This window comes from Carassius auratus, chromosome 27 (genome assembly GCF_003368295.1).
Source record: "Carassius auratus strain Wakin chromosome 27, ASM336829v1, whole genome shotgun sequence".
NCBI lineage: Eukaryota > Metazoa > Chordata > Actinopteri > Cypriniformes > Cyprinidae > Carassius > Carassius auratus.
In genome coordinates this window covers 29,686,901-29,758,989 of record NC_039269.1, presented here as the reverse complement: position 1 = coordinate 29,758,989, position 72,089 = coordinate 29,686,901, and the positions used below count along the sequence as shown (strand labels likewise).

Here is a 72,089-nt window from a genome sequence, read left to right as displayed (position 1 = left end):
TTACTGAATCTCTATAACAAATTTCTGCAATGGCTATACTTGTTACGGTGCTTCCAAGTCGGTGTCTGGGGTTTGTTTTAAGAGCAAACCCTTGTTTGTGGACATTGTACGCATTTTTTAAGTTAAAGAGGGTAATGAACTCTTTCCCCAACTATTATTGTTAGAACGCATAATCAGTGTTAGGGGGTCAACTAGTTACATATAGCTAAATTATATAATTTGATTAAAAATAAATGTAATCAGTTACAGTCAGTGAGAAAAATAATTAAATTGCGGTTAATTATGAAAATGTTAAATCTGAATATTTTTACAGATTACAGATTTCATTGATATATTAAATAAACCACCTTAACTACTCTAAAATATGAGTCAGATGTTTCATGAGTTAAAGACGTATGCTTATTTCCTATTTGGCCGATGTATATTTATTTGTTAAATTGAACCGATTTACCAACCGTTGTTAGATGCCATGGCATTTCCCTTCATAGGTGTGCAAAAACCTGATTTAAAAACAGTATCATAGCTGTTAAACTTTCTTGTTGTGTTTTTAAATATGTATTTAATCTCCAAGCAAATCTGATTTCGTGGTGGTTGTGTTTTAAAATGAAATGATCACAATCCTAATTTAAGTGATGAAGGATTTTGAAAAGTCTGACGGTCATTAGTTGTTGAGTACTCTAATGTTAACCCCGTCCTGTTTACACGTTTCAAAAGATTAACGGTTGAAAACATTACAAGTCTTAAAACATGTAATCAAATGTTATCAGTTACATTACTTTTTAAACTTTTAGATTTTAAATGGGGTAATTTGTGATCTATAACCTCCCCAAAACTGTACGTAAAATAATTCCACCAAAGTCTCAGCTACAGCTAAACGTTATAACAAAAACTTAAGGTCCTTGTTGACAGTTTTGTGAGGTGTGTGTGTGTGTGTGTGTGTGTGTGTGTGTGTGAAAACCGCGTGGTTTGAAAGAAAAATGTTTTAGCTTATATATGTGATTTTACTACAAACTATAAGCATTCTAACTAAGTAACACAATATGTTTTTATTTATTTTTTATTTTCCAACCGAACCGGTTGTTCGCAGTTTAAAAAGTCATAAGAATGTTTATTGTTATGAAAAGAAAGTAAGTTATGATGTATAAAGAAGTCATTTTTTTATTGTTTAACATCAATCACAATGCGTTTATGAGTTTATGTATTTATTCTGCTTCATGTATGCAACGGTTACCGTACACACATTCAAGAGAAATGCATAAACTCAATTGTTTTAAACAATCTAAAACATTTAGTCTGTCATTAAAAACCTCTTACATTTTTTTTTCTTCACGCATCTATTTTCATCTGACTCTGACCTCTTGCTAAAAACATTTGAGTGCTGACATGAATCCCACATGAAAGCTAAAAATAATACTTTTTTAAAACTATTTTAAACATCATGGTTAACAACACCATAAAAACTTATGACAACTCCTTTTCAATCTAATATAGGCATTTTCGTGTTTGTGACCTATTTTGTTTGCTTGTGTATTTATGTACTTGTTTGAGTGTATATTTATATTTGTTTGGTTACATGTTCATGTTTTCTGTATGTTTACATTTGTGTGTGTGTGTGTGTGTGTGTTTATGATTGTATGGTTGTGTTTGTGTACTTGTTTGCATTCTCAGTACGTCTATGTTGAGGTTAACAATATTTTGTTAAACAACATTTTTCTATGGTCTGACTTGTTAAAAGAGTTCACATCCTTTTGACCAGTAAATGAACTTTCAGCTAACCTCACGATCACAGGCCTAAGCCATAAAGTTGAAATTGTCACCCTTTGATCAGTGAATACACACAATTTTTTTTTTTACTTTAGCTGACCTGCAGCACACCATTTACAACACCAGAACCCCGGAAAACTAATTAGATTACAGTTGAGTTGCGGACCCCAAAAACCTTTAGATGTTTTACAATCTTCGCTGACATGGTCGTAACAGTAATCACACAGACATCAGATGCCAGACACCAGACGCGTTTCTACGCACTACTTGAGATGAAATATTTAGCCTTTCCTGTAATGTTGTTAAAGTTTCTTTGGCAAGAAAAGCCTGTCTTGAATTCATTCCTGTTTAATATTTGTATGCCTAAACGCATGTTTTAATTAATATAACAACGATATAGCAATGATAGAAGTTAATATTGACAATATAAAAGACGTATTCAAGGATTTAGACTACTAAAGTATGTGTGAGTGACTTATTAAAATGAAATAAAACAGCACTTTTTTCCAACAAGGAATTTTTGTTGAGATGAAAAAATTAAATCGTGTAGGTTAACCTAATTTTAAAGTAAAAGCATCGGTCTAATATTGAAACCATGTAGAATGTTTTCATCAAATAAGAAATGATGTGTTTTTATTAAAAACGTTACTTTGTTTTAATTCTTTTAACATACATTTAAACCTTTGCGACCAACGTTATTAGGGAAGTGTTAGGGGGAAGTGTTTGTGGGTGTTTTTTTATTTCTTTTTTATTCAAAGTTTTAAACATTAAAAACATAAAGGAGTACTTTACTGGTATTTTTTACAAATACGGTCTGAGATTACATTCAATTTTCGTTCACACTCTGTACATCATAAAACAAAATAAATGTAAAATAAATAAATAGAACAACACTGAAGAAAAAGATAAAGAACGAAAAAGTAGCGGAGTAACAGATTTTCACATTAAGAAAAACCAATGTCCTTTAATGAAGAATACAAAAATCCTGCTTTGGGACATTTCATTCCTTTTAACGTCTCCAAATACATCACAAATTCCTCTTTAAATACCACCAAACGTGGGGAGTTTTGAGAAACATACATTTATGAATGTAGAATTCCGTGCCAGAAGTTGATATTGACAAAATAAAAGACATATTCAATGATTTAGGCCACTAAAGTAAGTGTGATTGACTTATTAAAATAAAATAAAACATCAAGGACTTTTGTTTAGATGAAAAATAAAGAGCATATAGTTTTAAAGTAACTCATATACATAGATGTATCTAAAGATCCTGAAACAGGACACATATGTTCCAAGTGGGTGGGTATAGAATACCTGAAAGAACATCTAATCATCCGTCTGTTTATACTACAGAAATGATTGTCATATTTTTGGCTCTTCAATGGGTTGAACGCATTAATATACCTAAATTAGTCATATGACTCATTTTCTATGGAGGGATTTTTGGGTCAAATTATAAACTAAAAGTCTAAAACTAAAAGTCTTAAACCAAAACTAAAAATTTAAATTTGAAACTTAAAGTCCAAGTCGAAAATTTATTTGGTATTTAGGATTGGGCATTTGGTATTTAGGATAGGGCATTTTGTATTTAGGATTGGGTATTTTCTATTTAGGGTTGGGCATTTGGTCATTTAGCCATTTAGGATTTAGGATTGGGCATTTGGGGATTTAGGATTGGGAATTTGGTATTTAGGATTGGGCATTTAATCATTTAGCCATTTAGGATTGAGGATTGGGGATTTGGGGATTTAGGATTGGGCATTTGAGGATTGAGGATTGGGGAGTGTATGCAAATTAGGAGGCGTGGCCCAAATACTGGAGGCTGGGTTTGAAATGGCCGGTGCGCAGAGGCACCTTATGGACAGCAGAGGGAGCTTCCAGTCCTAAGGAGCACACTGTAATGAAAGTAATGTAATTGTAATGTAATTCTGTTTCTGTAATGAAACAGAGCGAGTGAGCGGCTTGAGCGAGGACTGTGTGATAACTTCAACTTAATGACAGCTTTGTAACATTTGTGGCCTCAAACACAAAGTCACCAGTGAAATGAGTGCTATTGGTCTGACGACGAGAAAGCAGCAGACAGTGCAGCAGGTAAGATGCTAACATTAGCTACTAGTTATATAAGCTGATATTGCTTACATGCTTTAGTAGGGTATTATTATATTGGGACACGCTGCCTTGTTTTTTAAACTGCGGTTAACCCCTCTGACATTAGTAGATACACTCCTTTCACATTGCCACTAGATGGTCTTGTTTATGTTTTTTTTTTCTTTTTTTGCTATATAGCCTATTTACATTTTATTAAGATTGTGAGAGAAAATAAATTAGGCTTGTTCGACTTGAACCGGCGCTGCACACTGCAAGTCCGATCGGATTATGACATTAAAGTACTGCGAGAGCGATTCAAAAGCATAAGGAGCGTCTACTCTCTTTGATGTCATATGTCATGTATGTATATATATATAACGCAATGCATACAAAAAAAAAAAAAAAATCAAGGTTAGGAAACAGTAAAGGCAGCATGAAGGCAGTGACGATGTAACAGCAGGGCTTTTGTGCAGTGTAAAAAGGACCGCAATATATTGCTATATTATGCTCTGACATCGTCTTAACGTGTTTATGTGGTGACTTTGCTGCTTCCAGCTGATATTATGCTAGTCACTTGCAGTCTGCGCCATTGGGTCACTAACATATTGTCTTGTGTGGAAAGATTTAACCATCACAGCTAACACTGTAGTTCAGTGTTGTGTTACTCACCTGAAGTCAAACAGGACCAAAGGGGACTGTTGAACCGTTAAGGCCATGTTTCAGTAACTTTTCTTATAACAATATATAACCCACCCACTGACTTGTCATGATTCTTGCAGACGTTTCACCTTGACATGAAGGACCACTTGGTGTCACAGCTTTGGGTCAGAGATTTGCTGCAGTGTTTCCAGAAGTGCTCACTAGGTCACAGCCATGCTATGGCTCATTCTGTAAAAACTGGATCAATAGACACCACTAGACTTTTTCACTCACTCAGACACATTGGCACTTTATTCTCAAGTATTGTAGTTTATTTTCTTCTCTTAGTTCTTATATATATATATATATATATATATATATATATATATATATATATGTTCCTGTATTAGTTCAATGATTCTTAAGTTGCTTGTATTTACGCTCTGATTCTTGGCTTTTATTTGGATTTTGTACTGTTTACTTTTTAAAATAGCCATTTTGCTCTTCAACAGGTCAGTGAAGAATATGGGACTGACTGGAGTGAAAGGAGTATATCTACTAATGTCAGAGGGGTTAACCGCAGTAAACAAGGCAGCATGAGGAAGTCGTGGCCTAATGGTTAGAGAGTCGGACTCCCAATCGAAAGGTTGCCGGCAGGAATTGACTCCCAATTGAGTCCCGGGCCGGCAGGAATTGTGGGTGGGGGGAGTGCATGTACAGTTCTCTCTCCACCTTCAATACCATGACTTATGTGCCCTTGAGCAAGGCATCGAACCCCCAACTGCTCCCCAGGCGCAACAGCTTAAATGGCTGCCCACTTGTCCGGGTGTGTGTTCACAGTGTGTGTGTGTGTGTGTGTGTGTTCACTGCTCTGTGTGTGTGCACTTCGGATGGGTTAAATGCAGAGCACAAATTCTGAGTATGGGTCACCATACTTGGCTGAATGTCACGTCACTTTCACTTTCAGCATGTCCCAATATAATAATACCCTACTAAAGCATGTAAGCAATATCAGCTTATATAACTAGTAGCTAATGTTAGCATCTTACCTGCTGCACTGTCTGCTGCTTTCTCGTCGTCAGACCAATAGCACTCATTTCACTGGTGACTTTGTGTTTGAGGCCACAAATGTTACAAAGCTGTCATTAAGTTGAAGTTATCACACAGTCCTCGCTCAAGCCGCTCACTCGCTCTGTTTCATTACAGAAACAGAATTACATTACAATTACATTACTTTCATTACAGTGTGCTCCTTAGGACTGGAAGCTCCCTCTGCTGTCCATAAGGTGCCTCTGCGCACCGGCCATTTCAAACCCAGCCTCCAGTATTTGGGCCACACCTCCTAATTTGCATACACTCCCCAATCCTCAATCCTCAAATGCCCAATCCTAAATCCCCAAATCCCCAATCCTCAATCCTAAATGGCTAAATGATTAAATGCCCAATCCTAAATACCAAATTCCCAATCCTAAATCCCCAAATGCCCAATCCTAAATCCTAAATGGCTAAATGACCAAATGCCCAACCCTAAATAGAAAATGCCCAATCCTAAATACAAATGCCCTATCCTAAATACCAAATGCCCAATCCTAAATACCAAATTAATTTTCGACTTGGACTTTAAGTTTCAAATTTAAATTTTTAGTTTTGGTTTAAGACTTTTAGTTTTAGACTTTTAGTTTATAATTTGACCCAAAAATCCCTCCATAATTTTCAGTACTATCAAGTTTAAAGTGTGGCGAATCTTCAACAAGACAATTTGTCAGTCATTTTACAGAGTTTGTTCAGAATACAAGCAAAAACAAATATTTATTTTGTATAGATACCTGCACATATAGGAATAGAAGGTAATGAATAGTGGATCAGATAAAAGCATTAAAATGTCAGACATCGTATTTAATACTCCAATGAGTAAATTAGAAATAAAAGGACTAATTAAAAAATAAATAAAAAATAAAAAGATACGTGACAAATTAAATGGGGTGGTGAGAATAAAGGACTACATTTATATAATATTCAAGGAACAGTTGGAAATGAAAGGAGCATTTTGGGGGTAGAAAGGAAGATCTCGTCATAGAATTGAATCCATTGCACTTACTTACTTACTTACTGCCCATTATGCCTTCTGGCATGTAGGGCAGCAACGAAGGTTCTCCACTCTGGTCGATTCTGGGCTTTTTTCTGGATATCTCCCCATGTCAGGTTCATAGATTTAATTTCTTCCTCTACTGTGCGACGCCAGGTGATCTTGGGTCGTCCTCTCTTTCTTCTGCCTTCGGGTGTCCAATGAAGGGCTACTCTTGGGATACTGTCGTGTTCTCTTCTCAAAACATGTCCAATCCAGTTCCAGCGCCGCTTTGTTATGATGTTTGCCATGCTGTCTTGTTGATATCTTGTTAACAGATCCTTGTTTGATATCTTGCTTGGCCAAAAAATCCGACAGATTCTTCTCAGACGCCTTGTGTGGAAGACTGACAGTTGACGTATGTCATTTTCTGTCATTCTCCAGCATTCTGCGCCATACAGAAGAGTGGATAGAACGCAGCTCTGATATAATTTGAGTTTTGTCTTGTTTCTGTATTGCTGAGACTTCCAGATGTTGTTTAGCATTCTGAATGCATTTCTGGCTTTGTTTATTCTATTTTTAATGTCATTATGTGCACCCCCATCATATCTTACAATACTCCCAAGATAGGTAAACTCATTTGTTGTTAATAGAGCTTCTCCATTTACATGTATTGGTAATGGATCTGAGATGTTTAGCGCCATCACTTCAGATTTTTTCTGGTTTATTTTCAAGCCAACTTGCTGTGCAAAGTAGCTGAGACGTGATGTTTTCTCTTGCATGTGTTGGTGAGTGTGTGAGACAAGAGCCAGATCATCAGCAAAATCAAGGTCTTCCAATGCTGAGAAGAGGGTCCATCGTATACCTCTTGTTTGGTCTTCTGTTGTGCGGCGCATCACCCAGTCGATAACGATGTTAAAGAGCAATGCTGACATCACACATCCTTGTCTGACTCCTGTCTTTACCTGGAACACCAGGCTACTGCTTCCCACTCGGCATTTAAAGTTGGCATAGAAGGTCTTGATGAGGTCCACTATGTGTTGTGGAATTCCATACAACCTTAAGATGTTCCAGAGGCCTTCTCGGTGTATACTATCGAATGCCTTTTCAAAGTCGATAAAATTGATGTATATTTGCCTCTGCCATTCTGTGCATTGTTCTATGATGTTACGAAGTGCAAATATTTGATCAATACAGCCCCTCCCCTTACGGAATCCTGCCTGTTCATTCCTGAGTTTCTTATCCACTGCCTCTGTAAGACGCTGCTCAATGATTTTTGCCATGATTTTGCTTGGTATCGATAGGAGTGTAATTCCGCGCCATTTATTACAATCTCTCAAGTTGCCCTTCTTTGGTATCTTTATGATAATTCCTTCTGACCAGTCATCAGGTATTTCTTTTCCCTCCCAGATGGTTTTGAATAGTGGTTGAAGTATTTTGGAGGCGAGATCTGGGTCTGCTTTAAAAAGCTCTGCATTCAGGTTATCTTGGCCAGGGGCTTTTCCATTTTTTGGGATTTAATGGCTGAGACAATTTCTTCCTTTGTTGGTGGTTCAATGCTAATGTCCAGGTCATTCTCTGCATGCTGGATATTTGGTTCTGTTGTGGGTGGTGGTCTGTTTAGAACTTCCTGAAAGTGCTCTGCCCATCGGGCTTCTTGTTGTGACTCAGTTGTCAATAGCTGACCCTTTTTGTCTACTATTGGTGCTTCAGTTGTTCGTCTGTGTTTGCCACTCACTATTTTAGTGATCTTGTAGACTTTTCCTTGCTCCCCTTTCCTAGCTGCCTCTTCTGCTTGACTTGCAAGATTTTCTAGATATGCCCGCTTGTCTGCTCTAGCTTTCCTTCGCACTACTTTGTTTGTTTCTTGGTATTGTTTCCTGTATTTTTCTTTAAGCCGTTCAGACTTTGCCTCATTTACTTTCTTCTTTAAGGCCCTTCTATTTTCTACAGTTTGCCATGTGTCATCACTTAACCATTTCTTCTTTTCCTTGTGCTTGTATCCAAGACAGGCTTCACTGGTCTTCACATAGGTTGTTTTGATCTGTTCCCACATGGTGTTGATATCATCTGATTTTGGCTCTGTATGATCCAACATATCTGCTAATGCTTGAAATCTGTTCTTTAGTTGTAGCACAAAATAACCTCTGACCTTTGTGTCATTTAGCTTTCCGACATCAAATTGCTTTCTGGCTGTTTTTCTGCTTCCTGTTTTCTTAAGCTTTATTCTCAGCACAGCTGTGACTAGGTGGTGATCACTACCAACGTCTGCTCCTCGTTTGACCTTAACATCAAGTAAAGAGCGTCTCCATGTGCCATTTATCATGAGATGATCTATTTGATTTTGATCCTTTCCGTTTGGAGAGTGCCATGTTAGTTTGTGAATGACCTTGTGTTGGAACAAGGTTCCCCCAATGACGAGGTCATGCATGGTGCAAAACTCTGCTAACCTCTCCCCATTTTCATTCATGACACCACAGCCTTCCCTTCCCATCGCCCTGTCGTGTTCTGTGTTGTTGTTTCCCATTTTGGCGTTTAGGTCCCCCATCACTATCCTCATGTCATGTCTGGGTGTAGTTTCCAGTACAGCCTGCAGTTGTTCGTAGAATTCATCCTTCCTAGTGTCATCGCTGTCATTTGTTGGAGCATAGCACTGGATGATAGTTGTGTTAATTTGCTTCCCCCTTAGCCTTATCTTCATGAGCCTACTGTTGACAGGTTTCCACTCTATCAAGCTCTTTTCTACTCCTTAATCAGTCATTATTTATAAGAGGAAAAACATGTGTCTGGACTTTGTGTTAAATGTGATCTTCCTGAATCAGTTGAACCTATTTTAATAAAATGTAAAAGATATGACAAGGAAAGATTACAACTTACGCAAGCACTTATTATAGAAATAAATCAGATCTCATTTTAGAAAATGTTAAATAAAGATGTGACTATAGAAATGTTTCAATGATTAAGTATGTCAAAGAGTTGATAAACAGGATTTAAAGAATCACTACTAAGTTTATTATTATTATCATTCATTTTATTTTTGTATTTCTTTTATCTCTTAATGTTTTAGTTAGTTTTCATTAAGGTCAATGCTCCACACTCCTGCCCTGAAGGTGGCGGTAAATGCACCTAAAGCTTTGCGTGAAAGATGAAGAAGGAGTGGTTTGAGTGGGACCGGACGTAAGCATTCTGAGTGTGTCAGCGGTGCTGTGAGGTCGTTTTACCGGAGGCTTCGCAAACTCTGCTGGAGGATCTTTTTCTTTCGTTTAACTCTCTGTCAGTAATAGTCTAGATTTTTAAAGTTGTAGTTAGTGGTAAAGAATAGCATAGTTTTGACACGTATCTTGTGCTGGTGTTTTAAAGAAGGGGTCCGATGTATTTTCTTTGAGATCAGCGTAGATGGCTTCCATCTTTTTTCTTTTGTTTTAACTTTTTCTCACATTATGACAAACGCATAGTTTTCTGGTTTGTATCGTTTCTTTACATTCGTTTCTTTTTTCAGTTTGAGTCGATCTAACGTTACCGGAGACGTCGTAACACTTTGCTGTGAGATCTTTTTTCTTTTTTTTTTTTTTACTCTCTGTCAGTAACACTCTCGATTTTTAAAATGATAATTAGTGGTAAAGTATTGCATAGTTTTGACAAGTATCTTGTGCTGGTGTTTTAAAGACGGGGTCCGATGTATTTTCTTTGAGATCAGCGTAGATGCCTTCCATCTTTTTTCTTTTGTTTGAACTTTTTCTCACATTGTGACAAAACACCAAGTTTCTGGTTTGTATCGCCGCTTTACATTCGTTTCTTTTTTAGTTTTGAGGTAAGGTATAAGTGATAAATGCTTTCTTTTCTAGCTGGTAACAAAACACCTTTTTAAATTGTAATACTACAAGCTCTCACATCTTTTTCGCGTGTTGCTTAACGAAAACATATCTGTTCGTTTTTGAATTGTTTAGTTGTTTTAGATAAATAACCAGTAACCTAGTTTTTTTTAATTTGTTACAACTTTAACAACGTTTTACACTTTTCCAACTACGAAAACGATCATTACATCGTTTCCATTTCGTATGTGTTTATAACCTTTTTCTTGAAATGCACTGTGTACTTAAAACCTTAATAAAAACTTCCCTTATACCATTTTCATGATTTCGCCCTTTTCAGAGTTTAACAAAAAAGCACATAGATCCCAACACATTTTCCCCTCCCTCACCGAAATTCCTTCTTAGGTTCGTAAGTTCATATCTAGGTCACCGGGGTGTACAGGGAGGTGAGGGGGTGTACTAACAGGTGTCCAGAACAGATGGCTTTTATGACCCTCATCAATCAAATTTTGATGGCACTACCAGCCCTGGATCCTCTCTGACAATTTAGTCATTAATCACTGTTAACGTGATAAACAGTGATTAATGTCGTTTCAAACCCGTAAAAGCTTTGTTCGTCTTCAGAACACAATTTAAGATATTTTGAATAAGAACCAGGAGGCCCGGTCTGTCCCACTGACAGCCAAACAATTAACAATGTCTAAGCCCAGAAAAGTATGAAAAGCATAGTCAGAATAGTCCATCTGCCATCAGTGGTTCAACTGTAATTTTACGAAGCTACTAGAATACTTTTTGTTTGCAAAGAAAACAAAAAATACAACTTTATTCAACAAAGACGTTCTTTTTGTTTTCGTTCAAATCAAAGCATAAATAAACATAGAAAAGCGTGTCCATGTGACCCAGATGACACAGAACAGCGGCTGCAGTTCAACAGATACTCTCCAAAATGGCACTACACTGATGCATAGAGGAGGTGAATTGTTGAATTAATCGTTATTTTAGTTTTCTTTGCACACAAAAAGTATTGTCGTCGCTTCATAATGTTACTGTTGAACCACTGATGGACTATTCTGATGATGTCTTTCATACTTTTCTGGGCCTTGACAGTTGTATTTACTTGGCAGTCAGTGGGATGGTCAGAATCTTCCTGGTTGCATCCATAATATCTTAAATTGTGTTCCGAAGACGAACTAAGCTTTTACGGGTTAGGAACGACATGAAGGTAAGTGATTAATGACAATATTTTCATTTTGGGGTGGAGTACTGGTAAATGCTGATTGTATTGTATAAGTGGCATTTTGACATTTATTTTATTGAGCTAGTTTCATTCAATACTTAACTTTATCCTGATGCTTTTGCTTGTTTTTATGTGCAGATGTTTTCTTGGAATCACAACACTCACTGGATACTAGACGGACACATAGAGGCAAAACAAGTGGAAAAGTCTCAGAGAAGAGGGACAACCCTCGTGTGTGTGCTCGTCTCAGAAAGTTGATGGACTTTCAGTATGTATTTATTAAATTGTCTTTTGCAGGAATATTCTTAATTTAATAGAACATAAGCTCAAACAACAGAATTTGTGATTTAATGTTGATTCCAGCATTTTATTTTAATCATTTTCTTTAAAACTTTTTGATTTTTATACAAAAATTATACAAATTCTGTTGATTGACCTTTATATTTAAAGAAAGTTAATGTTCTACTCTGAGTATGGCTTATTTTTTTAACATGTATTTGTAGTTATTTGTAATGCTATGCTATTTTTATGATAATATTTAATCTGTTGAAAGACTGAAATTTTTATTTTAACAGTAAAAGCCTTGCAATGTCTTTCTGCCAGTTTTAATAAATACTTATTTGCAACATCATTGACTTTATTCATTTTTATTTATTTTTTAAATGTATTAAGATAGAGCTAATGATTATGCATGTATATCAGTATTTTATAGTTTACTGTTAAAATTATTATTTAAAGCAGTTTTATTGTTAAATTATTACAACATCATATTGTATTTAGGGGTATTTACAGGATTTTATTGGCAACTTTTTTGCGAGTAGAATCCTGTAAATTCTACAGTACATTTTTTACAGTGTTGGTAATCCCTTCTGAAGGATTAGATAATACACTTAAGTCATTACTGGTGGGTTACCATGAACTTCACATATTATTACAATTAATGATAAATACTCTACACATTAATTTAAAATTAATTATACATACTGATACACAGATTGGTTCATATTATTAACCTTTATAAAATAGTTCCTAGTAGTTCTGTGGGAGGTATGAAAAAATACTAGCTAACAGTGAACTACCACATTGAACTAAGCTCTATAAATTACTAATTCATTAATCAGAGATTCTTGTTACTTAATATTAGTTACTTAAGTCTTAATATTGCATAACTTATTTGTTCCTGGTGATTATTCACCATGATGGAACAGTTTTCTAAAGTGTTTCAGGTTTATGAGTGTTAAATTAATTACATGCTTATTATTATATATATATATTTTTTTGTAATTCGCTTTGGATAAAAGCGTCTGCTAAATAACTAAATGTAAATGTACAGTAGATCTCTGTAGATCATGTGACACTGAAGGCTGGAGTAATGACACAGAAAATTCAGCTGCATCACAGAAATAATTTGATCAGGAGTAAATTACCCTCCTCCATCCCCAAATCCTCCTTTCACCAGTCAGAACTTGGCTTTCTTATATTCTTTTTGAATCAGACTCCTTTTATCTGGAATAATATTGCTACACTTAAACATATGAATTTCCATGCTCATTCATGACGGGGAGTTTTTGCCCAGAACAGAACCATAACACCAATCTAAACTGTATGCTAAGTGTCAATCATTTTGATGATACTGGCCCTGACAGAACTTTCTTTTCTTTACATTACAGTGCAAGTTTATGACAGCCTAATAAAAACTAAAACAAAACATTCTAACTGATATATGGGTAAAATACATATGAAAGTAAACAGGATTGAAATGGACAGTCCATCGAAAAATGAAAATCCACTGTTAATTTACTTACCCTCAGGTAATCAAATATGTACCGTTCTTAGCTCTTTGGTGATTCATAAAATGCAAGTCAATGGCTAAAGGCACCCTGAGAATCAAAAAAGCATATCAGGCAATAGAAAATCAATACCTGTGACATCTGAATATACTGAGGTCTTATAAAGCGAAATGATTGGCCTGTGCAAGAAACTGAATATTCTGGAGGCATTGCCACAGTTCTGAGTCTAACCCAGAGAAACCAAACCTCTGTCCTAGCTTTACCATCCAGCAAATCAAAAATAGCCTAAGCCTGCTCAGTACATGACACTGGATGCATAGACAGATGGTGTCGGGCCTCTTCGACCCAATCCTTTGATTTCCCAGAAAACCTAGGGCACTTGCACTCTATATGATAAAGAAACACTTTTGGACATTGGACACTGCTTCACTGACCTGTTTCAGGACAATTTATCCTCCAACCCATCGTGGCCATCTGAGATTCTCCAGAACGCTGAGATGAACTATGGCCACCTGAATAACCACCCGAGGCGACGGATCAAGAAACACCGCGGGAAACGTGCTGGGATTCTCAACAGACTGAGGAAAAGAGCACACAGCCCTCCTTTACCGAGCATTCTGCTCGCCAATGTTCAGTCTCTGGAGAATAAGATGGACGATCTTAGAGCCAGGAAGTTTCAAACGGGACATTAGGGACTGTAACATCCAGAATTCCTAAAAGAATTTGCAGATTTCCTCTCAGACCTTCTAGTTACAGTTGATAAGGCGCTAATCATGGGAGATTTTAATATTCACGTTGATAATACAAATTATACATTAGGACTTGCGTTTACTGACCTAATAAACTCCTTTGGAGTCAAGCAAAATGTCACCGGGCCCACTCATCGTTTTAATCATACACTAGATTTAATTATATCTCATGGAATCGATCTTACTGCTATAGATATTGTATCTCAGTGATGATATTACAGACCATTTCCTTGTATCGTGCATGCTGCGTATAACTGATATTAACTATATGTCTCAGCGATACCATCTGAGCAGAACTATTGTTCCAGCCACCAAAGAAATATTCGCAAATAACCTGCCTGATCTATCTCAACTGGTATTTGTATCCAAAAATACACATGAATTAGACGAAATTACTGACAACATGGGCACTATTTTCTCTAATACATTAGAAGCTGTTGCCCCGATCAAATTGAAAAAGGTTAGAGAAAAACGTACTGTACCCTGGTATAACAGTAATACTCACTCTCTCAAGAAAGTAACTCGTAGTCTTGAACGCAAATGGAGAAAAACTAACTTAGAAGTTTTTAGAATTGCATGGAAAAACAGTATGTCCAGCTATAGACAGGCTCTAAAAACTGCTAGGGCAGAGCATATACACAAACTCATTGAAAATAACCAAAACAATCCAAGGTTTTTATTTAGCACAGTGGCTAAATTAACAAATTACCAGACGCCACCTGATTCAAATATTCCACCAACGTTAAATAGTAATGACTTTATGAATTTCTTCACTGATAAAATAGATAACATTAGAAATACAATAGCGAATGTAGATTCTACAGCGTCTAACACTTCAGTTTCATCCATCGCACCCAAAGATAAACTGCAGTGCTTTACAAATATAGGACAGGAAGAACTAAATAAACTTATCACTGTATCTAAACCAACAACATGTTTATTAGATCCTGTACCCACTAAATTACTGAAAGAGCTGTTACCTGTAGCCGAAAAACCGCTTCTCAATATCATTAACTCATCGTTATCGTTAGGTCACATCCCAAAACCATTCAAGCTGGTGGTTATCAAGCCTCTTATTAAGAAACCAAAACTAGATCCTAGTGTACTGGCAAATTATAGGCCTATTTCAAATCTTCCATTTATGTCTAAAATTTTAGAAAAAGTTGTGTCTGCTCAATTGAGCACCTTCCTGCATAAAAATGATATGTATGAAGAATTTCAGTCAGGTTTTAGGCCCCACCATAGCATAGAAACTGCAATTGTTAAAATTACAAATGACCTGCTCCTTGCGTCAGATCAAGGCTGCATCTCATTTCTAGTCTTACTTGATCTTAGTGCTGCGTTCGACACCATAGATCATGACATACTCATAGATCGATTACATAACTATACAGGTATTCAAGGGCAGGCTCTAAGATGGTTTAGATCCTACCTGTCCGATCGCTACCATTTTGTTTACTTAAATGGGGAGTCATCTCATTTATCATCAGTAAAATATGGAGTGCCACAAGGATCCGTCCTAGGTCCCCTTCTATTTTCAATATACATGTTGCCCCTTGGTAATATTATTAGAAAATACGGAATTAGCTTCCACTGTTATGCTGATGATACTCAGCTATATATCTCAACGAGACCAGATGAAACTTCCCAATTATCTAAGCTAACAGAGTGTGTTAAAAATGTAAAAGATTGGATGACAAATAATTTTCTCCAATTAAATTCGGATAAGACAGAGATACTAATTATTGGACCAAAAAACACTACACAGAATCTTGTAGATTACAATCTGCAACTAGACGGATGTACTGTTACTTCCACTACAGTCAGAAATCTGGGTGTTATATTAGACAGCAATTTGTCTTTTGAAAATCATATTTCCAATGTTACAAAAACTGCATTCTTCCATCTTAGTAACATTGCCAAGCTACGGAACATGTTATCTGTTTCTGATGCAGAAAAGCTAGTTCATGCATTCATGACCTCTAGACTGGACTATTGTAATGCACTTCTAGGTGGTTGTCCTGCTTCGTCAATAAACAAGCTACAGGTAGTCCAAAATGCAGCAGCTAGAGTCCTTACGAGGTCAAGAAAATATGATCATATTACCCCAATTTTACAGTCTCTGCACTGGCTACCTATTAAGTTCCGTATCAGTTACAAATTATCATTACTTACCTATAAGGCCCTAAATGTTTTAGCTCCTGCATACCTAACTAGCCTTCTACCACGCTACAACCCATCACGCACCCTAAGGTCACAAAACGCTGGACTTTTGGTAGTTCCTAGGATAGCAAAGTCCACTAAAGGAGGTAGAGCTTTCTCACATTTGGCTCCCAAACTCTGGAATAGCCTTCCTGATAATGTTCGGGGTTCAGACACACTCTCTCTGTTTAAATCTAGATTAAAAACACATCTCTTTCGCCAAGCATACGAATAATGTATCTTTTAAATTGTGAGTGTAGTTGCATCTGATCAAAGGTGCATTTTTATTCATTAGCTTGGGTTAAACTAATTTTACTTTGTTGGATCAGCAGCTATGCTAATGATGTATCTATTTTGTTTCTATGTTTCGCCACGGGATTTACACAAGCTCCAGTCTGGATCCAGAACACCTGAGAAGAGATGATGCTGACCCTCAGAGGACCTCAGATGATGCTAACCCTGAATCAACAAACAGAACTAACAATTATTGCTACATGTGTGACTGCATCATATAATAACTTAATTAATAATATTGATAGTTCATCGTCTAGCTGACTACGTCTTGTATTATTATTATTATTATTTTTTTTATTTTTTCTAAAATCCTGTCAAATGTGCACAAACTACTAGCTACTACTAAATATTGTAGAAACATAATTTTCTGTAAAGTTGCTTTGTAACGATTTGTATTGTAAAAAGCGCTATACAAATAAACTTGAATTGAATTGAATTGAACATCCTTTGTTTGTCTGAAACGTGGCTCACGCCCTTGGTCCTGGACGCTGCTGTAACGCCGTCTGAAAACTTCTCTGTTTTTTACGGATGGACAGGACAGCCGAGGCCGGCAAATCCAAAAGCGGAGGAGTGTGTTTCATGATTAACAAGAAATGGTGTGACCCCAGGAATCTCTCCACTCTATCGCGCTCCTGCTCGCCTCATCTGGAACATTTATCCATTATGTGCCACCCATTCTATCTGCCTAGGGAGTTTTCATCGATCATCATAACTGCTGACACTGGTTTGGCTTTGTCTGGGCTTCACGATGCGCTCAGCGGCAACGTCAACAAACATCCTGACGCTGCAATTATCATCGCTGGGGACCAATTTTTATCAACATGTATCCTGTCCAACCAGAGGACCGAATATACTGGATCATTGCTACACTCAGTTTAAGAATGCCTACAAAGCTCGCCCACTACCGGCTTTCGGCAAATCGGACCATGCCGCCATTTTCCTCACACCGGAATATAAACAATGGCTCATTCAAGATCCCCCGGTGCAGAGGGTGGTGACGCGATGGTCCGCCTAATCAGAAGCAATGCTACAAGCTGCTCTTGATGGATGTAGCATTAACATCATGGATGTAGCATTAAGCTTTGTAAACACGCTAGCCAAACAAGCTACGTAGACCAGGACATGTTTCGCGCAAGTTCATCTGACGTCAGCGAGTTCACGGATGTAGCATTAAGCTTTGTAAACACAGCCAAACAAGCTACGGATACAGTAACTATAAGGAAATTCTCTCATCAGAAACCGTGGGTGGACAGATCAATCCGTGCAGCAGTAAACAAACGCACTGCTGCTTACAACGCCGGTCTTCTGTCAGGAAACATGAGCGAGTACAAAGCATCGTGCTATGCTCTCCGACGCGCAGTAAGAGCCGCCAAATACAGATGCAGGGTACACATAGAGTCACATTTCCAGCTAAATGACTCCCGACGCATGTGGCAAGGACTAAGGACCATCTGTGCCTTTGGAAATAAATCCTCTGCAGAGGTGAGAGCAGAACCGTCGCTGGCTGACGAGCTAAACACTTTTTATGGCCGCTTTGAAAGCAATCTAAGCAGTGTGAGTCTGCCGATGTGACGGCACGTAAGAGAGGAGGAAGCAAATGCAGGCAATCAGAGAATGTTTATTGAGGATGGTAGAAAATACAGCAAAATGAAAGATGAAGACTCAGTCCAGGATGTGGGCAATGGTGACGGAAGGTCTACAGTGGCGTGAGAAGTGCTGGATGGTGAAGTCGGTGGATGAATGTGATGACGGTCAATGGAAGAACCCAGAAACAGACCGGAACACTCACACGAAGACGACCTCACGAACACAATCCAGTACATGAACACGAGAGACTGTAATCCAACAGAGACGCTGAAACATGAATGAGGATCTGACAACAGACAGAGAGATGAGTGAGTATAAGTAGCTGAGTGGGGATGAGGATCAGCTGGAGCGAGACAATCAACACCCAGGTGACAACAATCAACCAAACGAGCACATGGAGACTACGTGAGTACAAATACAAACACAAAACATGACACGGATGAAACCATGGATTTCCTACCGTGACAGTACCCCCTCCCCTAGGACGTCACCTGACGTTCCCAGCCTGCCTTACCTGTAGATTGTAATCATCTATAAGGTGGTGATCCAGTATATCCCGAGCAGGAACCCACCTTCTCTCCTCCGGACCGTAACCTTCCCAATCCACCAAGTACTGAAATCCGCGTCCCCTCCGTCTAGAGTCCAGAATACGATTTACCGAATAGGTGGTTTCCCCATTAACGATACGAGGCGGGGGGGGGGGGGGACCGGGGCAGGCGGATTAAGACGGGAAAAAATCACCGATTTAATTTTGGACACATGGGCGAAGACGCACGGTTACCGGATTAATAATTTTGGTAATAGAAAACGGGCCAATAAATTTGGGAGCAAGTTTGTTTGAAACGGAACGCATAGGAATATTCTGGGTAGAAAGCCACACTCTTTGACCGACGACGTAACGGGGAGGCTTCGACCGGTGGCGATCGGCCTTAGCCTTGGTGCGCGACCTAGCCTGGAGCAGAGCTCTGCGAGCTCTGGTCCAGGTGCGGTGACACCTTTGGACTAGTGCGTGTGCGGAGGGGACCGAAACCTCGGATTCCGTACTGACAAAATTAGGTGGTTGGTACCCTAAACTACACTTAAATGGAGACATGCCCGTAGATGACACTGGCAAAGAATTGTGTGCGTACTCCACAATTGAGAGTTGCTGACACCAGGACGAAGGATTCTTGGAAGCCAAACATCGCAAAACCCTTTCGACATCCTGATTGGCTCGCTCGGTTTGACCATTGCTCTGGGGATGGAACCCGGAAGAAAGACTAACAGTCGCTCCTAACAATTTACAGAACTCTCGCCAAAATCTGGACACAAATTGGGGACCCCTGTCAGAAACCACGTCTGTCGGAAGGCCATGTATACGGAAGACGTGGTCAATGACAGCTACCGCTGTTTCCTTGGCTGATGGTAATTTGGGCAAGGGAATGAAATGAGTCGTCTTCGAGAACCGGTCCACTACGGTTAAAATCACCATATTGCCCTTAGAGGGCGGGAGGGCGGTAATGAAATCTAGCGAAATGTGGGACCAGGGTCTCGAAGGGACAGACAGCGGTAAGAGTAACCCATCTGGAGGTCGATTGGAAGTCTTACCAATAGCGCAAACCGAACAAGCCAAGACGAAGTCGTGGACGTCACGAGCCATACCAGGCCACCAAAATCGTTGCATGACTAGAAAACCTAGTTCTACTAACCCCTGGGTGACAAGCAACACTGGAACAATGACCCCACTGGAGAACGTCTGACCGTAACCCCTCCGGCACAAACAATCGGTTCGGTGGGCAACGAGCCGGGGGCGTTACCCCTTCTAAGGCAGTCAAAACCTTCGATTCGACCTCCCATCTGAGCGCGGAGATAATGATGGTCCCCGGTAAAATGGGCTCGGGAGTAGCAGTACGATCGGAACGCTCAAAAAGACGGGATAAAGCATCAGGTTTGATGTTTTTGGAACCCGGCCGGTAAGAAAGTGTAAAATCGAAACGACCGAAAAACAATGCCCACCGAGCCTGCCTGGAGTTAAGTCTTTTGGCGGTTCTAATGTATTCGAGATTCTTATGGTCCGTCCATACAATGAAGGGTACACCCGACCCTTCAAGCCAGTGACGCCATTCTTCCAGTGCAAGTTTGACTGCCAACAACTCTCGATTACCAATGTCATAATTAACCTCCGCAGGGGATAAACGGTGAGAATAATACGCGCAAGGATGCACCTTTCCGTCTGAGGATGCGCGCTGGGACAACACTGCTCCTACCCCCACCTCTGACGCGTCGACCTCCACTATGAATTGACGTGAGCGATCAGGGGTGACGAGAATGGGAGCAGAAACAAAGCAGCTCTTCAGTTTGGCAAACGCAGCCTCGGCTGCGTCTGACCACCTGAACGTCAATCTAGGGGAGGTCAAAGCGGTCAGAGGCGCGGCTAGTTGACTGAAATTGCGAATGAAACGCCGGTAAAAATTGGCGAACCCCAGAAATCTCTGCAGGGCCTTGCGAGACTCTGGGGATGGCCAATCTGCCACAGCCTTAACCTTCTCAGGGTCCATGCGAACACCCTCAGTCGAAATGATGTGTCCTAGAAAAGAAACAGACTGTGCATGAAAAACGCATTTCTCCGCCTTGACAAACAATCCATTCTCTAGCAACCGCAGAAGCACTCGTCGTACGTGTTGCACGTGTTCCTGGAGAGACGAAGAAAAAATCAATATGTCATCCAGGTAAACATATATGAACAGATCGACCATGTCTCGCAACACGTCATTAACAAGTGCTTGGAAGACTGCCGGCGAGTTGGTTAGCCCGAAAGGCATGACGCAATACTCAAAATGGCCTCTAGGGGTGTTAAAGGCAGTCTTCCACTCATCCCCCTCCCTGATGCGGACCAAATGATAAGCATTACGTAAGTCCAATTTAGTGAAAACGGACGCTCCCTGCAACCTCTCAAAAGCTGAAGACATAAGCGGCAAAGGATAGGTATTCTTTACCGTTATGCTGTTCAACCCTCGGTAGTCTATGCATGGTTGCAAGGATCCGTCCTTCTTTCCCACAAAAAAGAACCCCGCCCCCGCTGGAGAAGAAGAAGAGCGGATGAACCCCGTTGCTAGAGAACTGGATATATATTTCTCCATGGCCGCCGTCTCTGGAATAGACAAAGAATATAACTTGCCCTTAGGCGGAGAAGTACCTGGCAATAACTCTATCGCACAGTCATAGGGACGATGAGGAGGAAGAGAATCAGCCCGAGACTTACTGAACACCTCCTTCAGGTCGTGGTACTCCGCGGGCACGTTAGCCAAATCCACTGCTTCCCCCTGAAACACAGACTCAGAAACATTAACACCAGCAGACAAAAGACAAGACAAATGACATTCCTTGCTCCAGCTAACCACAGATCCGAGACGCCAATCGATCCTGGGGTTGTGTTTATGGAGCCAGGTGTGACCGAGAACAATGGGGGATAGAGGTGAGTCCGTGATGAAGAATGAAATCTCCTCCGTATGGTTACCAGCTGTGATGAGAGAAACCGGTAGAGTGGTCTGTGTGATGACAGGCAGTCTGTGTCCGTTGAGTGCAAAAGGTGCAATGGGGTGTTTGAGGGAGGTGAGAGGAATGTTGAGCTTACTAGCAAACTTGAAGTCCATGAAACTACCCTCGGCCCCAGAATCCAACAAAGCGTGATGATTGAGTGCGTGGGTGGACCACCGTAGACTCACCGGAAGGAGTGTCGATGTAGATGAGGTCTTCTTGGCAGAGATCCCACCCGATAGTAGCCTCAGTTTTACTATCGGGCTTGGTCTTTTACCGGACAGCGCTGGATGTGATGTTCTTGGCTGCCACAGTACAAACACAGTCCCAGGGATCTCCGCCTGATCCTCTCCTCCCGGGAGAGCCGAGCTCACCCCACCTGCATGGGTTCAGGATCTCCAGGTGGGCTGACTGCAACTTCTGAGCGCTGACGCTGAGCTTCCGGTCTGGTCGCGAGAACTGCTCTCCCCCTCCGTCTGTCGGCTTGGTCGAGTCGGTTGTCTTTTCTGATGGCGAAGTCAATCAGACCATTGAGAGAAGTGGGGAGTTCAGCGGCGCGGATCTCCTGTTGGATGCGGTCAGCCAACCCATGCAGGAAGTGATCCCACTGCGCCTCTTCGTTCCACTTACACTCCGCCGCCAGGGTGCGGAACTCGATCGCATAGTCAGATACGGACCTGTCTTCCTGACGTAGGTCCGTGAGAAGTCTAGCCGCCTCCCTCCCGGCGACGGAGCGGTCGAAGACCCGTCTCATCTCCTCCGAAAGGGCGTGGAATGAGGCTCAGCAGCTGTCTTGGTTCTCCCACACCGCCGTCCCCCAGAGGGCAGCCCTCCCCGTCAGTAGTGACAAGACGAATGCCACCTTCATCTCCTCGGTGGTAAACGTGCGGGGCTGCAAGGCGAAGTGCAGAGAACAATGTGACAGAAATGATCGACAAAACTTAGGCTCACCCGCATATTTCTCTGGAATGGGGAGGCGTGGTTCGGACTGGGAAATCCCTCCGGAGACGATCGGCGGTGTGGGTGGCGTGGGAGGCGCAGCGGGTGGCGGTTGTTGTTGATGTTGAGCCTGGAGAGCGAGCTCGGACACCTTCGTCACCATTGCTTGGAAAGCTCGACCCATCTCATCTATCGCCTTGTCTTGGCGATCCATACGACCAACGGCTCTCTGCAGAAATTCCTCCAGATGAGATGGGGAGCGATCGCCTGCTGCTTCCATGATGGTCAGATCCTACTGTGACGGCACGTAAGAGAGGAGGAAGCAAATGCAGGCAATCAGAGAATGTTTATTGAGGATGGTAGAAAATACAGCAAAATGAAAGATGAAGACTCAGTCCAGGATGTGGGCAATGGTGACGGAAGGTCTACAGTGGCGTGAGAAGTGCTGGATGGTGAAGTCGGTGGATGAATGTGATGACGGTCAATGGAAGAACCCAGAAACAGACCGGAACACTCACACGAAGACGACCTCACGAACACAATCCAGTACACGAACACGAGAGACTGTAATCCAACAGAGACGCTGAAACATGAATGAGGATCTGACAACAGACAGAGAGATGAGTGAGTATAAGTAGCTGAGTGAGGATGAAGATCAGCTGGAGCGAGACAATCAACACCCAGGTGACAACAATCAACCAAACGAGCACATGGAGACTACGTGAGTACAAATACAAACACAAAACATGACACGGAGGAAACAATGGATTTCCTACCGTGACAGCCGATCAGCGCGTCAGGAAGCAGCAGTCAGAGCAGCAATCATCATGCGATCACCGTGTTGGAGGACGAGGTTCGGAGGGCACTAAAGCGAGTGAATGTAAGGAAAGCAGCTGGACCTGATGGGATTTCTGGCCGTGTTCTGCGGTCCTGCGCTGATCAGCTTGCTGGTTTGTTTACATTCCATTTTTAATAAGTCCCTTGCTACATCGGTGGTTCCCTCCTCATTCAAAAAATCTGTCATTATCCCTGTGCCTAAGAACAATAAACGCTCTTGTCTGAATCGTTCAGTTGCCCTCACATCAATAGTCATGAAGGTCTTTGAGGGACTTGTTAAAAACGTCATTTGCTCCTCCATCCCGGATACTTTGGACCCTCTTCAGTTTGCCTATCGCCCAAACAGATCCACTGATGATGCCATCTCTCACATCCTGCACTCTTTTCTCACACACATTGACAGCAATAACAGGAACTATGTGAGGCTGCTATTTATCGACTATAGCTCGGCTTTTAATACTGTAGTCCCCATAAAGCTAGCTTCTAAACTCATGGACCTCGGCCTGAATTCTTCACTCTGCAACTGGATTCTTGATTTCCTCACCGGCAGACCTCAAGTGGTGAAACTAGGCCAGTACACCTCCAGCTCCATCTCCCTGAACGTAGGAGCCTCGCAGCGCTGTGTCCTGAGTCCCCTGCTCTACTCTCTCTACACACATGACTGCGTGTCTTCGCACAGCTCCAATTATCAAATTTGCTGATGATACTGTGGTTCTGGTCCTCATTCACAACAATAAGGAGACCGCATATTTGGATGAGGTAGAGAAATTAACATCATGGTGCCAGGACAACTGTCTCTCTCTGAATGTGAGCAAAACTAAAGAACTGATTGTGGACTTTAGGAAGAGACAGCAGCAGCCCTATACTCCTCTTATGATCAGCGGGACCCCTGTGGAGAGGGTGAGCAGCTTCAAGTACCTTGGTGTAAACATCTCCGAGGACCGTTTGAGCTCCTTTCACACTGCACGTCGGACCCGCAATATTTCTGGAACACTGGCGGATCGCCTTCTGTGTGAGAGCAACCACGTCCCGGGATTGATTACCGAATTGAACCCGGGTCGGGGACCTAGTAACATTGCGGGGTTCGACCCGGGACCAGCGCTGTGTGAACAAAAGCCAGATCTAATTCCATGTCGAAGTGATGATGTGCGTTATCGTCTTTTACCGGCTGTTTTGAAGGAAGATCAACGTTCGCGACGAAAACACATGTGCAAACTGTAATGAAGCAGAGATCAGTTAGTTCCTCACTTTCCGCGCTGACGCAGAGACCGTTTGCTTGCTTCAGTGAAAGTATAACGTGCCTAGCGTTGTCGACTCGTACATTACACGTCACGCGCTGATGTCACGTGTCGTTACGGGATCTTCAAGGGTTGTGTGTGAAAGCACGCACATATCCCGGGTCATCACTGGCAGTGTGAAAGTGCAAAATCTAGCGACCAGGGAACAATTGCAGGAACACTTTACTCCTGTATTTGCCGGAATGGCAGTGTGAAAGGGGCTTTGGACTACTCACATTCAAACACAGGTTAATAAAGCCAGGCAAAGGCTGTACCATCTGCGACAGCTGAGGAAATTCAGGGTCTCACCAGCAATCCTGAAAACTTTCTATTCAGGGGCTATAGAAAGTGTATTGACTCAGTGTATCTCAGTGTGGTATGGGAACAGCTCCAGTCAAGACTGCAAAGCCCTGCAGAGAGTTGTGTGCTTAGCTGAGCGCATTTCAGGGTCTGCTCTCCCCTCTCTGCAGGACATTTACCTCAAACGCTGCAGAAGCAGAGCTGCTAAAATCATCAAAGACTCCATCCACCCCAGTAACCATCTTTTCACTTTGCTGCCATCTGGTAAGCAAATTAGCCTGATGGCAAAAACCGAGAGACTCAGGAGGAGTTTCTTCCCCCAGGCTCCTAAATTCAAAACCAGCCTCTTAACATCCTCTTGCCTCCACTTAATGTACACTTTATCAGTAAGATATTCATCATTCACTACCTCACATAGAAACACTGACAGTTTCACCCTGTTTGCACATTTGCTTCTTGTACATTCCTGTGTATCTTAATATTTAAGACTACAGTATAATGCACACATGCACATTGTACATCCCTGTATATCTTAATATTTAAGACTACAGTTTACTTTCATGCACATTATTTTGCGTTCTATATTTAATCCTACAATATATATCTTTTTATATTTTATTCTTATATTTTTATTGTTTACTTTTATTTAATTCTTACATAGCATTATTTATGTATATTTTCATCTGTGTTGTTTTCTTTAATAATTGCACTGTCCATGGAGCGGACCTAACTCACATTTCACTGCTGGTTATATATGCTATTTATAATTTTGTATGTGACGAATAAAAATCTTGAATCTTAAATCTTGAGAACCTGCTCTTATCATTCGATCGTTGTTATAGAACTCTTTTAGTGCTATTGGATCTTAGCGCAGCATTCAGAATTAATCAGAATCAGAATGAGCTTATACAAGGAATTTGTTTTCGTGATAGAAACTCAGCAGTACAACAGAATTACAGCGACAGAACAAAAAACACATAATAAAAGAATAAAATACAAATAAGTAGGTAAGGGATGACATTATACAAATTGACAATTGTATGGCAGGTATATTACAAAAAAGCAGTTATGTATGTACAAGTATATTATGTGCAAAACTTAAGTGTACACTAAGTATGTGTGTTAGATTAATAAGTGTATGTGCATTTAAATATAAATAGTGTAGTGTGTTCCACAGTTATTATCAGTTGTCCATTAGATGGATTGCTTGAGGGGAAGAAACTGCTCCTGTGCCTGTGTTTTCTGTCTAGATGTTGCAGAACATAATGCAGTCCAAAGTTTATTGCATCGTCCACAAACCTGTTTGCTCTGTAGGCAAACTGAAGAGGATCCAGCAAGGGTCCAGTGATGACCTTCAGGTAGGGCAGGACCAGTTTTTCAAATGACTTCATGACTACAGATGTTAAAGCCACAGGCCTGTAGTCATTTAGTCCTGTAATTTGGGGTTTCTTTGGGATGGGGATGATGGTGGAGCGTTTGAAGCATGAAGGTGGAAGCAGCTCCAGTGATCTGTTGAAGATCTGTGTAAAGATGGGGGCCAGCTGGTCAGCATCCTGGCACCGCATCCTCGCTTATCTGTATTGCAGGTGTGGGGGAGAGGGGGGATGCAGGAGTTGTGAATGGTGTGAACGGTTGTTTGGAGAGGTGTTCAGGATGGGTTGCAGGAGTTGCAGGAATTCAACACTACTGACCACAACATTCTTTTGCATAGACTAGAAAACTTTGTTGGCATTAATGGAAATGCATTTGCCTGGTTTAAATTGTACTTATATGACCGTCATCAGTTTGTGAATGAAGCGAACGAAGAGGTATCATAAAACAATAAAGTTCATACATTTAATAATATCGATCACAAGTGCAGTATGGAGTACCTCAAGGATCAGTACTTGGACCGTTAATCCTCCACGCTTTATATGCTACCCTTGGGAGATATCATCATGAAACACAATGTTAGCTTTCACTGTTATGCTGATGATACTCAACTCTATATTTCTTCGCAGCGAAACATACCAATTTGAAAAACTAGCGGAATGCATAGTCAACATAAAAAAACTGGGGGACGAAAATGTATTACTGCTAAATTCTGAAAAACAGAGGTGTTAATAATAGGACCTTAGAACTCTCCATGTATTAACCAAAAACGCTGTCTAAGACTTGATGGCTGCTCTATTAATTCTTCACCACCAGTTAAGAACCTATGCTGGCTATTTGATAGCAATCTGTCCTTAGAAAACACACATTTCTAACATTTGTAAAAAGTATTCTAAAAAGTATTCTAATTCGTTGAGATCACGCTTTGAATAAATGTTTTTGAATAAACACTTTGAATCCATGAATATAGTTTTACACACATCACTCAAACACAGAACCAGGAAACAGGAATCACATGAGTTCGGGGAAAGAGAAAGTGAAAGTGTAGCTGAGCTCTGTGTGTTTGTGACTCTTTATTCCTGCAGTAAAATGGCAGAAGCCAGATTTTCTCAGGATGAGTTTTTGTGTCCGGTGTGTCTGGATCTCCTGAAGGATCCAGTGACCATCCAGTGTGGACACAGTTACTGTATGAGCTGTATTACAGACTGCTGGGATAAAGAGGATGAGAAGAGAGTCTACAGCTGCCCTCAGTGCAGACAGACCTTCAGTCCAAGACCTGCTTTATTTAAGAACGTGGTGTTTGCTGAAATGCTGGAGAAACTGAAGAAGACTAAACTTCAAAGTGTGGTTCCTGCTGGAGCTGGAGATGTGGAGTGTGACGTCTGTACTGGAAGAAAATACAGAGCCGTCAAGTCCTGTCTGGTGTGTCTGAACTCTTACTGTCAGAATCACCTTGAACAACATGAGAGTTTGTTTAAAGGAAAGAAACACAGTTTGATTGAAGCCACTGAACGACTGCAGGAGATGATCTGCCAGAAACACGAGAAGCTCCTCGAGGTTTTCTGTCGCACTGATCAGAAGTGTATATGTGTGCTGTGTACGATGGATGAACATAAAAACCACGACACTGTATCAGCCGCAGATCAGAGGACAGAGAAACAGGTATTTAACACTAGACACTGATGAAATATTGCTGACACTCGTTTCATATGTGTTTATATCAGCACCATATTAACAGCTTACAGCATTCACACTGTTCACCACAGCGGAAATGAACAACAGCTACACACAAACACTTTCTGTTCAGTAAAACTGACTGAATCCAGGTCATTTTAGCCCTTTATAGCTTCACTTCAGTCCTTTATTTTCCGTCTAGAGCTGCAGCTTAATTACACAGAACACAGAAGTCAGTGTGTAGCTCTACATCTGTCAGATTCACTTTCATAATATACACTTATAGTGTGGAACAGGCCTTAATCACACATGATAGATAATTCATGAAAGATGGTAGTAAATGATCAATCATCCCTTCTGGAGTTTGAACCTACAGCCATTGATTATCAGTTCAGATATTTAACCTTTAAAATGCCTCACCCTACTTTTCCTGGATTGATCTGTTCTCATGAAGATTTAGTGTCAGTAGTTTTCTCTGAGATTGACTATCATCTGTTTGTCCTGCAGAAGCAGCTGAAGAAGACACAGAAGACGCTCCAGCAGAGAATCCAGCAGAGAGAGAAAGATCTCCAGCAGCTGAGAGAGACCGTGGAGTCTCATAAGGTGAGTCTGGAGAAGAAGAGAAGTTTGTCTCCGTCTCAGTTCAGACTCACTGAAGCTGAATCACTGTGTGTCCTAACAGCGCTCTGCACAGACAGCAGTGGAAGACAGTGAGAGGATCTTTACTGAGCTCATCCGCTCCATTGAGAGAAGCCGCTCTGAGCTGATACGACTGATCAGAGATCAGGAAAAGACTGCAGTGAGTCGAGCTGAAGAACGACTGGAGCGACTGGAGCAGGAGATCAATGATCTGAGGAGGAGAGACGCTGAGCTGGAGCAGCTTTCACACACACAGGATCACATCCAGTTCCTGCAGGTAACACAGATCTAGAAGAACAGGATCATAGTGGACCTGAGTGAAAGATATCAATAATGGTCGATCTAATCATACCTTTGAGCTGTTTCTCCTGATCAAATCTACTCAACTCTACAATGAGACTCCATTGATGTGCTTGAGCTGTTAGATGGACATTTATGTTCTTAGCAGATATTTTATTGTTCAAACTGTTTCCTAGAAAGTTCACAAACAGTGTATGTGGTGAATACTAGGATCTGTAGCTCTGATGTGATATAATGAATATGAGGAGAATGAAGCTGATGATGTGAAAGTGCTGGATTGAGTTACTAAAGATCAGTGAAGTCAAATCTGATGTTTCTGAAGGTTACTGAGTGAAGTGTGGAGTTTGATTTCTGTTTTCTGTAGAGTTTCCAGTCTCTCTCCGCACCTCCTGAATCTACAGACGTAAATGATGATCTCTCCAGTTCTCTCTTCTCTTCTGATGATCTGAGAGAATCTGTCCATCAGCTGAGAGACAAACTGGAGGATTTCTGCAAAGAGCAGCTCAAGAAGATCTCAGACAGAGGTAAAGTCCTGGAGATTCATCTGCTCTCAGAAACCAGTCTATCATCATCTCATATCATGGAGAACATCATATTAGAAATGTGTTAGGAATAGATACAGGATCATGAGAATCACACTGTTCATGTCTGTTGATTTCCACAGTCACATTCACCAACATTGTTCCCAGAACCAGGAAGGACTTCCTACAATGTAAGTCAGTAAGAACACAAGCAGAAAAACTCATGAGTGTGTTCATGTTCCTCCTGTAGAAGGAGAAAGAAGAGTTTTATAACTGATGATGTAGATGATGATGTTCACAGATATCTGTTCATCTGTACTGAGACACTGATGATACACTGAACATGAAAAGATCAAACAGATTCATAATTCCTGATTCTGATGTGTTTTATCTCCATCAGATTCCCATCAGCTCACTCTGGATCTGAACACAGTGTATAAACGCCTCCGTCTGTCTGAGAACAACAGAGTGATTACATTCACTAACACACTCCAGCCGTATCCTGATCATCCAGACAGATTTGATGAGTATGAGCAGGTGTTGTGTAGAGAGAGTGTGAGTGGACGCTGTTACTGGGAGATTGAGTGGAGTGGAGATGTGGATATATCAGTGTCATATAAGAGCATCAGCAGGAAGGGACGGGGTGTTGAGTGTGTGTTTGGATGTAATGATCAGTCCTGGAGTTTGATCTGCTCTTCCTCCAGTTACTCTTTCATACACAGTAACATAAAGACTGATCTCTCTGTGAAGTCCATCAGCAGGAGAATAGGAGTGTTTGTGGATCACAGAGCAGGAACTCTGTCCTTCTACAGCGTCTCTGACACAATGAGCCTCATCCACACAGTCCAGACCACATTCACTCAGACGCTCTATCCTGGGTTTGGGGTTTATAATGGATCAGTGAAACTGTGTTGATGAAGCAGAATACACTGACGAGAGATTCTACCCATAATGCTTTGAGCTGCATGATAAATCAATAACAGTGTTATTACTCAATCTCTTCCTATCTCGTCATGACTGTGATGAGTGGGGCGGGCCGAGTCCCACGGAGGAGATCATTGAGTGGAGCAGGTGTCGCTCATTTCCCAATCACTCCACCGGCCTCGCTCCGTTCCCACGGCTCTCGGCCCGCCCCACTCATCACAATGACATTAATATTACAACTTTACTTCTGTCAGTGAAAAAATATCAGAATAAATGTAATAAATCCTCACAGAGACGGAAAGATCAGTGTGTGTGAGTCCTGCTGAGTGACTCTGTGTTTCTGTGCTCTTCACATCCTACATTTGTATAAATTAATATCAGTCATTTAGTTAATCATTAATAATAATTATTAATAATTGATATTTTCATTATTAATATATTATTTTAATGATTTTTAATGTGTTATTTCTGTTCTCTGATATGAATGAAGCTTCTACCCACTTGACGAACAAAGGTGATGGGTTTTATTCCTCTGTGCAGATCTCCAGAAGACAAATCAAGAACCTTGTTATAGTTTCTTCTCTCGTCCTAAAATCATTGACATAAAAACAGATGAGTCAGATCAACTCAATTCAGTGGAATCAAGATTTGAGATGTACTGATGTTAATTTTCTTTTATTACTGATACAGATTATTTGTATTTGCAGAACCAATATTTATTTCATGTTTTTGTTGTTTTTGTAACATTTAATCTTCATATCACAACAATAAAAACTCATTTTTAATATCAGCAGCAACAATATTAAAACAACATAATAAAACTAATAGTCTAATGTTTTCAATTGGAGAACATGGAGCCAGTTTAATATCACTGCACACAGCTTTCTGTAAACCATCACATCAATAAGTGCCACAAAAGGGTGCTTTTAGATACATCAAGTTTATTTTGTTACTACAACAATGCTGGATGAATGATCAATAAAAAAAACAACACTCGCATTAGAAAACAAACCTTTTACTGAAAGCGACAAGACAGAGTTGTTGGCAGACATGTTGTCAAGTCACTAAGACTCAACAGTTTAAACTGAACTCAGTTATCACGTGAGGAGAATCTGACAAGATGATGGCAGAAGAACAAATAAACTATTTTCTTTTGCAAAATATTATCTCCATATCAACTACACAGCCTGCTTTTGCTTATGCCACCTGGGCATTAGACAATACACACATGCTTATTTAAATAATGTATACAGTTGCAATAATACATAATGTTCCATTTGAACTAAGATTACAATTTTAACACATAATATACATGTGCATGAGTTTCAGATTAATTTACAGGTTTAAATATAAATACTAAGTTTACATATGATGTAGTAAAGCCCTGACATTCGGTTCTATTTATTTAATGAATCATAATGTGATTGTATAATTCAGCGCGTTATTATTTTGTGTGATCACATATGACAGAGTAGGGTTAAATGACCTCTGACCTCTGTGAGAGTCTCTGAGCGATGACATCATGAGAGTGGCCCTCTCCTGCACTTCCTGCTCGCTGCGGAAGGTAAACGTGGCTTGATGAGACACATTTCGTGACATCGAGCTGATTTGATCTCGTACTTCACTGAGAGCTGATAAAACTCTGTCAGAGATGGAGAGAGAGAACAGATCATCATAAACCCTGCAGCTTATTTACAGTGTTGGGAAGGAAATGTAACTAAATGCAATAGGTTACAGATTACAAATTACACTACATAAAACACAACTGCAATTACTTTATTAAAGTCATGTAAAGTGTGTCTGATGATTGTGCTGTGTGTGTGTGATTGTTCTCAGGTGAACTTGTGATTGGTGCAATGGATCATGGGAAATGTAGTCCATGGTGTACTGTGTAGTGTGAAAGTCTGTGTGGTGAATTGACAGCAGTTCAAAGACCAGGGGCCTGTACCCAGATGGTAGCTGAACAAATTCAGAGTTATCAATCAATCACCTTTATTTACAGGCCCCGGATCATGAAATGTTATTTTTGTTATTGTCTTCAAGTTCTACATTCAGCACAATATTGCCCATTTTAAATTTGACATATTATTAATACTACATATTTGGGATTTATTTTTGTTGTCTCTTGTAAAGGGAACGTTGTTATTTAACTTTAACATTGCAGTTTTATATGGGCTAATGTATACAGTATATGTAAGGATTATCTCCAAACTCCAAGTTAAATAAACAATATTTATTTTATTATAAACACTCTTTAAAATTGGGGACAGTGTATGTAAATTTAGTATGATGTATTTAGAATTTTGCACTGCCTTGTCTTTTATGCTTATCAGAAAACATGACAATTAACACAATAACAATTTAACTATATTTTATTATAACTATCTTTATATATATATATATATATATATATATATATATATATATATATATATATATATATATATATATATATATAAAGATAAAAATCGATCAAATAGAATTAGAACAGAGAGTGCTAGAGTTATAGGGTCAAATAAAGATGGAGTGTTTATTATTATTATTATTATTATTATTACTAAGCAAGATCAAAAGTCTTTTATTTTGCCATTCTGTACGGCTGTCGCGTGTTGACGTCATACAATCTGCGCCGCGACGTTTTCGTTTTGCTATTCTGCGACAGATGAAAGGTTTGTTTTGAGCCCTTAAGCAATTAAGGACCTAAGTGTTTTAAAGTTATGCTTAACAACATGATAGTATTTCCGACAGCAGTTTATGTCGGTAATTTTGAACGTAGTGTTTTATTTTTGTCTAGTGCTGCATAGGAAGATGTGTGAATCCACACATTAGGAACAGAGTGATTGACTTATACTTTGTTTTTGGTGACTTTATCTTAAAGGTGACATCGAAAAGTTTCCAGATGTGCCTTACACAACTCTTGTAGAGATGGAGTTTATTAAAGTGGAGGTTGTGGACATGAGTGATCCAGAACCGTGCAAAGTGAAAGATGAAGATCATGAGGAACAGAGAGGTTGGTATCCATTTATGATTCTTAAAGATAAATGAGAAACATTAAAGTGAGGTTGTTGCATCTATGTATTTGTGAGAAGATTTTATCCAAAGCAAGTTTCATTTGAGAGCGGACTTGAGCCGGAGCTACTTCTCTCTGTTTATGTCTGTGTAGAATCACGCAGGTACTGTGCTCCTCCGCGACCGATATAAAGTTGGTTCGACGTTCGATGTTTGACATTTTGTCAGAGATTCAGCCTCGGAGATCTTCAATAATTATTTAACGATTTAGCACAATGACAACAAACTTCCTATGTTGTAACTGTTTTCAAATGTAGAAGAGAACACACGTTGTGTTTTAATGGTTTTAATCTGCCTTAAGGAATTATAACTGATAGAACTTATAATGTAAAAGTGCAGGCAAGGGACTATCTGCAAAGTGCAAAACGAAGAGAAAAATTCCATCTAAATGCTTCACTTGTGAAATGTATAAATAATAAATCTAAAATCAAAGGGGTGTGTCTTATTATGTGTTCATAAAAGAACATTTAGCTGTTGGTTTCATTCACATAACTGTAGCACAACAAAAGTTATTGAAATGTACAGACTGAGAAAATACTTGCAAAGCATGACAAAGATTGTGCAGTTTAGCGCCACCTAGAGGAACATATTGCACTTGTCTCGACCATTCTGACATTCAGAAGTTTAAATAAATTCATTTAGAATGCATACAGTTTGATATGTAAATTCAAATGGGTGTGTCTTGTTATTTGTTCAAAGAACAATATTTACAGCCATCTTTTTACTATCATATGTAAATCAGGATGCATACTATTGAATTACATTTGAACCCATTAATACACTCATTTTTAAAACATACAGTATTCCATCTAAACTTCAAAGGGCGTGTCTTGTTACTGGTTCCTAGAAGAACATTTTGATGGTGGTTTTAGCCACAGAACTATAATAGAACTCATACTATTGAAAATTAAACCAATACATCATTTAGTTTCAAATAAATACAGTCTTCTGTTTTAGTTTCAAAGGCTGTGTCTTGTTACAGATTTCTTTTAGAACATTTTGCAGTAGTTTTCATTGTCAAAAGTGATGCAGAAGTCATGCTATTGACTTTCGAAAATCTAATTTTAAAAGCTTTCAAAGAGTCTCCAGTGTTACTGCCCCCTAGAGGAAGATGTTTTGAGTCAGTTTGACATTCAAAATATTTTAAGAAATTCATTTAAAATGTATTCAGTTTTTCATCTCAACTTCAAAGGGTGTGTCTTGATACCTGGGCTTAAACAATCACTTTCATACAGGTTTTACTCTCGTTTGTAATTCAGGATACATGCTATTGAACTAAATTCACATCTGTTAATAAATTCATGTAAAATGCATACAGTGTTCTTTCTCAAATCTAAAGGATGTGTCTTGTTACTGGTTCCTAGAAGAACATTTTGATCGTGGTTTTAGCCACAGAACTATAATAGAACTCATACTATTGAAAATTAAAACAACACATAATTTAGTTTCAAATAAATACAGTCTTCTATCTCAGCTACAAAGACTGTGTCTTGTTACATATTTCTTATAGAATATTGTACAGTAGTTTTCATTGTCAAAAGCGATGGAGAAGTCATGCTGTTGACTTTCAAAAATCGCTTGTACAGCCTTCCATTGAGTCTCCAGTATTACTGCCCCCTAGAGGAAGATACTGCAGGTGTTCTGAACCAGAATGACATTCAAAGGTTTCAATTCAGGTTTTACAAAAAAGCTAGAGGTAAATACCAAAACAATAGGTAGAAGTGAAGGTCTTGACCAGAAGGGCAGTCCAACATATTCAGTGGCGATATGGCAAGTAAAAACGGAGAGAGCCAACAATGACCAGAGCAAATGAAAAAAGTAATACCATCAAACAAATAACATGGCAACCCAAGCCCCAACACACAGGTTTCATGCGAGTACATACTTAAAGGAGAACTCCGGTCAATTTTAACATTGAGCTAATTTTTTTGTAAATTTGGAGTGCAGTCAGTACAGAGAACAACAACAAAAATCAGTGTTGCCTACACTTGTTATCCTTTTTTTTTTTAATTTGCACCCTGTTGACTTCAATGGGGCAATATTTTAAACCTGCTTTTACCCTCTAAACATCCTTGATGTTTCATTTTAAGTGCACAGCCAATGTGAGTGATTCCTTCAGAGTGAACACGAGTGAATCTGACTACAGTAGATGTGAAAAATATGAATAAAAATGAAGTTAATTCGGCCAGCGCTCATACCTGTATTTACATCCTGTTTTCGGTTCAAGTCCAAAGAAGTCGATTGTCGAGTTCACGCGCGTGATCATAGGTAACTAAACATATACTAAACAAAAACTTCATTTTTATTCATATTTTTCACATCTACTGCAGTCAGATTCACTCGTGTTCACTCTGAAGGAATCACTCACATTGGCTGTGCACTTGTAATGACACATCAAGAGCCGCATTTCCACTGTTGGCCCAGTGCGAGCCAGGGATTAAAGCGGGCCGGGCGGGGCTAATAGCCTCGGACCAGTAGCACGAGGCCAGAATAGTGCAGGGTTTCCACAGTGGAGCCTGAAGCACCGCTGCACGTCACTAAAACACGCCCTTTACACGCCTCTCAGAACAACGTCATGCAACCTCAAAATTTCACCATCAAAGAGAAGTTATCAGAAAACTAAGAAATAAGTCTCTGGAACATGCGCGATCACAAAACGAACATGATAAAAGCGGCCGTTTGTTTGCATGCTTTGTTATATAATAATATTCAAAAGCATCTATGTTTTAACTATAGAATAAGTGATACATTTATCATATTGATTTAATTTTATCAGGACTCAAAATTAATCACACATAAATACACTTATTTCTATTTTATTTATTTATTTTTAACGCTCATGAAAATAGCCTGCTTATTCAGTCGAGTCTGTTTCTGTTTATTAGCCACAGTAGCCGTCACATTTAGAATGAATGATAATATCTCTATTTTTATCAAGCTCCCGAACAAAAAACATTATTATATTCTTTTATGATAGGCAACGTAAGATAAACTCTCCAGACGAGGCTTGTGACCGATAATATAAGTTACTAAATAAATACACGATTGTGATAGAGAATAAAAAGCTGACGTCTGATTTCTTCAAGCGGTCATATTTTACCATGGTTACTATGGTAACAAGTTTAGCGTGCATATCTTGTTCATCGCTTATAAATATGTCTGCCTTGTTTAGTGATTATAATCCACATTGGATCAAGTTATTTCAAAGACTTGCTGCTAACTAAGAGTGAGTTTTGAGCTCGACTTATTTTAAAAAGTGTTTAATGCTGGTGTTAAAGCTGTTATCTTTCTGAAATGATCCTCAGAGCAGACTCTCTATTTTTATAAAAGCTCCCGAACAAAAAACATTATTATATTTTGATGATATGCAACGTGGAGCTAAACTCACGAAACGAGACGACAGATAAAATGTTACTTAATAAATACACAGTTGTGATAGAGAATAAGAAGCTGACGTCCGATTTATCCAAGCGGTCATATTTACCATGTTTACTATGGTAACGTTAATGTTTAGCGTGCATAGTCTTTTACATCGCTTATAAATATTTCTGCCTTGTTTAATGATTATAATCCACATCGGATCAAGTTATTTCAAACACTTGCTGCTAACTAAGAGTGAGTTTTGAGCTCAACTTATTTTAAAAAGTCTTTAATGCTGGTGTTAATGCTGTTATCTTTCTGAAATGATCCGCAGCGCAGACTCTAACCACGAAGGAACTCCGCCTTTGTTCATAACCCCTCCTCTAGCCCCAGCTGGCCCGCTTTGGCCCAAGGTTTTCGTTGGGCCAAAAAACCCTGGCCGTTGGCCCCGAGGAAGCCCCGGCGAGGCACGATCAAGCCCCGGAAGTGACAGTGGAAACGCGACTGGTCCTGGCACGCACTAGCACGACCGGGCTTAGCTCGATAGTGGAAACACGGCTAATCAAGGATGTTAAGAGGCTAAAAGCAGGTTTAAACATTGCCCCATTGAAGTCAACAGGGTGCAAATTTTAAAAAGAGGATAACAAGTGTAGGCAACACCGATTTTTGTTGTTGTTCTCTGTATTGACAGCACTCCAAATTTACCAAAAAATTAGCTCAATGTTAAAATTGACCGGAGTTCTCCTTTAACACAAAATCTAATTATGTTGCCATCCATTCAAAATCCACAAGTTTGCGCAGCAGAGAACAAACTTGCTGATTGATGCCTCCCTGCTTCTTCTTGGATTTAGATCCTGTATCAGGGTTGATGCCCAGGAAGCACCTAAGACCACAAAAAAAAAAAAAAAAAACATTTCAAAGTCTTGAGAGATTCACTATTTTTGTTATATATTTGAAAATACAGTCTAACATTAGAATATATTTTACACCGATTATTTTTCAATAATCCATTTAGTTTTTCTAATTTGCTATTTGCTGACCAGAACAGCACATGCAAAACACCTTAAGAGGTAAGAGGTGCTCATTTCTGTAGCTGGATATCTACCTTTTGTTGGATCAGACTGAACTCTGCAGGAAGGTAGATATCCAGAAATAGGAATGAGCACCTCTTACTCAATGTGTTTTAAAAACAGTCTTAATTTTATGGACGGAAAGACAGGAGTCATGATGTACAGTGAAATGGGATTATTAAACTTCAAAAAGAGACAGTTTAAAGACATGCAATTGCACGTTTGAAAGTGAAAACTGTTGCACATCCACCAGGTTTGAGTGGTTTCAGAGCAGTTTGTAATAATGTGCAGTACTCAAAGAAATGGTTAACTTAAAAATTAAAATTTGCTGATAATTTATATTTGTATTTTGGATTGTCATTCCATCATTGGACGCTCCATTCACTTTAGCCCGAAATAAAACCCTAAAAATCTTAAATTCTGTTCTGATGAAGAAATAAACTATAAATTATCAGCAAATTAAAAATTTTTGGGTGAACGGTTCCTTTAATAAGTACTGTTTACATTGTTTATAATATGCTGTTGATGAATTTTGAGTTTACTTTATGCCGTTTACATTTCTGAACATATTTTGCTATTCATTTTAATAATGGAGTGAGATTTTTTCAGACATGGAATGGTGATAGGAACGTCTGTACCTAATCTGTTCGCCGTGTTTTGCCTAGGGATGCAATGTTCGAGTGAAGTCTGTCTCTTCATCACAGTGAAAATTGGTTGAACATTATTAAAGTTAGAGCTTATTTAGAGATATCAGCCGGATGGCTTAGCGCAGGCGCTAATGGATCCTAGGCTGTATCTGGTAAATTACCCCAAAAAAAACTAATTTGGGAAAAAATAAAGCTGATTTCATAGGGCCTTACCTTGGACAATCAAGCGAGGTGTGCTCGGCAATCTGGTCATCCTTTGGACTTAGGCAGCTGTGGCAGATGGCTGTAAAGTAAGTTTATACAGAAAACATTTTTATAGATGCAACGGGGTGCAAAGTACACTGCCTTTGACTTCAAACCTTATATTCAGTAACAACTTTACTGAATATACATTAAAAGAAATTTTTTTACCAATAATTGAATAAGTGTTTGCAAAACAAAACTTACGTCAGCCTCAAGCACGATGGCATCTTGTGGTTCTTTAAAGTATGTCCATTTTTCCAGATATCCTATACGAAGATCGACGGGGAGAATAAACACATTCTTAAAACACAAATAATAAAAGTACAAAGACGGATTAGGGGCCATTCACATATTGCGTCTTCTGTGCGCGCAAGTTCGTTATTTGCGCGACATGCGCACATAATGGAAGCGACGCGGTTGCTTCATCCTTTCCCGTAACAACGTTTAAAACTGTTAAGGAACAGCTGTTCATAGCTGTATATGGATTGCCATTTTGAAATAAATTTAGTAGCAGAGCTATTGAGGGCGATTTTTTGTGATGCAAATCCATTTATCCTTTGCTGAAATGTCTGCGTCTTCATGGAGAGAGTACGTCATGGTTGCTTAGAAAACGCAGACGCTTCAGGAGCGCTTCTGCTCGATCGCTTTGGAAAGAAGTATAGCGTGCCTAGCGTTTTCCACGCGTTTTTAGGCGCGATATGTGAACGGCCCCTTAGTCTATTTACCTATGAAGTGCAACCAAAGTAAAGTTACAGTCAAGAATCTCTCAAAAATGATCTTTTCGTGGCATGTGCGTTGTCTTTGAATTGAAATTCACAGGAATTAGCTAACGTTATATCTATTCAAAATGGATGATGATGCACTTTTTTCACTCAGATACGAAAGTCTACAAGAAAGAATACAATTTTAAAATGCAAATAATAAGTACAACGACAGAAATAGTACATTTTACCTCTGAAGCAATAACTGAAGTAAAGAGTCAACACGGTAATATCTCAGCAGAACTTCTCGTGTGCGTCGTCTTGTCTTCTAAGTTCACAGTGATAATGCAAAATGGATGACCGTGTCGAGCTACCCTGGGACATCCCGCCCATTCTTCAAGTTCAAACTTCATGCACTAGAGACTAACGTTAGCCTATTTTTTCTTTCAACAAAAAATTTGTTCAAGATTATTCACCTCTCTCCAAAGACTTAATAATTTTCGATTACATTAAATTAAAATAATTGCACAAAACATAGGATCATTAAAAAAAATTGCAAGCCGTCCTTTAACAAAACTTGGTAACAAAAACATAATTCATCATAAACAACTGCTGTAAGGCACTTTCTAAGTTTTTAAGGTCATTTTTCGGCTGCTTTCATGCCAATGTCAGGGATTTTCAACCACCACTATGAAACGGTAACTGCTAGTGCAAAAATTTTTTTTTGAAAAACTCAACAGCAATGTCTTTCCAGAAATCATGACCTGGTTTACTTGAGATAATCCAGACCTTATTGTAAGGAACTATCGGTTGAAAGAAAATAGTTACTACATGAAACTGCTCACAACAAATCTGTGGATGACTTGACAGAATACATTCAAAATGAGGAAGACATCAACATTACCTTGAACAATCAAGCGAGGGGTGCTTGGTAGCATCACAGTCCCTTCTACATCAGTGGCTGTGGCACAAGGCTGCAAAAATAACAGTAGAATAAGATTCAACTGTTAATAATCTGTACCTATAGTAGCTATATTTGTGAACAAATTTTCCCTTGGCCCCCATTGATTTATCTTAGATTAGGCAGTACACATTTGGTAAAGTTTAGAATGTGATCATGACAATGTGACTGGTTTCTTTGGACTGATGAGCGGTTGGCACCTGTATGAATGGTGAAGTGTAGAGTGAATAACTTTTTGTGGTCAGAAAACTAGAAAGATGCAATATAAGTACAGTCCTATTACCATTTACAAAAAACAATAGGCCTAATGCTTATGTTAATGTGAGAGTGAAAATATACTTACATCAACATCAAGCACAATAGCATCCTTGGGCTCTTTGAAGTACGCCATCAGAAGGAGAAGAATGCATGTAGCCTTGTCTGAAGCCTCCGGTTCAAAACAAGCCAAAACATCTTTCACGCCTTGATGACAGTTGACTTCTTGGCAGAACTTCAGAATGGTGTTGAATTTGTTCTCCAGGACCTCTCGAAACTCCACGAGGATGGAGACATCGGTCAGAAGAGTAAAGTGGGAACATATACCTGAAGATAATGGAGTAGAAGTGCTGCTGAATCTTTGTTGTAATTATATACAGGTGCTCTTTGTATGCTTCAGGTACATTGTGTGTGTTGCATGGATGGAATATGGCCTCAAAAACGAGCGAGTGGATTTTTGCCAGTATAGGCTCATTGTTCTCACTCTGCTGTTCAAACAACTTATAACAGTGAATTTTACATAACATGACCCTTTTAAAACATTATTGTAACAAAACAAAATAAAGATATTGTGGACAATAACCCTGAAGAAAGACCTGTGTTTAGCCGCTTTCCGACCGGAGGAACCTTTTCACAGTTCTTAGAATCTATTAAGGACTACTCAGGTTTTTAACTTTAAAATGAACAGTGTGTAGTGTAGCTAGAAAGCTACATCACCACCCTGTAGGCTACTGGAAACTAAACTATACGGTTTGTATTTAAGTTGTATATACAAACACCATTACCAGATGACGATTAAAAGACAATAATTACAAAGTATACCCTACAGATACAAATCACTGCAATTAGTTTGGACTGTCTAGTTATAACCAACATTAATGTACTGGCAAAACACAGATAAGTGCACATTGGTCTAACAGCGGGAAAACTGCCGCGCAAAACATTTATTTTGGCAGTGGAAAATTCCAGAGACAAGATAAAAAAATAAAAAAAATAAATACATGGACATGCGCATTTCATTTTTCTGTTAACGAGAAAGACAACGGTTGCTCCGTTTCACACACACAGCAGGGAAGAAAATTATAAAGTTACTAATTTGAGATGAATTTAATCCACCTTTGCCCAAATCCACAAACACTATAATTTATCTAGTTGATAATAACTGTCATAATACCCACATTAAGGCCACATCTTACCTTATAACTTTATTTATCGTCGGTCAATGTAGAAAATGCTGTGGTAAAAGAGAGAACGCTGTTAGAGTAAGTTAACTAAGATAAGCTTTAAGTAAAGCTAAAGTTAAATGTTCGACGGTGTATCTAATCAGACATCTCACAGTTAACTTAATACGGTATAATTAACACTACAACCAACGTCTTTTCATTCAAATTTGCGCGCTTAAACGTCGACGCGAGTCTGCTACAGCTAAGTTACAAAAACATGACAACAGAACCTACAACTAACGCTAATTTGGTTCATACTTTTAAATTACATGCACTATCATATAAAAAACATCAAATTGATAAAGTTTGACATTTAAACACTTACCGCTGTCTGAATCCACCGAATGAGACCACGTAGATCAGAGAGCTCTGATGACGCTCTGATGACGCTGCCGCAGTTGCCACTCAAAAAAGACGGCATTCACAGTAGTTTCTTGTAAAAGCCCCGCGCCTGCATTATTTTCACAGTAAAAGTCTAAATACGGTATTATATTGTGAATTATCACAGTTAAAGCCTGTGAAGTGGTAATAATGTAATTAACTGTGAAATATTACAGTTATATCTTGTGAAATCCTGGAAAAATTTTACAGTGTAGATCTATAAATACACACATATATATACACACACACATATAGATCAGCATAAAATTTATATCCATGTATTACCACCACCAACACCTAAAAAGTCTAAAGAAAGTCTTGCACTCTTAAAAGAGCTTTTTTTTTAAAACAAAAGTGTATTTTTAAGTAAAATATTGAGGAAAGTCCCAAATGTTATTTCAGTGACAAATACAGAAAATATATTCAAACAGGAAATAATTTTGTTTAATGGACATAATTATTATATATTATATATATAACTACAAAAACAATAACATTACAGACAGTATTTAAAAATCATGCTTAATTAAAATGTCATGTAAATACAGAAAATATATGAGCAGGATTTTATTTAAATTGTTTATTTTGGATTGTAACATTTAGAAATGTGATTCTAAATAAAAAGATAAATAAATATAAACATTTGCTAGCTGTCAAAGCAAAAACAAAATGTACAAAGGGTCATTTTGATTGCAATTTATTCTTATAGTTGTGGGCAAAATGTTATTTATATTAGTAAATTAAGAGGTATTACACAAAATGCATTTTTATTTTTTTAGTGCTCCCCTGAATAAGATATGTTGCATCCAAGATTTTTATATACTGTATAGCCCACAAGACAAAATAATAACTAAATTATGTCAGAAGCTTAGCACAATTTATCCAAAGACATTGTGAGACCTGGAGAGTTTTTATGAAGAATAAGGGACAGTTTAACTGCTCAGGAAAAATAAGGGACAACAATCAAAAAATATGAATGGAATGGAAAATATCATTTATTAAATCTGTAACAAGACACAGTCTTTGTAGCTAAAATAGAAGACTGTATTTATTTGAAACTAAATGATGTATTGGTTTAATTTTCAATAGTATGAGTTCTATTATAGTTCTGTGGCTAAAACCACCATCAAAATGTTTGTCTAATCTGTCAGCAACTATGGTGTTCTGCATCACCATGTCACACTCGGGTCATATAATACCCAGCTTCTTCTAAGATTTATTGCAAATCTAAGAGATAATTTATTTGAGCAGCAGGTTCAAGAGCTAAATGAGAATCCCATTCCCAGCTATGTGATAGTGTGGGACAATGTCAGTTTTCACCGAGCTGCTCAGGTAAGGGAATGGTTTAACATAAAAGGGCAGTTTATACCTGTACCTCCCTCCATACTCGCCTTTCCTGAATCCGATTTAGGAGTTTTTCTCCTCTTGGAGATGGAAAGTTTATGGTAGACAACCCTACACAAGAGTAAATCTGCTGCAAGCCATGGATTTAGCCTGTGGTGATATAGGTGAGGAATCATGTCAGGGCTGGATACGGCACACAAGAGACTTCTTCCCCCATTGCCTCAGGAGGGACAATATTGCTTGTGACGTCGATGAAGTGCTCTGGCCTGACCCAGCCCAAAGACAAGAAGCACATTGATCATCACATGTTTACTCCTTTGATTTTATATTACAGTACATTGTAGGCTGTATACTGTACAATAAACAATTTTTTTTTGGCCCTGAACATTGTGCTTTCCATTTGTGAACAGTACTGACTGATCTATAGCTTTGGATGGTTGCAGGTTCAAAGAACAATAATTACAATATCACAGAGACCAAGGACAAGTTTATGAGATGCAGGGTACAGTACTGTAAAAATAGGGATAGAAGGAGAAAAAAACAAGCAAAGAGCAAAGCAGAGTAGTCCTTTTTGATATATTTTTAGCTACTATGATACAATGTGTTTTCATTCATTAAAAGACAAATGACAGAAAAATATGAACTTTGTTTTGAGATTAAAAATGTACTTCTCCCTGAGAATTCAATTCAAGTTTATTTGTATAGTGCTTTTTACGATACAAATCGTTACAAAGCAACTTTACAGAAAATTACATTTCTACAATAATTAGTAGTAGCTTATCAGTGGTGACTGTCAGTTTGTGTGCATATGACAGGATTTTTCAGAAAAAAATGTATACAAGACGTAGTCAGCTAGACGATGAACATTATTAATATTATTAATTAATAATTATTATATGATGCAGTCACACTTGTAGCAATATTTGTTAGTTCTGTTGTTGATTCAGGGTCAGCATCATCTGAGGTCCTCTGAGGGTCAGCATCATCTCTTCTCAGGTGTTCTGGATCCAGACTGGAGCTTGTGTAAATCCTAGTTACCACGGGATGAAGATCCCAGCAGAAACAGAGAAACACATAGAGACATCATTTGCATAGCTGCTGATCCAACAAACTAAAATTAGTTTAACCCAAGCTAATGAATAAGAATGCGCATTTGATCAGATACAACTGCAGTCACAATTTAAGAGAAACATTATTTGAATGCTTGGCGAAAGAGATGCGTTTTTAATCTAGAGAATGTATTTTCTATTTGTTGCTGTATTGTTTACTGACTGCTTGATAGTGTATATCATTTTGAACACTTTGTTTATGATTTGAGAGCAGTGTTTGATTTTGAACACAGGTAAAACTGTTTTGAGGCGAAAGTTACATTTTGCAAGAGGAATCAGAGGTTTTGTAAATAGTGCTTGAAGATGAGGAATTTGTTGTCACTGTTTACAGAAAATGGAGCAAGGTTTCAGAAATTTGGTTTTAGCAATTGAGAAAAACTGTAATAGTAATAATATAGGTCTAATAATAACCACAATCAAATATTATGTTTACAATATTCAAGTGAGCACTATAAGTGTTTGTCTTTATATCATTCAAAGACCTTGGGTGCATAAATTGCTCTTGTTTTGTTAATTATGAAAAAAACATTCCATTCCATTTTTTCATTATCATGTACTTTGTAGACGGTCCCTGGCTGGCCTAAGCGCTAGGGCGCTGCTGCTTAAGACTTTATGTGTTGCAACAAATCGAGGAGAATTAAAACAATTAAACAACGATGTGTGTTCAGTTCGACGTTGTATTGTTTTTCAGATAATCCATTTTTATACAATTACACTCATCCACTAAGAATTTATTGATTTTTTTTCTCGGCTGAATATATGTCTAACATCCAACATCGAACCAACTTTACATCGGTTCCTCCGCGGCGGTACCTACTCGAACCAGTCTAAAATAGTCCGAATATTAACATTTCTTATAAGTGTACCGTTGTGATTCAAGCCAAAAACAAGGGTTGAAAATGGATTCATGGTGTACCCGCTTATCAGGGGCGGAGTGGCAATCGGGAAGATCGGGACTTTTCCCGATCTGATGATTTTTTTGATGAATTTTCATGATCGGCCCATTATAAATTATTCATAACGGCCGTGAGAGTGGCCGGAGCGGGAGCGGGAGCGCGGTGGCCGGTGTTGTACCGAAATCTGACTCCCCGGACAAATCGCACTCCCCTTCGTGTGCACGCGCGTCACACAGTTGAACGCAGCGCTTGCAGTTAAACCCTTAAGCGGTTTATTATAAGCCTTTTATTTATCGTTTTTTTTTCCACAGTTGGCACCAAGAACGAACATAGAAGAAGCGTAGTCTGATTAACGAGCAGCTAACGGATGCAAAAACGCCGACTGGAGAAGGTCGTCAACGGAATTAAACCGCGATTTCCAAAGTAAAAGTCCAAGTTTTACACTTACGTTATTAACTCATTTCAATCCTGCTAACAGTGTCATAATTCTCTATACCAATAAGCTGTAAAATCGACTCTATTTTGCGTTCACACTTTGAGGGGCAGCAGAGTGCTTGTAGTGAGCACACAAAACCGTGCAAGAGTTAACTGAGTTCATTCTTCTTTTGCTTAATTTTTTATGTAGCTATCTTTGCTGTTACATTTAACAAGGTATATATCCCTGGAGAAAGAGCAAAAGAGAAATCAATTAGTTGTTGGTGGGTTGTCTTAGGCGTGGTTCTCTGCTTGTCCATGTGAGGCTCTCTCTTAATGTGACATGTTCATGTTCCTTTTTATTTTATTTTATTTTATTACAAGCCATGCCTGAAAATGAAAATTGGTCAAAAGAACAAATGCTTATTTCATCAAATATTGATTTATGAAGTTAAAACATTGGTATTTTTTAGTCTCAAAATTAATATACAAATGTCTGAAAACATAGCATCTATTTTCTTATTTTGATAAATTGTAATTTCTGCTTTAAAATACCATATTTTTATTTTTAATTAAGTTTTAAAAGAAATCTCATCTGTAGTTGTTTTACTCAAACACATAACTACAGGATAAATAAAAAATTCAGATAAACTGAGAATTTCCTATATATAGATCTATATATATATATATATATATATATATATATATATATATATATATATATATATATATATATATATATATATATATATATTACACCTTTATACAATGTTTCTTACATTGATTTATTACAAATTGGTATTTAAAGCTTTAAATTACAGCAGTTATATTTTAAGTTTAGAAGAAATGTCATCAGTACTACTTTTTCGGAAAAATAAAACATAAATGGCATTTTACTCAAACATTAACTATATAGTGTAAATTGTAAATTTAGAGAAACCGAGAATTTCCACTGTATTTCTCAGTCATAGTTACCCCCCTACACACTCATCTCATCTCATCTCCCCTGTCATATTCTTCATACAGAACTTGCATGGTCACAAAAAAAAAAAAACTAGTATTTAATTCATTTGTTTGTTCTTAAATGAACATAGAATAGAGTAAAACTGTGGGGAATAGGGAATTTGTTTATCCAATGAACCGATTGCAGGTCAAGTCTGTTTACAGAAATGTAGGGAGATAATGAGCACCCCCTGCCCCCTCGTCTAATGGCATGACCCAAAAATGGCACACGCCAGACTAGAGAGAGAGAGAGAGAGAGAGAGAGAGCGCACATTCTAGAAAAAAAAATTTGACAGTCAGGACATGAAGGATTAGTGTGGTTGCATAACATTTAACGATACCCCCATGGAAGGCAAGAAGGGAAAGGACAAAGGAGGGGCCGAAAAGGACAGAATGAGGAAGAAGCGGATGCTGGAGGAGAATGCATCAAAGTGCTCAAAAATTACGGATTTATTCCGAAATCAGGCGTCAACAGGTGAATTGACAGAAAAAACAGTGGCGCCGCTCAAGCATTAACGTACGTTATTGCTTGCCGCCCGTGAACTAGCACAAGCTAGTAAATGTTGGTAGCCTAATAATAAGTTATCAGTCTAACCATAGACCACGTGACCAGTAGCGGTGGCTTTCTTAATATATTTAAAATAATTTAGCAAGGTTTATGACGTTAGTAGTATTTTTTTTTTTTGACCACCGAGGGCCGGTGGTTTACGAAATTTCCCGGTAGATTTTTTGGTCCCACTCCACCCCTGCCGCTTATCATATAAATGTTGTAAATTATTAACACAAAAAAATCCATGGACTTTAGCTTTAACATTCTGATTCTAACATAGAAACTGACTAAATCTAAATGGCCTTAACATTGCATATCAGTAGTGTTAACATGTCTGTCAGAATTAGAGGTTGACCGATAGTGGATACTGATCAATTCATCTGATAGCATTTATGTGCCTCTAGAAACTTGCGTTCTGAAAGTGAATGTCACTTTTTGTTCATCCCAAAGAGGCATAGAATCACTTTCACAGACTTTAACATTAAATGTTCCTCCTGGTGGAATGACCTGCTTCAATCTGAGCAGCTGAGTCCTCAGCCATCTTCAAGAATCGGCTTAAAACACATCTCTTCCATCTTTATTCGACCCTCTAACGTTAGCACTCACTATTCTAATTCTGTTCTTACAAAAAAAAGTGTCCCTTTTAGACTTGCACTCTATTCATTGGCTGCTTGTTTTCTCAAAAATAAAACACTAGCTTCTTTAATCATTTTGTATTCTATCTGTTTTTTTGTTGTTGTTGTTGTTGTTTGTTTATTATAAAATTAATAAATGCAAAAAAAGGCCTCTAACACAAGCTTGCTCTATTTTTTTTCTGTTCTATCTGTTTTCTTTTTATTTATTATATTATTTAAAAGCCCTTGCTACGTGTACTGTGTTTAAGCAAACTGAGACTTGTTATAGCACTTACATATCATTGCTCTTTTGTTGTTTTTGAGTCATATGTTTGGATAAAAGCGTCTGTTAAATGTAAATTAAAGGCATGTATTCTGCAGAAAAAAACTTTATATAAGATGGTTTTGCTTTATACTGTGTACTGTGTGTTGCATTTTAATTCTGAATATGTTCAAGATTGTTAGATTTAAAACAGTTTATATAGGACACTGTTGTAGTTCAATGAACAGCAGTGCATCATATTGTAAAGGACACATGTTTTTGTAGAGTTTCTGTCCTGTGAGGAAATAAAGTATGAATACAAGTAATGTTTTTCATTACACTCCACCACTTTGTTATTTTGCAAATGAAAGGAACAAAGTTTATTGTTAGAACATTAACAAATAGTTGCAAATTACAATTGCGTCTGAAGTCGAAGGCTGCTACTGAAGACTGTTGACCGCTGCTGTTGATGAGCGGCTGTAAGTTTGTAAATTGACTTTTTATATTCCACTGCATAACAGTAAACTGGGTTGAATATCTGTTTAAATATGTTCACCATGGTCCATTTATGTACACAAAGTCAATGATAGAATAAACATCTTAAAATCATATTTGTTAAGATATAAGTCAACATTTAAGTGCTTTATATTTTGATTTTGAACAAAGACCTCCTGTAGTGAATCAATGCATTTTTGTAAGAAGAATATCCATATTCAAATGTAATAGTCACATTAATCTAGCTTGTGCTCACTGATGTAAACTGAAGCCGTTCCTGGGGAATGATGCATGAGGTCAGTGCTGCGTAAGAGCCGCTCAGGAGTAACACACGCGGAGAGATCAAAACAAAACAACGGTCACTAACTGCAAAATTAGGATTTGCTAAGAGGAATATCAGAGGATTTTTAAAATACCTGAATTCATCTGAAAGAAGAAAGTCATATACACCTAGGATGACTTCAGTCAATTTTACATTAAAGCTAATATTGTACTAAATTTTAAATACATTATTTTGTGCTTTTGTAAACTTTGCCAATGAAAATACTACCTAAAATGCCACAGCAGAAGTTTTCTGTGTCTATGAACAACACGTATGTGTTCTGTTTCTGAATTAATCTGTGTTTTTAACAAATCTTATGAACCAATGATTCAAAGCCCCACTGAGCTGGGCTCACACTACAGGAGTTTTATAATCCTCCCTGATTATGTAGTCTGGCATCAGCTAGGCCTGTCACATTAACACATTTTGCTGGACGATAGAAATCCAAGAAATGATTGCGATAAACGATAATATTGTCGTTCTAAGACCAGTTTCAACTAATATAACGATAGTGGCATAATAACGCAGGTAGACCTTTTCAAAGATCAATAAACTTTTATTTCTAAACAATATTTAACACTCAAAACGGAAAACATTTTAAATATCCTCAATAAATGAACAAAACAACCTAAAAACAATAAAAGCAATGGACTGTCAGTTTCAAAAAATGCACTTGAATAAATACCAAAAACAATAAATAAAATGGATGTAAACAAAATTGCACTTCAAAAAATATTAAACATTAGGCACAGACATAAATAGTGACAGTTATGACCTTTTGTAAACAAACAAACAAAGCCTCAACAGGCCATATGCAAAATAAAGCTTTGTTCAAATAAAGCAAAAGTGAAGTGAAGTGCCGTCTATGTCCACCAAGGACGAGAGAGAGAGAGCAAGAGAGAGAGAGAGAGAGAGTTTTTATGGCAGATTCCAAGCAAGAAATACCAACATTTTGACTTTGTGTGCCTTAAAATTAATACATATTGTATGAAAGTGACGTGACATTCAGCCAAGTATGATGACCCATACTCAGAATTTGTGCTCTGCATTTAACCCATCCGAAGTGCATACACACACAGAGCAGTGAACACACACACACACTGTGAACACACACCCAGAGCAGTGGGCAGCCATTTATGCTGCGGCGCCCGGGGAGCAGTTGGGGGTTCTATGCCTTGCTCAAGGGCACCTAAGTCGTGGTATTGAAGGTGGAGAGAGATCTGTACATGCACTCCCCCCACCCACAATTCCTGCCGACCCAGGACTCGAACCCATAACCTTTCGATTGGGAGTCCGACTCTCTAACCATTAGGCGACGACTTCCCATGGCATGTTTGTATATGCCAGTTATGGATGCTCATATTGACTGTTTAACTGTTAACCGAAAGTAAACATTTTGACCGCTTAAGGGGATGTTCACATATCACGTCTTTTGGGTGCTCAAGTTCGTTATTTCCAATGTAAATGCGCGAACACCAACTCAATCAGCTTCCTTCAGGGTGAAATTTCGGTGGTGGAAATCCATTGCTGTAATTTCCTTGTTGTAATGGATATCGCAGCTTGTGGATGCTTAACAACATGCTTTGGAAAGAAGGAGAAAGCGTTGCATCTTCCATGCATTTTTAGGCGCGACGTGATCGGCCATGGTAATATACTATATACTAGTTAACTCACTGGGCGCATTGACACGCGCAACCACACGCCTACAGACATATTTAGCTGAGCAAGACAAATGAAGCAAGGGAAAAGTAGGCTACTATGTGGGACCATTTCAACAGAAAGGGCAACAAAGTTATTAGCAAAATATGCTATGTGGTATTAAAATAAAGCAGTAGTGCAAGTACAATGCAATATCACTTGCGACGCAAATATCCACAAGCAAATGCAAGGCGTTTCCCAAAGCTGGCCACTCTAGTGAGACGGTATCTCTTTATTCCCGGGACATCTGCCATCGGAGAGTGTTTTCCCCACATCACATCATACCATGTTACATTTGAAAAAAGAAATTATCACGACCAGAAACATTATCGAGGTCATTTTTTTATTGTTTGATTCATTGATTTATCGACTATCGCGACAGGCCTAGTTGCAGCACACGCATAAGGAAAATCTTTGCAGATTATCTTCTCTCAAATCTTAAACATGCGCACACTACAAGATTTGAAAATCGTGGCGCATCACATACTACAATATATTATTAAGATTATCATGCACCTCATGTGATCTCATTCTGCAGTTCGTCAGCAATGTTGTTAACTAGGGTGCTAACTCACCCAGTGCATTCAAAACAGAGACAATTTCACCCCAGCGCTTCTCTTTCTCCTTACAGTTCTGATACGTCTTGGACACATTATTCAGACAGTCATGTTACTCCAAAACATCAAGAAGCAGTTTCCTCCATCTCCACCATCCGACGGAGCCGTACATCAGCTGTTTTGCTATTACAGTATGACAGTACTGACATAATCATATAGCCGTAATCATCTCAATAAACCATTAAAGGGATAGTTCACCAAAAATAAAGAAATTCTGTCTTCATTTTGGCTACTCACCCTCTTTAGCATCCCTAATTTAAAGTGTAATTAGGTAATTAAAAGTCAAAAATGAACAATTCAGGCTCCAGTTATTTTCATTATCATTAACAAATAACATGTATGGCGGCTCTCTTCACGAACCATTGCCAAGTGATAGAAACAGCGATTGGGAACACCTGGTGGCCACACGCATCCGGCTGCATCTTTCTAAGGATGCAGTCTTTGAATTGGGACACAGCTATCGTTACAGCCTAGGGTGAAGAATTATGCACATTAACAATGATTTGTGATATGTAATGTAATTTAATATAGAACTATGTGAATGGCGCGGTATGAGCCGTCGGCTGCATTTAAATCTGCTATTTTCCCGCTCTGTGCAGCAGATAGCCTCACATGTCAAAACAAACAACACAAGGTGTCAGTGATTCTTTCTCTAGAGGCAGCTCTCGCTGTGTTTAATGATAGCGGACGCTTCTCAGCTGCTCCAGCATCGGATGTAACCTGAAAAACTATCAGCATGGATTTAACTATCGGTGCCGATTAATCGGCAAAACTGATACACAGTCGACCTCTAGTCAGAATTACCTTGTAGCATCACCTAAAGTGAAATGTACTTTAGTGTTACTAGTTTCACTTCTTGAGCTGATTTATTTTTATTTACATTTTAGACCAGATGGAGGTGAAAGAGGAAAGAGAAGAACCGAGTGGCATCAAGGAGAACCACTTTATTGAAACGCCTGAAGATTTTAAAGTTGGAGAAGAGTCTTTAACTGAAACAACAGAAGCCAAAAATTCTTTCTCCTGCCCTCAGTGTGAAAAGACCTTCACACATAAAGGAAACCTTAGGGATCACATTAAAATTCACATCGGAGAGAAGCCTTATGTGTGCAGTCTGTGTGGAAAAAGTTTCATTCACAAAGGACACCTTAATGATCACATGAGGATTCATACGGGAGAGAAGCCTTACACGTGCCATCTGTGTGGAAATAGCTTTACCTGTAAAGGAAGCCTTAATGGTCACATGAGAATTCACACTGGAGAGAAACCGTTCACATGCCACCTGTGTGGAAAGAGTTTCACATGTAAAGGAAGCCTTACTTGTCATGTGCGGATTCACACCGGAGAGAAGCCTTTCACTTGCCCTCAGTGTGAAAAGAGCTTCTCACATAAAGGAAGCCTTAAGTGTCACATGAGAATTCACATCGAAGAAGGGCCTTTTGCTTGCAATCAGTGCGGGAAGAATTTCACACAGCAAGAATACCTTAACAATCACATAAAGATTCACACCGCAGGGAAACCGTTCACATGCCATCTATGTGGAAAGGGTTTAACTTGTAAAGGAAGTCTCAAGAGTCACATGCGAATTCACACCGGAGAAAAGCCGTTCACGTGCCTTCAGTGTGGAAAGAGCTTCACAAATAAAGGAAACCTTAAGATTCATGCAAGGATTCACACCGAAGAGAGCCCACTGACTTGCCTTCAATGTGGAAAGTGTTTCACGCATAAAGAAAACCTAAGGTGTCACATGAGAGTCCACACCGGTGAGAAGCCCTTCACGTGTCATCAGTGCGGAAAGAGCTTCGCTCGTAAAGTTATCCTTCAGAATCACATAAAAACTCACTCCGGAGTGAAGCCTTACACATGCAACCAGTGCGGAAAGAGATTCACAGATAAAGGGTACATAAAGCGCCACATGCGAAGTCACACTGGAGAGAAGCCCTTCACATGTCCTCAGTGTGGAAAGACTTTCACGCATAAAGGAAACCTTAAAATTCACATCAGAATTCACACCGGAGAGAAACCCTCCAAGTGTCCTCAATGCGGAAAGAGCTTCACACATAAAGGACAGCTTAAGGATCACATGAGAATCCACACCGGAGAAAAGCCCTACACGTGTCCTCAGTGCGGAAAGAGCTTCAAATGTAAAGGACACCTCAAGACTCACATAAGAACTCACACCGGAGAGAAACCTTACACGTGCCGCGAGTGTGGCAAGAGCTTCACAGTTCAGAGAAGCCTGAACATGCACATGAAATATCATTCTGGAGATAAATTGTATGAGTGCTCTGAGTGCGGCAAGAGGTTTGCAGAGAGCAATACCTTTAAAACACATTTGCTCATTCACTCTGAAGAACGGCCATTTAGTTGCGATCAGTGCGAGAAAAAGTTTATTCTGGCGGTGCGATTAAAAGCACACCTGAAGCTTCATACGCATGAGAGACCCTACTTATGCTCTCTGTGTGGAGAGAGTTTCAAACTGCTCGGCAGCTTAAAATCGCACCAGAAAATACATGCCAGTGAGAAATCGCATGTGTGTCCTGAGTGTGGTAAGGCTTTTACCAGAGCAACATACTTGAAACGGCACCAGCGGACACATGCTGGAGAAAACCCTGGCAAGGGTTCATTCGTTCAAGAACCCTAAAGCTACAAGAATGCATACTGGAGAGTAGCCAAGCCAATGATTGGTGGACTGGCATTCGACCCGACTGTGTGACAAACAGTTTGGAAAATGGATTTTAAGCACATCGATGTATCTACTGCTTCACATTATCAAGAGTAGAGCATTGCGAAGTTTGTCTTCGGCAATGAGTAAATGGTGTGAGATTCAGATGTAGACAAAAGTAGAATTTCACCCAAAATGGTGCTTTTTTAAGAGGGGTTAAATAACCTAATGCTGATATTTATGCTCTTCAAACAAATGTGATGCAAGTTAAAATACTACCGTATTTTTCGGACTATAAGTCGCACCTGAGTATAAGTAGCATCAGTCCAAAAAGATGTCATGACGACGAAAAAAAAAAAACATATATAAGTGGCACTAGACTATAAGTCACATTTATTTAGAACCAAGAGCCAAGAGAAAACATGACCGTCTCCAGCCGCGAGAGGGCGCTCTGTGTTTTCAGTGTAGACTACAGGAGCACTGAGCAGTATAGAGCACCCTCTGGTGGCTGCAGACGGTAATGTTTTCTCTTGGTTCATTTCTCTCGGTTCATGTCAAATTAATTTTTATAAATAAGTCGCACCTGACTATAAGTCGCAGGACCAGCCAAACTATGAAAAAAAGTGGGACTTATAGTCCGGAAAATACGGTAGCTAAACATGCCATTTATACCACTAAGACACTGAGAAATTGTAATTTTGACATACAATAAATATTTAAAGGTGCCATATAATGCATTAATACAATATTATAAAGTGTTCTCTTATGCCTACATAGAAGATATGTGGCTTAGGTAAGAGCAACAAATCTCCAGAAACAGTTTTTACATGTCCATTGACAACATTAGGATTTGTCCCTAGAATGAAATGGTCAGTTTTTACCATAGACTGTATAAAAACACGGACGTAGTGTCCGTGACATCACCCATAATTTTCCGAAGAGCATTTTTTGAAGTCAAAAGTGGGCTGAGGCAGCCATCGCCATCCTGACAGCACATCACTGCATGTCAATCCCGGATAATCAAAAATGGGCAGAAGGCAGGAGCTGTTTTTTGAAACCTCGGCCCCCCTAGCGTGACATCGGTGACAGTAGCGGCAATCCACCTGTCACTCAAGTGGCCACGCCCTTAATTATGCAGAACTTTAAGGCTTAATATGATTTAAAGGGATGAGTTATAAATAAATTCACCCCCTCACAGTTGTCATGAAGGGCAAAGTTAGCTATATAGACCAAAAGTCTGTTATGTTCTGATTCGCCTATTTTTCATTGGCCTTTTGCAGCACAACATTTACATAAGGTGGAGGAAACTGGGGTTTGAGGCTCATGGTATGTCATTTCCATGTACAGAACTGTTATTATTCAGCTATGCCAAGGTAAATACAGTTTTCCATTCTGTGGCACCTTTAACATTCCATATTGTTGCTGCTTTAGTAAAATATAAAAGAACATTGAAAATATTAAAACCCAGTTCTCATGTTCAGAATTACAAAAAACGACAAGCAACTATTGTTGATGCCCATGATTATAGGAATAATTGATATAATAATGAAAATAAAAATTGCTGTTAATTTAGGTACTCCCAGCCCTTACAAGATGAAGGCTATTTTTATAAGGTTATATATCTTCTGTAGAACATAAAGAAGATTTTTAGCTAAAACCATGGTTTTTGGTGATTAATAAAATATAAGTAAATGACTATCGTCACTTTGAGATTGAAAAAAAGCTTATCAAGGAGCACAAAAGGAATAGCCGTGGTTCTTGATGATATATATTGAGGTCTTATGAAGCAAAACAATGAATCTGTGCAAGAAACTGAACATTATTTTCAAAATTATTACCTGTAATCCAGAGCCTCAGGGAAACGGTCTGGAGTGATTCAGTTTACAAACGAAGCGTTCTTTTGAACTCGTTCTTTTTAATGAACTCAATAAACAAGTTCAACAAATCGGACTGAACTGTCTGCAACAGTTCGTGGTTCAAGCTGCACAGATCTGCAAGGTACTAAATCATAACTCGCTTTCAGACGCCTGACAGTCACTCCAAATCAAAATAAGCTGAGATAGCATCGTATCTTATGGAATGATATTGCGGACATTATTCAAAAGGAATCGCAAATTGTATTTGCAATTGCGTTTTCAATTTGTGGACGCATAAAATGTGACATAATCCAAACGCAAATGCAAATCGCGCATTACCGTTTGCATTTTCGTTTAAGCGAACGCACAGTGTCTGCCAAATTTAAAATGGAAATGCAAAGTCCATTTACAATTGTGTTTCCAATATCTTATGAGCTATGAGCCTGTCACATTTAAATAGCAATATTAATTACACATTTGCCTTTTCACTCTCTCTGCACTGTGCATGTAAACTGCCAAAACTCAAATGGAATCGCAATTCCTTTTGCATTTGAATTTCCAATGTCTACACGGAAACCTGTCAATCAAGTGACAGGGGTGGGGCCATTTTATTGGGCGTGTTTGCATTGGGAAGTGACGTCACTCACAGTCGACGGTAATAAATAATTATTAATTAATTATAGTGTGGACTTTGTCATCTAAATACTTAATAACCAATAAGGTTAAGGATGTGTCTTAAAAATTACTTCATCTTTTCTATCATGTGAAGCTTTACTTAAAAAAGATGTTTCCTGATATTGACACTTTATGTTCTTTTTGTGGTGCTGAACACGAATCCATTCGTCATCTCTTCTGGGAATGCACATATACAAGTCTGTTCTGGAAGAATTTTTGTATCTTCGATCATACTAAAATGTACCATGTTTTACTATGGTAAATATGAGTTATCGATAGTGTTTATAATTAAACCACAGTAGCCACAAATGTACAGTTGTCTGAGACGTTATGAAATTTTCTTTAACATCATGAACCATAAAATGTAGTCAGTGGTCTGCTATGGTTTATTTTCATAATAGGTAAACTCGGTCACATTTCCTTGATTGAGCAGCTGCACGATGTGCCTGTCTTGAATCGACAGATCTGGAGCTGATTCTGTGTAGACCGGTAGCTCGGCAAATGTGGCAAATGTGGTAATTAATATTGCTATTTAAATGTGACAGGCTCACAGCTTGTAAGATATGGGAAACACAATTGTAAATGGACTTTGCATTTCCATTTAAAATTTGGCAGACACTGTGCGTTCGCTTAAACGAAAATGCAAACGGTAATGCGCGATTTGCTTTTGGATTATGTCACATTTTATGCGTCCACAAATTGAAAACGCAATTGCAAATACAATTTGCGATTCCTTTTGAATAATGTCCGCAATAGCATTCCATAGTATCTGATCCCATGATTAATGAAAAGATTCAACTCCAGCTCCTCCAACAGGCACTGAACTGAGGAAACCGTTCGACTCGGACCGAAAACCAATGAGCCGCTGATGTGTGCATGTGTGAACGGAGAGCTTGAATTAAGCGGCCTAATCTGCGTTTTTATTATTTCTCATTGTTTATGTTAAAGGGTGAGTTGAATCATTTTAATCACCAAGGATGGTTTCAACTAAAATAAATATCATCTTTACTGTTTTTGCTAAAGTAAAAAGTCACCTACATATGGGATTGCCTGAGAGTGAGTAAATTGACAGCAAATATAAATTTATGGGGAACTATCCATTTGATGCTTTTCCATGCTTCGCTCACAAATTGAACAAGCAGGCTACTCATTAAAGATGCACATACCTGTGAAAAAGAAAGCTGTTTTTCTGTGTAATCACATTTCCATAGCTGTAGTAGGTTATATTCCCTCCTTTGTAAATATTTTTGTATTGGATGTCTAGCCCTTCAGTAAAATAATAGTTTGGTGTATGTTCTATATGATTGCTGAATGAAAATAAAGTTAATCTTGACTTATGTCATTGAGGTCCTTTTTATACTAATTAGCAAGTTATAATTTCACATATTTAGCCAGCTGGCTTTACAGCATACTATTATTATACATTTTGGTATAATATGTTGTGCTACTATTGCTATAAAAAGCACTTGAAGTCTTACACTTTTAAGTAGATAATGTTGCATTCACGATTAATGTAAATCTTTACTAAAAATGTCAGAATTGATCTGTAGTTGTTAATGTTTTAAATAGCTTGAGGGATTATCAAGTTTATTGTTTTCAGTCAACTTTGCACTGACTATTGCTAACATGTCCTGTATTTTCTGATATTATCAAAAGGGAATTTTCAGTCTTGTGACTGACGTTAAATTTCACATTTTATACAGTAAATGTTGTAATTTCACAGACAAGTCAAAAAGAAATTGCCAAAATATTACAATCATAAGATGTCGTTTTATTTTATTTGTGATTTTAAGACCTTTAAATGGTCTTTTATTTTGCTTCTTGATTATCGTTCGAGACGTGGTGACGTCATAACTTCGGCGCCGGGAGTAACTCCGCATTTTGCTGTGCTGCTGTGCTTCTCGTGCTTGTTTTGTTCAACGGAATCCTGCAATGACTTGTTTGCTGAAAGTCTTACTGTAAATGGCGCCAAAATAGCGTTATTTTCTGAGGAAATCGCCTTGAACACACGGAGAACAGTAGTTATTTACTTAGCTTTTTTATTTTATATTGTCATGGATGTGAAGATGGGGTTTATTAAAGAGGAGCCTGAGGACATGAGTGATCCAGAGCCATTCAGAGTGAAAGATGAAGAAACCGAGGAACTTATAGGTATTTTTTAATCATCACTTTACATAAAGTGGAATTTTATATATACTATTACTAAGTTCTATTTGGATTTTCATGAAAAATCCAGTAGAAATGTTTCACGTAAGTAAACCTTGTACCTAGCTGAAGAAAGTGCAGTAAATACACTTTATTTCAGAACACTTCCATAATTTGCTACCTTTTAACATGCTTTAATTTTGAAAATAATTGCTTGATGCTAAAGTTAGCTAAGTGCAACAAATCTTGAAAAAGAACTCTCACAATCTATTTCAAAAGTTACTGTGCATCGACCATGAACACCCACACAATTACATTCAAATTAGAGATCGACCGATATGGGTTTTTCTATCGTATCATTTACGTAAAAGTTTTAGAGCATTTATCAAGCAGAATTTTTAAATTTTGTTGGATCATAAATATAAACTTAAATATAAATTTAAATAAAATACATACAATTTTATAAATAAAAATCAATTAAACTGTAAAAAATAAAATATATAAAAAATAAATATTAGTAGTGCTGCAAACACACTAGCAACAAGCAACATTTGTGTTTGGTATAAATGACAAAGAACATCTAAAGTGCATTCTAATTTTAAACTTACGTCACAGTCTGTTCATTATTAAACAGTCAACCAAACATATAAAAGGTTACACCGGTCAGTTTAAATAGACTGTAGTATACCAGTCCACTCTACTGTTATGCCAAGGACGTTTTTGCTCATGTGAAGAGGATGATCTTTTCCGTTTAGTTTACATTAAAAAAAATATATAGTTTAACATTCATATACATTGCGAATATGGAAACATTGGATATGTGCAGAACGAGACGTGAGCAATAACCTCCAAATACATCTAGTCAATCAAACCCGCGCTCGCTCGTCCTCGTATGCACGCACCAGTGTTGTAGTCGAGTCACCAACTGTCGAGTCTCGAGTCCCAGTGTTCGAGTCCAAGTCCGAGTCACCAAAGAAGAGTCCGAGTCGAGTCCAAGTCCAAGTCGAGTCACCATTACCAGAGTTTGAGTCCGAGTTGAGTCTCGAGTCCCGTATTGGGAAAATTTTAATTTTTTTTGAGGAAACAATAGCAACCAACTGAGTTGGTAGGCACTGAAGTCCATTATATGAAGAAAACATCCTGAAATGTTTTCCTTAAAAAACATAATTTAAGAAAAAACGCCATGGATATCCTGGATGGCATTGGGAGGAGTAAATGATTAGGAAATTTTCATTTTTGTGTGAACTAATCCTTTAACACTTCTTTTTTCGGCGAAAAAAAGAAACGTGCATTTTACAGGACACTGTATTTTAAAGATACTTAAAACATAAAAATCAATACGATATGCCGAGAGAGTGAGTGTGTGTGTGTGAGAGAGAGAGAGCGTGCGTTTGTGTGTGAGTGACCGAGTGATTTAGCGTGAGTGCGTTTGTATGTGTTCAATTCAATTCAAGTTTATTTGTATAGCGCTTTTTACAATACGAATCGTTACAAAGCAACTTTACAGAAAATTATGTTTCTACAATATTTAGTAGTAGCCTATGGTGGTGACTGTCAGTTTGTGCACGTTTGACAGGATTTTTAGAAAAAATTAATACAAGACGTAGTCAGCCAGACGATGAACATTATTAATATTATTAATTAATAATTGTTATATGATGCAGTCACACTTGTAGCAATATTTGTTAGTTCTGTTTGTTGATTCAGGGTTAGCATACGTTCAAGTGAATGTGTGTGTGTGACAGCACGCGATTGGTCAGAAAGCAACGTGTAACGTGTAGGATAAGGGGCCGTTCACATATCACGTCTTTTGCGCGCTCAAGTTCGTTATTTCCAATGTAGGCGCGCGGTATGCGCGCTCATAATGGAAGCAAAGCGCTCGTTTTTTCCAGGTACATCCGACTCTTCAGAATGCCGCAAGCGCACCGCGGGTCATGTGACAAGAACTAAAGAATCAGCTTCATCCTTTCCCACAAGTGCCCGAGCGCATTGGAAAATAAGTAAAGTGAAAGTAAAGTGAGTGACGTCAGTGAGTGTGTTGTCAAGCAAAGAGAGCAAGCGGTAGCAGTGTCTGTGAGGGAAAAGAATAGATCCCGGCCAGTCTTGGGCACGAAACAGGAAAAGTGTAGCACCTTATATAATTTTTTTTTTATAACATTTTTAGTCAAAAACAACGTGATGAATGCTCAAGTCCGATTTTATATATCCTCGAGTACGAGTCCAAGTACGAGTCATCAGTCCGTGAGTCCAAGTCGAGTCACGAGTCCAGAGAATGGAGTGTCGAGTCGGACTCGAGTCCAAAGAATAGTGACTCGAGTCGGACTCGAGTCCAGGACTTGAGTACTCCATCACTGGCACGCACTCATGCGTAGCGAGCTGATTTTGGCCGATTTGTACTCAAACAGATGGTAATCACACAGATACATTCACATTCAACATAAAACACACTGTCAAATATATAAAAACTGATGTAAAATAAAACAAACAAAGACAAAGGCAATCGCTATAAGTTCCGCCTCCATCAGCTGACAGGTGCATCAGAGCACCAAAATTCAAATATATTATCTTTCGCCTATCTTTCATTCATTTTTTTTTCCAGTGGATTGTCTCATTCTGTTTGTGATACTGTACGCTGCAAAACCATGCCGTGTTTTTACTACCAAGACGCAGTTTCCGACCTTGAGTTATTCCGTAACGGACGCAAACAGCTCTGTCGCTGAAGAACTGAAACGTAAACAAAGGAATTATGATCCATATTACAACGTTATTGCTTCGTTGGACTAAATGTGCTCCATGAGATGTCGTTCAGTGGACCCTTACCTTTCTAACTAAACCGGGATTTACAGCTGTGGATGTGTTTATGACTCGTTATTATGACGGATCTGGTATGTACAGCGTTTCTAATGTTCATGTTTTTTATGTGTACTGCTTACACAAATGTAGCAAATACAGTCTTTATAAGCTCTCCATTGAAAAACAGCGATCTGTCGTCGATGCTTGAGGCTTATATATTTATAATGATACATAGTTTGTCAAGATTAAATTTGTCCCATTTCATTTAATCACTGTTTCATAAACACTGACACGTGCGAGTTTAGGGGCGTTAAGGATGCTAACAGGTTAAAACAAATAGGCCTAGCGGAACACAAAAATTCCAAATCTAATATTTTGCAGAACAGGATCAAACAAAAAAGTACTGGTAATACTTGCATAAAATGTTTGATGTGAAAAAACGGTTCATAGACTGCGCAGCACAGCCACAAGCGCCACAGTTACGTTTGGGATAGTTCAAACCATGCTTCCAAACAAATGTTATTCACGGTTCTGGGCAGCTCCAGGACAGCTGTCTCTCTGAGCACGCTGCTGTCTGTGAGCGGGGTGGAGTAACGGAGCCCTCAATCACGCTGCGGTGTTTGTGAGAGCTGCCAACTTCACCCCATTTACCGAGTGAAATTCTCTGACTACCTTCATCTCCCAGGACTCTTGTTGAATCTTCCAAAAGTTTTGGCTTGGGGTGCTTCACATGTGGCAGCAGCACTTTCCACCGCACCAATAACACGGGGCTGCCCGCCGATGTGCCTGACTTTAAATCAGCGCTACTAAACACGGATATCGGTCGATGCCGATATATTAAAAAATGACAAATATCGGCCCGATATATCGGTCGACCTCTAATTCAAACGTCTGTATTATGACTTAAGTAAACATAAACAACTGAGAAAGAGACCCATATTTTGAGTCGGTGCAAGTCTTAAAGTGACAGATGAAGATACTAATAACAAAAATAATATATAATGATATAAATTATCGTCAAGTAAAATTACTCGTATCGTGAATTAAGATCTTGGTCATATCATATCCATTCCTCACTCATTCAAAAATATTTATTTTGTGACATGAACGGGACAATTAACGTCAATAATAACTGTTATTTGGATTTATCCTTACCTTAGCAACTTGGCTAACTTACTAATGTTGTAAATTAATTTTTTTAAAGGAGGATGAAATGCTTGAATAGCAGGACAGGCAGAGACTGATCAAATGAAATTTTTCTTTATTATTAGATGAACAACATAGAGCTTATAGTTTATTTATTCGATCTATTAAATACTTTTACTGTTGTGTTATTGTTTGGTTGTGGTATCGATTCAGTAGAAATATTAAGATATTTTAGTCAGCTATCGTATCAATGTCAAAACTTTGGTAATGGGACAACACTAGTGGTATTTAAATTTGTTCTATTTTAATAACCTTATTTCAAGCAAAATTTATCATAATATATATTGTTATTGTGAAATTAAATGACTCTAAGTATTATCTACCAGCTCTACTAACCATTTAATCAAAATGTGATGTATGTTGCTAAAAATACTTAAATGGACTGTTCACCCAAAAATGACAATTCTGGCAACCCACCAGCTGACGGTCACTACTGACTTACAAAGTATTTCTCCATACTATGGAAGTCAATGGCTACCATCAACTGTTTGGTTACCAGCTGTCTTCAAAATACTTTTTTTATGCTCACCAGAAGAAGGAAACCCATACAGGTTGGGAATAACATGAGGGCAAGTGAATGATAACAGAACTGTATGTTTTGGGTGAACTGTACCTTTAAAACGGTGCTTAAATAGGAGGAGGTACTTGAGCGCTTTGATTGAAGGTAGTGATTGACCTGCAAAATTTGAGTACCACTTTCTTGAACAATTTTTAATAATTAAATGTTAATTGCAGGCCTGGCGGAAGTGAAAGAGGAGAGTCAAGTCCTGGATAAATTTGAAGACAACCGCTATTTTCAGACACCTGCAAACCTCTCACAAAAAGGGCACTTTAAAAATAATTCCAGAAAGAAGCTTTTTACATGCACTTATTGTGAAAAGAGCTTCAGTCATAAAGGACAATTTAATGTTCACATAAGGAGTCACACTGGAGAGAAGCCCTTCTCGTGTCCTCAGTGTGGAAAGAGGTTTATACATAGAGGACATCTTAACGATCACTTACGGATTCACACCGGAGAGAAGCCTTACACATGCACTCACTGTGGAAAGTGTTTCGCACATAAAACAAGTCTGACATGTCACGTGAAAATTCACACTAAAAATAATCTGTTTGCATGCCCTCACTGTGGAAAGACCTTCAGTCATAAAGGACAATTTAATGTTCACATAAGGAGTCACACTGGAGAGAAGCCCTTCTCGTGTCCTCAGTGTGGAAAGAGGTTTATACATAGAGGACATCTTAACGATCACTTACGGATTCACACCGGAGAGAAGCCTTACACATGCACTCACTGTGGAAAGTGTTTCGCACATAAAACAAGTCTGACATGTCACATGAAAATCCACACCAAAAATAATCAGTTTACATGCCCTCACTGTGAAAAGAGCTTCAGTCAAAAAGGACAATTTAATATTCACATGATGAGCCACACCGGAGAGAAGCCCTTCTCGTGTCCTCAGTGTGGAAAGAGGTTTATTCATAAAGGACACCTTAATATTCACATAAGGAGTCACACTGGAGAGAAACCATTCACATGTTATCTGTGTGGGAAGAGTTACAGCCTTAAAGGATACTTTAAAATTCACCTGAAAATCCACTCTGGAGAGAAGCCTTATGTGTGCGATCGGTGTGGAAAGAGTTTCATTCACAAAGGACACCTTAATGAACACTTAAGAGTTCACACTGGAGAGAAGCCTTTCGAGTGCACTCCGTGTGGACAGAGTTTCACACACAAAGGAAGCCTAAGGTTGCATATTAAAAAGTATCACATTGAGGATGATAGATGCCTTGAGCGTCATGCGAGCAGCCTAAAAAATGCCCTCAATGTGGTAGAAAGGGCTATAAACATAAAGGACACCTTATGACTCATATAAAAACTCACACCGAAAAGAATCCTTGAGCCTAAAAAACACTTAAAATGACTCTAAATGATGCATAAATAAATCCTTTGAACTGCACATGGATGCATAACTTGTCTGATAAAGCTGCACTGAAACCATGTACATTTATTAATATGTAAGTGAAACATATGAATTAAACAGGTGACATCTTTTTTCTCTTTGTGTTTAAACTGTTTTTGTTATAAATTAAAACAAAGGCTGTCAAAAGGTTAAAATATTTTTAAAAGATCAACGGGGGTTTTGTACTGCAGTTGATGCATCCACAGTAGAAAATTGTCAGTTCGTTGTAAGAGAAAATTACTTATGCAGGAGTGTGAAACAATTTGTTTTCAATTACTCGTATAATTTTTTACACAGAAAAGTGTAAAAAGTATTGTAATTTTTTTTTATTAAAGGAATATTTTACACTAAAATGTATGTAATGAAATGCGCTTGTCTTCAGTATTATAGTTACCAACATCCTTCAGAATACACTGCTCAGAAAAATTAAAGGAACACTTTGAAAACACATCAGATCTCAACGGGGGCAATATGCTAAATATCTATACGGATATGGATTGGGGAATGTGATAGGAATGAGAGGATTCCTCATCGTTTGATAGAAATGAAAATTGTCAACCTACAGAGGGCTGAATTCAAAGATGTCCCGAAAATCAAAATGATGCAGAAATTCCTGCTGATGGGTTAAGGACCTTCTTTGGCCCTGTCCAGCTCTCCTGGAGTAACTGTCTGTCTCCTTGAATATCCTCGTGCTCTTGAGACTGTGCTGGGAGACACCGCAAACCTTCTGGCAATGGCACGTATTGAAGCCCATGTGGTGCACCTGTGGTTAGTTTCCTTTACACCAAAGCAGCTGAAACAGATTAACAACCCCCTGTGCTACCACTAACTGACCAGATCAATATCCCAGGAGTTTAATTGACTTGATGCTATACTCCGATTAAAACTGTTCCTTAATTTCTTTTTTTTTTGCAGTTTAGTAATGTAGTAACAACTCTCATGTATATTTTAATTTACAGCATTAGCTGATAGATTTTTTTTCCTGAGGAAATTTGGCATGTACTGTACCTGATATAGCAGTCAAAATTGAATTGAATCAAATTAAAAGATTGAGAGTCAGAAATGAATGAAATTGCAAAAGTTTTCATTTTGGAACATGAAAATCAACAAAATCTGTTCACATGCCTTCAGTTTGGAAAGTTTTTATGAGGAAAAAAAAGTTGTGTTCATTAAAACGATTAGTTTTCAATTATACATTTACTAATTGTCTTTCTTGTTTTTCACATTAGGGTTAAGCAATATGGCCAAAAAAAAAGATCCCTATATATATATATATATATATATATATATATATATATATATATATATATATATATATATATATATATATATATATTTTAATATTAGTTGATATCGATAATTATCACAATATTTATACACAATAGTTTTTCATTAAGGTGGGGGGGGGGTACAATGGTGTTTCATGTATTCAGAGTTGTTCACGGTGTTAAAGGGATGGTTCTCATGCTAAACATGGCCAAAGTTGTAAAAATTAATTTAAAGAATGACTGAGAATTTCTTTGCCAAAGATCTTACTTCTGGGTTGATACAAGTTTCGGCTGTTTTTTTTTTTTTTTTAATTGTGAATCTAATGACATAGACTAGAGCAGAACTCCTTATATGAGCATTTCTCTAGGAAATGCACACTAGTGCACATGTAGACCAGAGGAGAGCATGACTGCGCACGTAAATGCGCTTCAAAATCGTCTGCAGCGCTGCATAGGATTTGTTTGAGAATGCCTTTTTGGCGGGGGAGGCGTGGTTTAGCGATGTCTGCGACAAGAGAGAGAGTGAAGAGACGAGTGGCGGTAAGTGGTTCAGGTGCAAAATGACTTAACAGCTGGGTTTCGTTGCAGTAATTGGTGTGGGAAGTCCACATATAAACGGTTGGAAACCAGCTCGAGGAGAGAGGTGGCCGAGGAGTGGCCGCCAAGATGCAAACTCCATCAGGAACATCGGGAACACTATTTACGGACATCATCACCTCACTCGCCGGTCTGCATCAGGAAAACAATCAAGCCCTGCTGGAGTTATGGGCGGACCAGGAACATCGGTTTCAAGCCATGATGTGAGCCCAGCAGGAGGACCGCGAGCTGTTCCGGAGCTAGCTAGACCAGGAGCTTCGGATGAAGCTGGCTTCCCCGAGTTCCATCCCTTGGCAACGCCAAGGCCATCCTCGACAAAGTGGTACTGGAACAGTTTGTCTCTCGTCTGCCGAAGATGACTGCCCAGTGTCCCGGCGTCGCTGGATCTGGCCATTCAACTGGCGGAGGACCGGCTGGCCGCATGTTCCGGGGTCGGCGAACCACTCCCGTCCATCTCTCTCCTCTGTTGTCTCTCTCTCTTCCCTGTCCCTTAAACCCGTTCCTTTCCCCAGGACCCATTTTGGTGGGCCACTGAGGCCACTCCCCGCTGGAAGATGCCTGCCGGGTTGCGAGCTCCTGTCAGGCGAACGGGGACGCTTCACACGGGGGAGCTCGATGGGCCTCATGCAGCCACCCCACACAAATTCCCTGATCCACTTCCTGCCACTAGGGCGGCGGGGAGGCCTGGGCTGGCTTGTTGGCATTGTGGGGATCCGGGTCATTTGGTGGATAGGTGCCTGGTCCTGGAGGTAGGGACTTTGGTCCAGATCCCGGATGACCCGCAACCGCAAACCAATTGGTTGGCTTTTGAATAGTTATTGGGATATTTAACAACGGGTGTCTCTGGGAAAATGAGACGGCAGGAAAAGGGGGCGAGCACTCTGCGGGGACAAGAGACTGTGCCGGCACCCAGTGGGATGGTTTCAGAGGAACCAAGCGGCCTGGTGAGGCTAAACCTCTCCAGTCATGAGGACTTTCCTCTGGAACAGTCCCAAGACGAGACGCTCAAACATGCTTTTGAACAGGTCCATCCTCCAATCTGACCACGCGCTCTCCTATCCTTATTTTGCCATTATTAAAGACCAGTTGTATCGAGTGACCCAGGACGCGCAGACAAAGGAAAATGCAACCCAGTTATTAGTATAACGGAGCTGTCAGGAAATGCTTTTCCAGATGGCGCATTGTAATCTGATGGCAGGTCATCTAGGGGTGGCAGCGACATTAAACCGTCTAATGACAATTCTTTTGGCCAGGCATTCACGAGAACGTGTGCAGATGATGCACGTTGTGTCGGGAATGTCAGTTGGTGAACCCACCGGCCACCCTAAAAGCGCCATTGCGCCCTCTACCTTTAGAGCAGGTCCCCTTCGAACGAATTGGTATGGACCTCATCGGGCCATTAGAATGATCAGCATGGGGACATCGCTTTGCGCTAGTTATCGTAGACTATGTAATGCAATATCCAGAAGCAGTGGCGCTCCGCGACATCTTGGCGAAGAGTGTGGTGGACGCCCTGTTTCGTTTAATCTCCCGTGTGGGAATCCCTAAAAAGATTTTCACAGATCAAGGCTCGGCGTTTATGTCACGCATGTTAAACAAATTGTACGAATTATTGAGCATTAAATCGGTACGCACCAGCGTCAATCACCCACAAACGGATGGTCTGGTGGAACGATTCAGTCACACATTGAAAACAATGATTCGTAATTTGTGCAAGAAGACACAAAACATTTAGATAAAGTGTTCGTATTACTACCAACCTCCAGCTCCAAGCTGTTAGCAAAGTGGCAAGGACCCTTTGAGGTCACACAGCGAATAGGAGATCTCAATTATGAAGTAATACAAACAGACAGAGGCGATTAACAGCAAATCTACCACCTCAACCTCCTTAAAAAAATGGAGTGAGGAGGAGTCAGTGTTGCTTGCGCTGGCAGTGAGCGGAGAGGAGGATCTTGGGCCAGAAGCGATCGTCAAAGAGAAATCTCTCGCCCCTTCAGCACCATATTGAGACAGAGCCAGGCGTGGGGGTTCGCAGCCGCCCATACAGATTACCTGGACACAAAAAAAAAAGTGGTTCAGACGGAATTAGAGGCAATGCTGGGGATGGGCGTAATAGAGGAGTTCCACAGTGATTGGGCGAGCCCGATCGTTTTGGTTCCTAAAACGGACAGCTCGGTGTGATTTTGCCCACCCAAGCGTGTTCTTATGCGTGTTTATATGATATCATGGACGGGAGGCCGACTGACGAACACCCTTACCCCGAGAAATGGCTCGGTTACAATGATCCGGTAAAGAAGTCACGCCAGGTGCTGTAAAGGTTGTCAGATTCAGGTAAGCTAACCTTAACTTCGCTAGCTATGTGCTTGCTCACCTAATGTTAGATTTTATAAAAAATCATTTCATTTAATTTCATTAATCATATATCATTCATCATAGAAGTCTGTTCTATGAATACATTTAAGATCAGTAACAAGCAGTTAACGAAGTACAACGAATTTTGCATGATTACCATTGTCCACCTATTTATTTCATTTTTATGGTAGTACAAGATATTATGGTACATTACAATAGCTCACATTATTCCTGTAAATTACAGAGATTGTAGGTGATAGCAGGCCAGCTAGCTACATTTCTCATTCAGATATTGACCTACGTTTGAACACCACAGTTATGTATACTGTTTTGTTTTTTAGTGCATCTCTCACACGCATACACAAACACAAACTGTGCTTGGTTGGGGTCCCATCATATATTAGTTTTCATGCTATATTTTAAGTACTAATGTAAAAATGTTTAATTATTTCCACAGATGCATCGATGACCGCCAGTGATGCAGTGGACCACTGTGAGGGTGATCAGATCCACATGCCCCTGATCTTGCTGAAAGTCACCTGACATTACCTGCTGTGAATAGTTTTTTTTTTTTTTTTTAATCTTAATTTGATATTTTATTATCTTTAATCTATGATTTGAAGGAATAAGTCATGTCAAGTTTGCAAGTTAATTCCATCTTGGTTTATTACATATGCAAATTAAATGGTGAAGTTTTATAGGATGTGCAGTAGAATGTGTCTCTTGCTTCCTGAAAACATCAAACACTGATCAACAAATCACAAATGATTTTATATATCTTATATTAAATTATACATTTTCTAAAACACAAATCACAGTCTTGGGCAAACCTAAAATACATTTCAAAGCTTTCACAGTTGTCTTATTTCAGAATCATTCATTATTATTATACTTGATATTTACCTACATTATTCATTGATTAGACTTAATATACACCTACCAAATTTTACCTTTAGCTTACCTTTTGCATATACACTGTGCAGAATTACTAGGCAATTTGATTTTCTGATCATTTTTTTTTTTTTTTTTTTTTTTTGCTGGGGGTGATGACTGGGTGCACATTAGCTTTTAAAAAGACGAAATCTGTATAACAGTACATGACCCACTTTCCCAATATGTAAATAATAGCAGGCCTCGGTACTTTTATCATTTTTCCTTGCTGCTCCATCAACTCCTTCTGACAGGATGAAGTAGTTAAATATATAAGTTACCTCTGGCCACTTCTTAATTTCGTCTACCCACGTTAACAGTGACGATGGATGGGACAATTTGAGACCATTTGACCGTCGTAAGAAGTTTTCTTCGTGCTCCCAGTTTATAGCTAGCTATAAACAATATTACAACTACTGAACTAGTTACCGGATGTGCCGTATCAGTTTAGCAGAAGTCGGATGACAAAATGCGAAGTATTAAAAGTGGGCGGGGCAGAATAAGGTGAATAGCTCCGCCCACTGCAAGCAACCAGCCGGAAAGAATCAGAAAGTTGTATTTTTCTTTTATAAATATGATAAAACGAAATACTTTTTGGATATATGAAGGATGCAGTACTACGTTATAGGTACTCAAGATTAACATGAGATTAGGTGAAACTGTGTATGTTATGTACGCTTTAACAATATAAATATCTTAACAAAATTTAATTTCTGTATGTTCTCTCGAGTGATATAGTTTCAAATCAAGAAACAGGTTTGTGTTGCCTAATAATATTAATTAGAATATTACGGTTTTTGTCTCTTAGAAATGCATATTTGATGGTAGTTGTTTCACTTTTAGTGAAATGGATCCGATCACAATCGTTCAGCTGCAACATTTTGAGTTAGGATTGTGTTTTTCTGAGTTTATTCATTAAAAGAAGTATGGTTTAGATCATTTTAGTCCAAGTGGTGATGATGTCGATAAATGTGAATATCCAAAAAATAAGGTGATATTATAGAAAACATTCCAGATTTCAGCAATATTTATCTATTATAAATATCAGGAGCTCAGCAGTGTTTTGGAGTCTTTAAGTCTTTAAATCTGTTACTGTTCAATGAAAACATAGATAAAAAGATTAGAGAAGCTACTGTTTTTTTTTTTTTTTGCAAGAAAAGCAGTTAGTAAAGGAATAGAGTGTAAAGGGGCGGTCACACTGCACTTTTCGTCCCATTGACTTCCATTCATAAGCATGCAAATGCGTCAGACCGGAAACGCAGGCTCATGCGAAAATTTTCGCATTTTGCTGCGTTCGAAAGTTCAAGTTTGGTGAACTCTGACCTGCGAATTCGCATCACGTGAAGTCGTGTGACCAGTAGATGATCGATACGTCACTGCGTGACCTCTCTGTACAGAAATTAAAAAAATTAAGTGCTTATTTTAGCCGTAGAGCAGCATTCTATTTTATATAATACATATTTAAAAGATAATAAAAAAAAGAAGCTGCATGGTTCGCAGTGTCAATGGAAACAGGAACAGATGGCACATTTGAATGAGGACACGTTCTATATTTTTTTTATTGTTTAGTGTGTATATACAGGTCCTTCTCAAAAAATTTGCATATTGTGATAAAAGTTCATTATTTTCCATAATGTAATGATAAAAATTAAACTTTCATATATTTTAGATTCATTGCACACCAACTGAAATATTTCAGGTCTTTTATTGTTTTAATACTGATGATTTTGGCATACAGCTCATGAAAACCCAAAATTCCTATCTCAAAAAATTAGCATATTTCATCCGACCAATAAAAGAAAAGTGTTTTTAATACAAAAAAAGTCAACCTTCAAATAATTATGTTCAGTTATGCACTCAATACTTGGTCGGGAATCCTTTTG

General features: G+C 38.7%; 3 protein-coding genes across 3 annotated transcripts; all 3 read left to right on the top strand.

The window, feature by feature from the left end:
* Positions 1–27,369: 27,369 nt before the first annotated feature.
* On the top strand, positions 27,370–30,622 carry LOC113046160 (tripartite motif-containing protein 16-like). Its single transcript, XM_026207078.1, has 6 exons — positions 27,370–28,132; positions 28,652–28,747; positions 28,827–29,060; positions 29,448–29,607; positions 29,748–29,795; positions 30,005–30,622. Exons 1-6 carry the CDS (start codon positions 27,404–27,406, stop codon positions 30,517–30,519), a joined length of 1,782 nt encoding a protein of 593 aa, XP_026062863.1. The 5' UTR covers positions 27,370–27,403; the 3' UTR covers positions 30,520–30,622.
* Positions 30,623–33,130: 2,508 nt separating this feature from the next.
* LOC113046159 (gastrula zinc finger protein XlCGF57.1-like) lies at positions 33,131–54,825 on the top strand. Its single transcript, XM_026207077.1, has 3 exons — positions 33,131–33,197; positions 33,407–33,538; positions 52,649–54,825. Exons 1-3 carry the CDS (start codon positions 33,191–33,193, stop codon positions 54,400–54,402), a joined length of 1,893 nt encoding a protein of 630 aa, XP_026062862.1. The 5' UTR covers positions 33,131–33,190; the 3' UTR covers positions 54,403–54,825.
* A 4,026-nt stretch (positions 54,826–58,851) lies between these two features.
* LOC113046174 (gastrula zinc finger protein XlCGF57.1-like) lies at positions 58,852–65,088 on the top strand. The gene is made up of 2 exons (XM_026207098.1): positions 58,852–59,105; positions 63,834–65,088. The coding sequence occupies exons 1-2, from the start codon at positions 59,009–59,011 to the stop codon at positions 64,961–64,963; spliced, it is 1,227 nt and encodes a 408-aa protein (XP_026062883.1). The 5' UTR covers positions 58,852–59,008; the 3' UTR covers positions 64,964–65,088.
* Positions 65,089–72,089: the final 7,001 nt, after the last annotated feature.

Excerpts from the sequence above, each read along its gene's own strand:
- LOC113046160 (XM_026207078.1), top strand. The coding sequence starts at position 27,404 with ATGTTTTTGAATAAACACTTTGAATCCATGAATATAGTTTTACACACA. Across the intron at positions 28,133-28,651 it reads ATCAGAGGACAGAGAAACAG|AAGCAGCTGAAGAAGACACA; the intron begins GTATTTAACACT and ends TTTGTCCTGCAG. Across the intron at positions 29,608-29,747 it reads CAAGAAGATCTCAGACAGAG|TCACATTCACCAACATTGTT; the intron begins GTAAAGTCCTGG and ends TGATTTCCACAG.
- LOC113046159 (XM_026207077.1), top strand. Across the intron at positions 33,539-52,648 it reads AGATCATGAGGAACAGAGAG|ACCAGATGGAGGTGAAAGAG; the intron begins GTTGGTATCCAT and ends TTTACATTTTAG.
- LOC113046174 (XM_026207098.1), top strand. The coding sequence starts at position 59,009 with ATGGATGTGAAGATGGGGTTTATTAAAGAGGAGCCTGAGGACATGAGT. Across the intron at positions 59,106-63,833 it reads AGAAACCGAGGAACTTATAG|GCCTGGCGGAAGTGAAAGAG; the intron begins GTATTTTTTAAT and ends TGTTAATTGCAG.